General features: G+C 44.0%; 1 protein-coding gene across 6 annotated transcripts; it reads left to right on the top strand.

Moving 5' to 3' along the window:
• Window positions 1–35,445: 35,445 nt before the first annotated feature.
• LOC125551309 (histone deacetylase HDT2-like) lies at window positions 35,446–46,125 on the top strand. 6 transcript variants are annotated; one of them, XR_007302410.1, is made up of 4 exons: window positions 35,513–35,942; window positions 37,949–38,353; window positions 45,983–46,016; window positions 46,103–46,125. XR_007302410.1 is itself a non-coding variant. In XM_048714491.1 (2 exons), exon 2 carries the CDS (start codon window positions 37,205–37,207, stop codon window positions 37,856–37,858), a length of 654 nt encoding a protein of 217 aa, XP_048570448.1. In that variant the 5' UTR covers window positions 35,511–35,942; window positions 36,692–37,204; the 3' UTR covers window positions 37,859–37,933. The 6 variants fall into 6 exon arrangements, 2 of the variants coding, with proteins under 2 accessions (XP_048570448.1, XP_048570447.1); XR_007302409.1 differs by lacking the exons at window positions 45,983–46,016; window positions 46,103–46,125 and adding an exon at window positions 38,463–38,852; XR_007302407.1 differs by lacking the exons at window positions 45,983–46,016; window positions 46,103–46,125 and having other exon boundaries at window positions 35,446–35,942; window positions 37,949–38,852.
• Window positions 46,126–72,089: the final 25,964 nt, after the last annotated feature.

Raw genomic sequence — 72,089 nt, 5'->3', positions numbered from 1 at the left:
TTCAGCAGTAAACTGAGGCATAGGCGAGGAGACAACTGGTGTTGAAGGGATTGTATCCACTTCAATTTCTTCATCCATCTGCTCCGATGAAGCAGCAGAGGGATTCTCTTCATCAGATTCACTTGGAATCACATATTCTTCATCAAAAGGAACAAGGTCCTTTGATGGCATGGTTGAGATAGGAACAACATCAATGGGGTTTGCAAATGAGCTAGTCAATGGCTTCATCTTCTTCTGAGCTGAAGAATCTGATGCAGTTGATGCCTTCCTTTTGTTCACCGCTGCATGCTTTGCAGCCTTGGTCTTCTTCACATCTGATGCAGATGGAAGGATCGGAGTTGGTGAAGGTGCAGGAGCAGAGGAATTGAGTTGAATTTCTTCAGGTACAACTGATGCAGTTACCCTGACTTCCTCATTTTCTTCAAGCGCACCACTAGTGGATGCCCTGGCAATTTCATCAGCGGCTGGAATGCAGTCATCAGCCCTGAAACTCACATTTTCTTCAGCAACCTAATTGTCATCAGCGGTGCTGGCATTTTCTTCAGTCGGCTGAGCAGATGCTTCAGCCTGAGGAATTTCCTGTTGCATTGGGGCTGCAACATTGGAAGTGAACTATTCAGTTATCTTTACAAATCTGACTTTGGCTCCTAGCTAGTCAGCATAGTAGCGATCAAATTCATCACTCAGTTTCTTGATTTCAGATTGAAGAGCAACAAGTTCTTCAGGTGAAAGCTTCAGAACATTTTGCTTCAGAAAGCACTCTTTCTTGTACTGCGCTTTCTTCACCCTCCTTCCCTGTTCAAATTTCCATTTTTCTTCATCAATGAAATGAGTCAGTACATGACTTTGACCAGAAGTGAGGTTCAGCTCAGGAAGAGGTGTGTTGGGGTCATTGTGCCACAAGTCAATGAAGTCTAGGATTAACTTCGGATCCTGCATTAATGGCACATTACTGCATTTGGCTCTAGCGGCCCTGAGTTGCCTGTCCCTGATGATTTCAACAAGTTCTTCATCATTAGCTTCATCATCATTAGAGGGCACTTGGGAAGCAACTTGTTTCTTATGAGGACTTGGTCGAGGACCTCGTCCAGTAGTGGTCTTCTTCTTCAGAAGAGTGGGAGCAGCTGAGGAACTTGGAGCAGCTAAGGAACTTGCAGAGGCTCCTGAGGCAATAGATATGCCTGTGGTCCTTTGGCACATGGCGAGATGCACAGGTGCTGAGGATTTGGTTGGAGCAGCTGAGGACTTTGGCGGAGGAGCTGAGGACTTAGGAGCAGCATGAGGAATTGGCCGTGAGGGCTTTGAGGAATCTGGTCGTGAGGGCATAGTCGAGGAACTCGGCTGTGAGGGCATTGCTGGTGAAGCACTGGGCTTGTGAGCAGGCTTCTTTGCATGGCCTTCTTCGGCTTTACAGAGGCCTCAACAGCAGCAGCGGCAGAAGAGTCTTCGTTGAATTTCCTCACTGCATCTTTTGCTTGTTTGGCCAACTTGGCCTGGCGCTTGGCCCATTCATCAGGATAATCCTCACCATGCTTGAGGCTAGTGGGATCAGCTATTTGACCATGTGCCAGCGGAGGTCTTGGGCATGGAGGATTTAGTGCAAATTTCTTCATATATTTGGGAGTGACATATCTGTACTCCCTCCACTCTCTTGCACATCTCCTCTCAATCTTTTGAATGCGCACCTTGCACTGATTTTTATCTTCCTCAGGGGGTGTGCAGTACCCAGCATAGATGTCCTTAGGTATTTCAAAGGCAGTGTTGACCTCAGGCCTCTTTCCTCCTTTCTGTGGCTTCTTACCATCAGCCATTTTCTTCAGTTAAGGAATTTGAACAATTGAATTCTTTGAATAGGTATGCAACTTTTCTTTGAGGAACGCTGCAAATGAGTTAAGTTGATGAGAACCTAGTGATTCTACAGCTGACATGAGTACCTGTGAACAGAGTATACTTGCGAGGAATTTGGAGAGGTCATATGCGTTCTCAGAAGGTTTTTATAAAGAACAAGTTTGAGGAATTTGACCAGATGAGTCTTGAAGAATTTCACTAAGCGTTCTTTGTCTTAGGTTCCAGAGATGTATAGATCGAAAATCCACACATTCGAGGAATCTTGAAGAAAAACATAGCTTAGAGAAATGAATCAAGAACAGATGACATGTGAGGTGTTTTAGTGTGTGAAGACATGAAGAAAAACACCTTTGAGGATTTTGTAGAAATCATTTGAATCAAAGAGGGCAGTAAAAGTAACTTTTAATTACCCTGGACGAAGAACACGACGAACTGGAATGTGGAGATGTGAAGTTCGTCAGTGCAGATCTTCCATACCCTAACTTGGCGGACGAAGACAGCTACGGCGGCGGCAGAGTGAAGATTTCCGCGGCCGGAGCGAGTACGACGGCGATGAGGTCGAGGTAGTGAAGCTTTTCCTCACCAGCGACGATGATGTAGTGGCGGCGCTAGGGTTTGAGAAGCTCGAGCTGGAGAGAGGTCGAGCAGAGTAAAGGAAGTGAGGAAGGGAAAGGGGGGTATTTATAGCCACGGTGAAAAACTGTTCGCCTGAAGAATTTGGACGAATGTACCCCTGACCCTTCTCATTCGCTTGACATGTGTCACCCATGTACTGAGAAGTGGAGATCATGTGCGATCGTGGGTGAATAGATAAGTATATCGTGGGATGCGGAAAGGTTTGAGCGGCAAAGCCGAAAATTTAGATAAGATAGGTTTTAAAGTTCCGTTTGCAATTTCTTCAGCTGACAAGGACACAGTGAAGATTTTGAACGAGTTTCAAATAGAACGCACATGAAGAATTTGTGAACAGATTGGGTTGAGTATAGCATAGAGGGGGGCGGGTCCGATCACATTCATATATATATAGCCAATGAAGAAAAATGACGGAAACAGAGAAGACTAAGCAAAGTTGAAGAATTTGAACAACTGAGGAATTTCAAAACAAAAAAACTCAAATTGAGGATTTTCAACTTTTGGTGGTGGCGTGACCCACCGTATAAGAATGATGATTTCAGATACCGCGTACAATTGTCGTAGGGTTCTGAGAATCAAATTATTCGTTAACTTCTTCACACTTAGAGTGTTATTATTCATTGATTGAAGAAAAACGTTTCTTCATGTGTTGCACATCTAAGTCACCAATTTTGCATAAGTGTTAGGATGAGTGTCCTTTTCAAAGAACATTCAAATATTCTAAGATATTTAGCTCACACCGCAACTTGCTAAATCTCTTCTCATCCAAGGGCTTAGTGAAGATATCGTCTAGCTATTCTTCAGTCTTCACATGCCCAATAGAAATGTCGCCCTTCAACACATGATCACGAAGAAAATGATGACGAATCTGAATGTGCTTTGTCTTCGAGTGCTGAACTGGGTTGTGAGCAATCTTGATAGCACTCTCATTGTCACAGAAGAGAGGCACATTCTTCATGTTGACGCCGTAGTCCTTGAGAGTTTGCTTCATCCATAGCAATTGAGCACAACAAGAACTAGCAGCAATGTACTCAGCTTCAGCAGTAGATAATGATATGCAGTTCTGTTTCTTCATGGACCAACAGACCAAAGATCATCTGAGGAAATGACATGTACCAGATGTTTACTTGCGGTCCACACGATAACCAGCATAGTGAGAGTCAGAATATCCAATGAGATCAAAAGCCGAGCCCTTGGGGTACCATAATCCAAGTGTTGGTGTGTGAGCTAGATATCGAAGAATATGCTTCACAGCCTTATGGTGTGATTCCTTCGGTGTAGCTTGAAATTGGGCACACATGCAAACACTAAGCATAATATCTGGCCTAGATGCACATAAGTACAATAAAAAACCAATCATGGAGCGGTATACCTTATGATCGAGGTCGATACCATTTTCATCAGTGCATAGATGACCATTTGTGGGCATAGGAATTTTGACGCCTTTGCAATCTTGCATGCCGAATTTCCTCAGTACATCCTTGAGGTATTTCTCCTGAGATATGAATATGCCATTGCGTTGTTGACGAATTTGAAGACCTAAGAAGAATTTCAATTCTCCCATCATAGACATTTGATATTCTTCACTCATCATATAGGAAAATTCATCACTATAACGTTGGTCAGTACAGCCAAAGATAATATCATCAACATATATTTGGCACACAAACAATTCACCATCATAAGATTTAGTGAAAAGAGTAGGGTCGAGTGAATCGGGTTTGAAGCCTTTCTTCATAAGGAATTCCTTCAAAGTGTCATACCACGCCCGTGGGGCCTGCTTGAGGCAATAGAGGGCCTTATTGAGTCTGAAGACTTTGTCAGGATGCTTTGGATCTTCAAAACCTTGGGGTTGAGCGACATATACTTCTTCCTCAAGCTTCCATTGAGGACTGCACTTTTCACATCCATTTGATATAGAGTGATATCATGATGGTTAGCATAAGCAAGTAATATGCGAATAGCCTCAAGTCTAGCAACAGGTGCAAAAGTTTCATCGAAATCAATTCCTTCAACCTGTGTGTAGCCTTGAGCTACAAGTCGTGCCTTATTCCTTACCACAAGGCCATTTTCGTCTTGCTTGTTGCGATAGATCCATTTTGTGCCAATGATATTGTGCTTACGAGCATCTGGACGTTTTACTAGTTCCCAGACGTTGTTGAGCTCGAACTGATGTAATTCTTCTTGCATGGCCTGAATCCACTCAGGCTCCAGAAATGCTTCATCTACCTTAGTGGGCTCTGTGATAGAGACAAAAGCATAGTGCCCACAAAAGTTAGATAAATGTGAAGCTTTTGAGTGTGTGAGAGGACCTGGCGCTTTGATGTCATTGATGATCTTTTCAACTTGTACTTCTTTTACAACGCGAGGATGAGCTGGTTGTCATTGAGGAATTTGATCAGCATTTTCTTCAGGTGCATTAGCTTGATGTTCTTCATGTTCTGGAATGAATTCTTCAGCGGATTCTTCAGCAGGAATGACATCCTCAATAGCCTTGAACTTGATAGTTTCCTCAGGTGCTGGTTCATCTATCGCATAAGGTAGGTGCTCTCTTTGCGAGCCATTAGTTTCATCAAACTGCACATCTACAGTTTCAACAACCTTGTGAAGAACGTTGTTGAAAACTCTGTAGGTGTGCGAGTCCTTTCCGTAACCAAGCATAAAACCTTCATGTGCTTTCGGTGCAAATTTTGAGTTGTGATGAGGATCTCTAATCCAACATTTAGCACCGAAGACTTTGAAATAACTTACATTGGGTTTCTTATCGGTGAGGAGTTCAAGGCATTCTTCTTGAAGAATTTGTGAAGATATACTCTGTTGATGATGTGGCACGCAATATCAATTGCCTCAATCCAGAAACGACGAGGCATTTTGTATTCGCCAAGCATAGTGCGAGCCATCTTAGCAAGAGTCATGTTCTTGCGCCCCACGACGCCATTCTGCTGAGGAGTATAAGGAGCAGATAACTCATGAGTAATACCAAGTTCATCAAGATAGTCATCAAGACCAGAATTCTTGAACTCAGTTCCATTGTCACTTCTAATTTGCTTGATCTTCACACCAAAGTTGGTTGAAGCCCTCGAGGAAAATCGTTTGAAGACTTCCTGCACTTCATGTTTGTAAGTAACAATGTGTACCCATGTGTATCGAGAGTAATCATCAACAATAACAAAGCCATATTGAGATGCATCATTTGAGACTGCAGAATAATGGTTAGGACTGAAGAGATCCATGTGAAGCAATTCAAATGGACGAGTGGTGGTCATGATAGTCTTCACTGGATGCTTAGCCTTTGTCATCTTCCCAGCTTCTCAGGCTCCGCATAAGTGATCCTTGAGGAATTTGACATTCTCGATGCCAATGACATGCTTCTTCTTCGCAAGCATGTGCAAATTCCTCATGCCTGCATGACCAAGTCGTTGATGCTCTAGCCTTCTGAAGCTTTTGCAAGTAGACACACGGTTGGTTGTGGTCCTGTAGAGAAATCAACAATATACAGGTCTCCTCTCCTAAAGCCTTCGAAGACTTTGGAATTGTCAGCTTCCATAAGCACAACACAACGGTACTTGCCAAAGACAATAACCATATCAAGATCGCAAAGCATTGAGACAGACATGAGGTTGTATCCTAAGGACTCGACAAGCATGAATTTGTCCATGTGTCGATCCTTTGTGATCGCAACATTACCTAGACCCAATACCTGACTTTTGCCTTTGCCAGCGAAGATGATATGCTTCAGATGCGATGGTGATAAGGGAGCATCCATCAATAGATTCTTGTCACCAGTCATGTGATTTGTACATCCACTATCGAGGACCCACTCAGTGGCTTTGGGTTGATCATCCTGCAGATGAATTAGTGCAACTTACGAACTCATATACTTCATCAGTGAAGAATATGACATTAATTCATCAGATCAATTTCATCAAGCAACAGAGTAGATAAAGCAGTATGAGGACGTGAGAAATGAAAGTTCATTTCTTCATGATTAGCCTGCGTCCTTTCAGGCACATTCAGGTCTCCAGCAAATTCTTCAGACGATTACGTACGTCTGGAGACCTGACCCTGCAGAAGAGATTTGTTCTTTTTCTTCACCACCCACATCTAAAGGGGTGGCAAAGAGTTCATCACATTGCAAGCTCCATACGAGAAAGGTGGCATAGAAGCCAGTACATTTCATTTCACATAAGAGGGGTTAGGATAAGCATATGAATAAACAGAGAAATTCTTCGAGGACTTATGAACATAATAATTAGAAGAATAATGCTCATATTCATAGCCCTTAGCTCTTCCCTGCGAAACAGAGTTGTTAGCACGATGATATTCATATGCGGACTTTGATCCTTTTGAGGAGTTTGGTCCATATGAAGAATTTGATCTGGGGCCTATTCTTCACAGGTGGTGTCTTGAGGACATTCACCTGAAGACTTTCAAGGCGCCTTTTGGGAACCCAGATTTTCTTCATAGGAGGACCGTTCCAGCAGGTAGTGCCAACATATCTAGCAAATATTTCACCATTATGATTTTTGAACAGTTTATAGTTGGAGTCAATTGACTCATCATCAGAACGAGGAGATTCACATGCAAAGCGAGATAAGTTAGATGGATCAACTAGAGGTCCCTTTGCAGCAACCCATGAGGTTTTGGGGTACTGCTCAGGCTTCCAATATGTACCATCAGCATTGAGTTTCCTCTCAAAGGCAATACCCTCTTTCCTAGGGTTCCTGTTGAGGATCTGCTTTTTAAGCACATCACAAAGAGTCTGATGCCCTTTGAGGCTTTTGTACATGCCTTTCATGTACAATTCCTTCAGCCCTGCATCGTCAGTGATACTAGCAGTGTCCTCAGATGAGGAATTAGTGATAGTAGAGGCATGTGAAGAAGTTGAAACATTAGCAGCATTTGAACATTCAGGTGAAGAATTAGCAGATTCACGTTCAATGCACTTGAAGCATGGAGGAACAAATTTTTCCTGAGAAGCGCTGATTTGTTGAGAAAGTAATGAATCGCGCTCCTTTTGAAGATCTTCATAACTCACTCTTAGCTTCTCAAGGTCTTGCTTTCTTTGAAGAAGTTCATAAGAAAGCTTCTCATGATCAGATAAGAGAGTGTTATGATGATCTTGAAGGGTGTCATACTTAGTATGAAGTCTCTGAAGACTTTCAGCCAAAGCTTTTGACTGATCCATTTCTTCACCCAATATATCATTGCTGTTATTTAGCATGTATTGAACTTTTCCAAAGCTCTTTGTTGTTTAGTGGAAAGGGAAGCAAGTTTGACATAGCTGGGTCCAAATTCATCACCAGATTCATCATCACTAGACTAGGATAGGTAGCATTCAGTTACCTTAGCATCTTTTGACATAAGGCATGATGCAAAAGATGATGATTCTGGTTCGAATGTCATCGCTTTGAGAGATTCTTTGAAGTCCTCAAACCAAGGATCATGACAGGTTCGATGACCTTCATAGACCTCAGAGAGACGGTCCTAGATAAGCTTTGCATGACCGAGATGCATGATATTCCTGAACTGATTTTGAGACAGATAGGAGCAGATGACGTCCTTTGCCGTGAGGTTTAGAAGAGTGTACTTGCGAATGTCATCAGCTTCCGCCATATTGCACAGATCAATCAGACCAATCTCAGTGACGGTCCATAGCTCATTGTTCATCGCCATGAGGCCCTTCTTCATCATGGCCTTCCACTTGGGATACTCGTGACCGTCAAACATGGGGCATGTCACTTTCTTCATACCTGCGGTCGACATAACTGTAACTCCAGGCGGTTAAACCAAAATCACACAGAACAAGGGAGTACCTTGCTCTGATACCAATTGAAAGTGCGTTATATCGACTAGAGGGGGGGTGGATAGGCGACTTTTATGAATTCTTCATTGAGGAGTTTGCAGGTGAGGAAATTCCTTGGCGAAGAACTACTAGCAGCGGAATAAGTACTCAAAAGTAAACATAACAGAGCACAAGCATAGTCATCATGATGAAATGAAGACAAGCACAAAGTAAAGAAAGCGTAAACACAGGATAACACAGGATGAAGACAAACAGAGTGAAGAAATTGAACTGAGGAAATTGAGAAAGTCTTCAGTCAAAGTCTTCAAACACAGATACGAACAAGCACTCAACACAGTTATGAGGAAATGAAAGAGTTGAGGAAATAGAACCAGTGAGCTTGGTGAAGACAATGATTTGGTAGACCAGTTCCAACTGCTGTCTCAGTTGTATGTCTGGTTGGAGCGGCTAGGTATTTAAACCTGAGGACACACAGTCCCGGACACATAGTCCTCACCGTATTCTCCTTGAGCTAAGGTCACAAAGACCTCGCCCAATCACTCGTGGTAAGTCTTCAGGTGACTTCCGAACCTTCAGAAACTTGGTCACTCGGCGATCCACAGTTCCTCTTGGATGCTCGAGACCTTGATGCCTAACCGTCTGGAAGAAGCACAGTCTTCAAAGGTAACAAGCGTCGGATCCACGCAGGATCAGTCACTTCAGTGATGCTCAGTCACTTGGGGTTTGTAGGTGTTTGGGTTTGGGTTTGGGTTTTCCTCACTTGATGATTTTCGCTCAAAGTCCTCGGAGGATGGGCTGCTCTCAAATGACAAGCGTCGGTTTCTCTCAGAGCAGCCAACTAGCTAGTGGTTGTAGGGGGCAGCTATTTATAGCCTAGGGAGCAGCCCCATATGATAAGACATAAATGCCCTTCAATGATATGACCATTAGGTGGGTAGATATTTTGGGACAGCTGGCACAAGGCACCACAATGGTTGGAAATTTGAGTATCAAATTCCTCAGGTCTATCATGTTCCTCACTGTGTAGGCAATCCGCACTGGCGAATTCCTAACTCCTCAGTCAGAACAAATTCCCCAGAGACCAGAAGAACTTCGTCTCTGTCACTGAAGAATATGACTGAACCTTATGAGATTTCCAATGGCTTCGCTCGAAGGGATTGGTAGGTGTAGGATTTTGAGTTGAGCATCACATGGAAATTTTTCCTTAGTATTTCCTCGACCCCCTTTAACAGTACGGTGTTTCCTATGACTCAAGAAAGAGAAAATGAAACTATGAAAACAAAAGTCTTCATGCTTCATGTTCCTCGAATGAATACCATGTCTTTAGGATTGCACCAATTTCTTCACTTTGAAAGTCTTCAGAAAGTCTTCAGAAATCCAAAGTCTTCAGTCGAAGAACTTCATTTTTAGGGGTCGACTTTCTCTGTAAATATCAAACTCCTCATAGACTTATAGACCAGTGTACACTCAAAAACACATTAGTCCCTTAACCTATAAGTCTTCAATACACCAAAATCACTAAGGGGCACTAGATGCACTTACAAAAACTGCTCTTAAACCGCTTACATTTTACCAAAAAATTAACTTGGATGATGATACTCGTGTCCATAGCTTTCCAATGGTATATCGCAAGAACCATTTCGGCAATGTTTGCGGAATTTCAGCCTAGCACCGGGGGAAGTTCAGGTCGAACAACTCAGGCAGTAAAATTGCAACAGACACATGTTCATCATGACCTGAGAGCAAAATCCACCAATGAGCGAGATTTCTATTTAAAATAGTCATTTAGTTGCTAAAAACCATTTGCAGATTACACTTACATCACGTAGAACACGACTGACCAGAACAATTAGCGCGGGGAGACTCGGTTGCGAAGATAGCCTGAAGGTTGGGTTCGTACAGAGAGAAGTCAGGTTGTGTAACTCAGGAATTTCAGGTTATGATCAGAATAATATTTTTATCCCGTGATCATGGGATCATAATAGTTATTCTGATCACGACGCACCTTATATAGAAGGGATTAGATGGTCCCGAACTCGAATAACACAGCGTCAAAAAACTAACAAAGGAAAAACACCCCACCCCCACGTCCCCCACCTCATGACCTCCACCAACTGTAGCGACCCGACCTCAAACGGTCAAGCCTCTGTGTGTCTGTGCCATCCCTGGATCGGTATGGTAGCACACACAGTACATCAATGTATATATCAAAGTGCAATCACATGTATAAATAACGTAAAACTGATATATACCTCATAAGTCTCAGCGGAAACAAACATAAGGGTGTGGAGTTCTATCAACGCCAACGGCAAGTTGAGTGTAGACCATAACCCTACAACGTAACTCTTACTCATCGTAGAAACTCCTGCAACATAAGACGTTGTAGCCATGTAGGTCAGTACATTGAATGTACTGGCATGTCACATCATAAGAATAATGAACCTATTTGTACATGCAATTTGGCTGGTGGAAAGCTCTAAGTTTGGTTTTGCATAAAGCTAGTTTTTCCCAAGAATAAAAGGTATTATTCTACTACTACTACAGTATAGCATAGGATGAGTTGGCAAACCCAACTCAATCCATTCCCAAAGTTTCATTTTAAACCCAACTGTTTAAATTAAGAGTGATGAGATCTCCCAGCATTTCCACTACTAGATGCTCAAGTTGTCCGTAACGGGAGACACGGCTAATCGATTAGGTTTTAACACTCTGCAGAGGTTTGCACACTTTTCCCCACAAGACTCGATCGACTCCCTTGAAATTCTCGCACTGCCTAGTGTTTGAGAACAGGATGACTGAGACATAGTCTTTCAAAAGTATTTCCCCTTAACCCACGGATAGGCCGGTACACCTACTCATTCTACATCTGCTAGCTTATCCCGGAGAGGTCACACTAACTACTCAACTAAGCCAGAGCCCATGTCGGCTTGTGGCTGCACACGTAAGCTTCTAGACATGAGAATACATTTGATCCCTTTGAGCATGGGCGACCAACCACTAGTGGTGCACCACCATGGATGAACCATGCATGCTCCCACTGTATTTCGCCACCATTCAAACCAAATACCGCCCAGGTAGTTCATTTACAAGTCTTGGTCCTGATTACTACTTTGTCACTCATGTATTACCATGTCCGCTTCCCAAACCACGTCTACATTTAGCGAGGCAAAAATAAACATACACGACGGTGACAAGGATGTATAGATCAGACCTACCTCAAATGAACTACTAGGTAACGACATAGCCATCTGGCAACAATAAATCCTACCACAAAAGGATTAAGCATGGATGAAGAAAGGGTCGGTGACGAGCTTGCTACGTTGGAGGAAAGCTTGAGCACGAGCCGGCCATGGCGTCGGGCGGCGGCGATGGGGCGAGGTGGAGCTACCCTTACCTGGCGGGCGGCACGGAGGAGGAAGGGGAAACCCTAGGGAGGGAGCGCTGGTTAAAATGGATGGGCGTGGGCGCCGTGGTAGCCACGGTGGCCATGTGCCCCTGAATATTACTATGAGAGGAGAGGTGATCGGGAGGAGGAAGAAAAGTAGGACTAGAGAGGCTGCCAGGTGGGTCCGGATGGGTGTCCAGCGTGGATTCACCACAGGAGAGAGCGAGGGGGCTGCACTAAGGCGGCTGCTTGGACTGCTGCTGGACTGGCCTGGTAGAAGGAGGCCCAGACAGGCCGCTCTTGCTGCTATCTCTTTTCTTTTTTATTTTCCTCAGGCAGAAAATAAACAGAAAAGCACAGGGATAAAAGAGGGGTGTATGAGAGATATAAGAATATCCCCACGACGCTGGAATTACGCACTATTTGAAATAAGTATTTTGGGCATTTTTAGAGAAAGAAAAATTATCGCAAGTTTGAACTAAATTCAAACTTGAGGCAATTTTGATTTCAACCAAATCAAGTCCAAAAGAGCAGAAAAATTGGCAGAGAGGGTTTAGGCATGGTGAACTAGCATCAGGAAAAGAATGAAAATTTATGGAGGAGGGGGAAAGGCCACTTGCCAAAATGAAGGAAAGAATAAGGAAGGAGGAGGTGATGATGCATGATCATACATGAAGCATGCAACAATGTAGCATGCATGAATATGACAATGCACATGATGATTATGAGAATGAAAAAATGACAAGAGGCACAAATGCAACATGACAAAGATGGGCATGGCAATGCAAAAATAAAAGAGCAAGCACAAATGAAACACACGGCGATCACGAAAATATGGAAGTCTTCTGAAGCGTTGGTCTCGGGGCGTCACAGGGTGTGTCCTATTTCTCCACATATCTTGTAGGCACAAGGTTCCTTCATCGGTTTATCACCGTGTTTCCGGATAAGACGGAATCCCAATACAGTCTTCTTCAATTCCTCCCAAGTTTTTGCTCCATTACATCCTTGTATGGCCTGATGCATTTTCCACCAGGTTGCAACACTTTTTGTAAAGTACTGAAGAACATATTGAACCTCATACTTCCTTGCAACCAAATTGCTCCTGAAGTTATTCTCCATGTTTTGAATCCATAGCTCTGCCTCCGGCTGAGTCATCGGTCCAGAGAATACAAGTACATCTTCATTCATCATCTATTGGGTCCAAGGGTTTTGGAATGAGATAAGAGGGATAGAGAGAGATACACGCAATACACACAATATAGTTTTGAAAATAAGTTTTATTTGTTGCTGTCAAGAAAAACATCAAACAATGACAGCTCACAAACATCGCATCTAACGTGAGTACACAATAGGGGTTTGGTCCTCTAAAGTTCATATAAATCTTGGAATATGTCAGTGTCTTCAAATTCTTTAATTCTTCAGAGGCTTCGACTGTTGTAGCTTCAATTCTTCTAGTGTATGGTGAAGTCTAATATCTTGTCGTTCTCGGAGTGGCTTCAGTTCATCCTTCGTGTGGTCCAAGGGAAAAGGGGTATTGTCTAACTCTTTGAGGTAAAAGGAAAGATTAGATAAAGCTGAGAAAAGAAGAGAGGTAAAGGATCTTTTTGAAAATAAAGTTTTAGAGAAATCCTTTCCTAAGGGTTTCCAGTTTCTAGGGTCACGTCCTACAGTCAACATGTGCTCTGATACCATCTCTATAGCGACCCGTCGTGTAAGTTTTACTCATCGTGCTCTGATACAATGTAACTCTTACTCATCGTAGAAAGTCCTGCAACATAAGATGTTGCAACCATGTAGGCCAGTACATTGAATGTACTGGCAAGTCACATCATAAGAATAATGAACCTATTTGTACATGCAGTTTGGCTGGTGGAAAGCTCTAAGTTTGGTTTTGCATAAAGCTAGTTTTTCCCTAGAATAAAAGGTATTATTCTACAACTACAATATAGCATAGGATGAGTTGGCAAACCGAACTCAATCCATTCCCAAAGTTCCATTTTAAACCCAACTGTTTAAATTAGGAGTGATGAGATCTCCCAGCATTTCCACTACTAGATGCTCAAGTTGTCCGTAACCGGGGACACCGCTAATCGATTAGGTTTTAACACTCTACAGTGGTTTGCGCACTTTTACCAACAAGACTCGATCGCCTCCCTTGAAATTCTCACATTGCCTGGTGTTTGAGAACAGGATGACCGAGACATAGTCTTTTGAAAGTATTTCCCCTTAACCCATGGATAGGATGGTACACCTACTCATTCTACATCTGGTAGCCTATCCCGGAAGAGGTCACACTAACTACCGAACTAAGCCAGAGCCCATGTTGGCTTGTGGCTGCACATGTAAGCTTTTAGACATGAGAACATGTTTGATCCCTTTGAGCCTGGGCGGCCAACCACTAGTGGTGCCCCACCATGGATGAACCATGTTTGCTCCCACTGTACTTCGCCACCATTCAAACCAAATACCGCCCAGGTAGTTCATTTACAAGTCTTGGTCCTGATTACTACTTTGTCACTCATGTCTCACCATGTTCGCTTCCCAAACCACATCTAAATTTAGCGAGGCAAAAATAAACTTACACGATGGTGACAAGGATGTATAGATCAGACCTACCTCAAATGAACTACTAGGTAACGACATAGCCATCTGGCAACAATAAATCCTACCATGCAATCCTACCACAAAAGGACTAAGTGCATAATATAAAACATAGGTAATTGAAAGAATGATCAAATGTGAACTTGCCTTGATACTGGTAGTTGAATTCTAGAGATCGATAGTACTCGGCTTCGCACTCCGGACAGTCTATCGTCAAATTCAAATAACATACATAAGCAATCATTCTAGAGAGCAATAACATGCAACACAAAAGACTCGGAAACCCAAATGGAAATCCAACACACATAACTTGCATTCAAATAATTCTAGGTGCTAACAATAAGTGACATAAGGTGCAAAACCGTGATGTGATCTATCGTGCATACTTGGCATAGTAATAAAACTATCATGGATAGATACTGATAGTGTGAAAAGTATAGTGGCAATGGTCCAGGTGGTAGGGTTTGGCTACGGTGACACGGTGCAAAAAGAATCACATCAATCGGAACTACAGTTCAGGAGATATGACCATTTGAAGTTTGAATTCCAATCTGAATAAAGTTCAAATTTGAATCTGGAAAAAGTTTACAAACATGATGCTACTAGATAGATCTAAACATGAAGAAGAATTTGCCACTGGTTTCATCGAATTTGGATCTACGGTTAAAAAGATACAACCATTCGAAGTTTAGGGGCTAAACTAAAAACTCAGGGACTTGACTGTGAAAGTTTTATTCACGACCAGGTCCCTGGCCACGTGGCGGATTTCTAGTAGCTGAAGAGTGTTCACTGCGGTAGCTATACGATGAATGTCCACTAAGTAAAAAAACACTACCGTGGCTAAATAAGAAGAAAACCGGAGACTGGTTTTCATTAAACTGCACGGTTTAATAAAATCGCGGTTAACCAATCTAATCTAATACTAAAATAATTAAAAAACGAATGAGAGGGGGCTCGTCTTATGGTAGCGACGGCGACGTACAAGAGATGGTGGCGCTGGCGTTAGGCGGCGGATGGGGCTGCGGCTGCGGTGCTCCTCGGCGACGGGGAAGATGACGGACGAGACAGGCGCGAGGTTGGCGGTCCGGTGGTGGAGGTGGCCCGTGTCGGGGATGGCGGGGTTGTGCTGCATGGGGATGGCGGCTCCGTGCTCCGGCGAGGACGCATGTCGTCGGGGCGTTGTCTCCGGCGGTCCCTAGGGGCAAAAACAATGTCAAACAAATGCGCACAGACTCGGGCAGTATTTGGGTGAAGAAAAACAAGGTCGATGCAGCCTTACGGATGACAGAACGGACCGGCGAGGTAACTTCGGCCGGCGAGATGCAAGGTGGCGGGGCGGCGGCTATGAGGAGCGAGGGACGATGCGGAGTGGCAGAATGGAGAGAGGGGGTCATGGGGGTTTTATAGGCGCGAGCAGTGGCTGCGGAGTCGCGGAGATAAGCTCATCCGCGAGGGCTTCGCCCGGCAGTTTCGGCATGCGTGCGCGGCGTGCTGATCCCGTGTAGGGCGAGCAGGAGGTTGGGGGCGACCTGGGTGGGGCCCTCCTGGCAGCGGCAGCTGCGTGCGAGCGAGAGGGAGACGAGGGGCTGGCAAACGAGGCAGAGGCCTGCGGGCTCTGGGGGTCTCGCTCGGGCGCGGGAGATCGGCCGTGGGCCAATTGCCAGCTGGGCCGCTGGGCCATTTTCAGCCAAGTAAGCCGGTTGGTGTGTGCGCGTGTGTGTCAGTGTGCGTGCGTTTTTTTACAGAAAAGCTTTTGGAACCCAAAAAAACCAAACAAAATCCTAAAAATACCATGATAATTTCTAAAATTATTTTGGAACATCTATAGCATAGTGAACATTTATTCAAGCATATAAGATTTTGTAGATAATTTTATAATGCAATAAATGCACTTTTGGTCAATATAATAAATACCCAATAAACTCCAATAACTCCAAATAATATTCTACAGAATTTTCCCAACTCTTTTATATTTGAGAAAGTGATTTTAAACCCTCTATTTATTTTATAGAAAAGATCTTGAAACTCCAAATGGAAAACTTTTTCAAAAGTGATTCAAATAAATTTCAAAAGTGGTCCTCATCACTCCCCACTCTATTTCATATATTTTGAAGAAGTCCTATTATCTTCTCTCATGAAAATCCTTGAGTGGCATAAAGTTTCTGAGTTAAAACATTCCCAAATGGAATTCAAATCTTCTCAACCCCTTTTTCATTTCTTTAAATGAAAGAAGTCATATTATCTTCACTCTAGGGTTTTGTGATGAAATGAATTTGAATTCATGGAGATCAAAATGCAAGATGAAAGTTTTGGGAAAGTCCTTTTATTCCCTCTCATTCAACTTTCAAAAAGTTTCAATTTTCACTCAATTTCACACAATCAATCACACAACAACCAACAAACAATCATAATAATTTATTTAATATAACATTCCAAAATTTAGAATTTTGGGATGTTACACCAACTCCTGCGGCCGCGCCAATCCCCCGGGGCCCACCAGCCCTACGCGCCACGCCGCCGTCCCTGCCTCCTCCGGGTGCCGCCGCCGCCCCCGTCTCCTTCCGGCGCCCCGTCGGCCCGCCTCCTCCGCCATGTCGCGGACCCGCCTTCTCCGCCACACCGCCACCCCGCCTCCTCGTGGCGGATCCCTCCCGCACGGGGAGCTCAAAGTTCGGAGCGCCAGCACCACTCCCTTCTCCGTCGACCCCTCTCGCACGGCGAGCTGGATGTAGTTGATCCCCGGGGCTCGGGTAGTTCACCCCATCCGGCGAGCACGATCATCTCCTGCCACCCCCAACAAATGCTAATCCGTGGGTCCGATGGATGCTCACGAGGGGAGGCAGTTCTGCTCCGGCAAGCTCCTTCTTCCTCGAGCATGGCCGTCTCCATCCGCCTTCAACATCTGCGACCAGCTGGATCTGACAGATGCTCACACGTGGGAGCAGTGCTGCTCTGGCGGGCTCCTTCATCCTCGAACCGGCGGGCTTCTTTGTCCTCGAGCGCGGCACGTCGACAATAGCCTCCTTGCTCTCGTTCCCTCCTCCATCCCCATGCACAACTCCGACGAGCCTGTTGACAGGCGAGTCCTACTACTAACTGTTGTTCATGATGAAGTGGTTATAGAGCATCCGTGGCAGGTCGAGTAAAATTGTGATGGAAGTTCGAGTAAAACTGGCAGCAAGAGAAAGTAAAATTTGAGAGTAAGAGAGTTTTTGGAGCACATTTTTATGTTCGCTGGAATCCCTAGGTGAACTGACATTGTTTACTTTGTGAAAAGTCTAAACATGGTGTTTGGATGAGAACTGAAGTTCAAGTTGTTGGCTAGCTGAAGATCCAAGAGCCATCTTTCTTATTGGCAGTGGCCGCTATAGTGTGCACGGTGGAGGCGTTCGTGCAACCGCCGATGTGGTCAAAACATTAAGAGGAGGCTGAACACAATGTTACCACCGTAGAGGCCCTGTAGGTCTCTCCATTCAGTGCCTCTTGTGAAGTGACTTCACAAATTTTATCTTGTAGAAGTGATTTTGAACATGTGAAACTGGTGATCACATATTTATATCCCCAAACTGCATTTTAGTTCTAATACCTTGTTTCTGCTCCCTTGCACTACTAAAGTAAGCCCTAGAAAATGACTTCTAATGTATCCTTGTCAGGTAAAAGAGTTCAACACAAATACCGGGGCACTAAATTTATTTGTCTGTGAATACTGGGGCACTACAGTGTCCTTCTCAAGCACCATGTGCCCGGGGATGGAAATTCTCAAGCACAATGTGCCCGTAGTTGTCTTTCTGTGCTCCTGTTCCGGTGTGGGTGTAAAAATGAGGAAGTTCAGCCTTATCCTTGTGAAGGTTCAATGTGTGCGCTAGTTGTAGGAATTCGCAAATTTGAAAAAAGATATACTTCGGTTGTGTGTGCCTGGTGTGTGGGGTGTACAAAATACGTTATGTGGGTGAGAAGTTCATAGTTTCTATCGCTGATAGTTAAAAAAAATGCTTTCAAGAGGCAACACACCTTGGGTGTCCAAAAAAGAGAGTTGAGCATACAAAAAAATTTAGTTAATGAGGGAACCTTGTGAATCCAAGGTTGTACACAAATGTTCCATTGTAAAACATCATGTAACTAAAGTGAACAGTAACAAAAATACGAGAAAAGGTAAAAAATGTACACTTGTTTAAAGAAATAGAACTTCAATTAAAATAAAGGAGCAGTTTGCTAGTTTAGTATAAACCTAGGAGTTTCACCTTTACTAAAAATAAACCAAGAAGTTCAAATAAAAAAAGAAGATCAGTTCAAAAATTATACAAAAAACATGGTATTTTCCCCATTTCAAGAAAAAAAACTAGAGGTTTAGAATTTAAATAACAGAGAAATAGAATGTTTATAAAAAACCTAAGATGGTCAAATAAAGAAATAGAGTAGTTCCAAAAGTTTATAAAAAACTTATCCCTTGTTTCTAAAAAAACTAGAAGTTCAAATTTAAATAACGGAGCGGTTCGATGTTTATTACAAAACCAAGTACAAATTACAAAAATAGAGCAGTTAAATATTTGTAAAAATCTCACATTTTCCTTGTTAGTAAAGAAATAAAAACAAGAAATTCAAATTAAAGTAACGTAGTAGTTCAATGTATACGGATAACTCAAATTCTTTCCGTTCATAGGAAAATAAAAGTATGAAGTTCAACTTAACAAAAATGTTTGATGCTTATTTAAAAATCATATTTTTTCCTAAAGAACAAAACTAAGATGTTCGAATTAAAATAGTAGAGAAGTTTGAAGTTTATGAAAAAAAGAATAACAAAGCATTTCATTTTCGTTGTTAAACCGAGAAGTTCTAATTAAACTAACAAAGGAGTTCAATCGTAATAAAAAATTAGGATTTTTTTGTTTCTAGAAATATAAACAAGAAGTCCAAATTTTAAAAACAAAGCACCATGATATTCCTATATGAAGAACGAAACAAGGCTCGTCTAGAATAATTCCGACTCTCAAAGTTCATATTTAACAAATTGGAGAGTTCAACAAAAATGGAAAACAAAAAAGGGACTGAAAGTGCGTTATATCGACTAGAGGGGGGGTGAATAGGCGATTTCTATGAAAGTCTTCAGAACATAGAAGTTTTGAAGACAAACGATAAAAATTAAACCTATTACCATGCAGCGGAAGGTAGACTACACTAGGCAAACCATAGTCAAGTATTCAATGAAGTGAAAGCACAAAGACTAATAGTAGCTAGGTAGTAAGGATCAGGTAGGAAGATATTGTGAAGCCAAACAGAACACGCAGTCACTCAGTGAAGACAAATGATAGTACAAACATACAATGACTTCACAAGGAGTAACAGTAAGTAAAGGGAAGTGAAGATGAAACCAGTGACTCGTTAAAGACAATGATTTGTTGGACCAGTTCCAGTTGCTGTGACAACTGTACGTTTGGTTGGAGCGGCTAGGTATTTAAACCTTAGGACAAACAGTCCCGGACACCCAGTCCTGAACACGCAGCTCAGGACACCTAGTCCTCACCGTATTCTCCTTGAGCTAAGGTCACATAGACCTCGCCCAATCACTCTGGTAAGTCTTCAAGGTAGACTCCCAAACCTTCACAGACTTCGTTCATCGGCAATCCACAATGTCTCTTGGATGCTCAGAACGTGACGCCTAACCGGCTGGAGGATGCACAGTCCTCAAGTGTAATAAGTCTTCAGATCACACAGACAAGAAGACTTAAGTGATGCCCAATTCTCTCTGGCTCTGGTGGTTAGGGCTTTATCCTCGCAAGGAATTCTCTCTCAAAGGCTTCGAGGTGGGTTGCTCTCAAACGACAGAAGCCGTACTTTCAATCTGAGCAGCCAACCGTTTATGGTTGTAGGGGGTGGGCTATTTATAGCCACTTGGAAACCCGACCTGATTTGTCCAAAATAACCCTGGGTCACTAAGGAACTGACACGTGTTCCAACGGTCAGATTTCAAACTCACACGGCAACTTTACTTGGGCTACAAGCAAAGCTGACTTGTCCGACTCTGGACAAGATTCACTCTCATAGTCTTCACTCGAAGACATAGGTTTTTGGTTTAGGCATCACTTCAGTCATTCTGACTGGTTCTCTTGGACCCCACTTAACAGTACGGTGGTTCCTATGACTTAATACAAAAGAAAAAGAACTATGAAAGATCTAAGTCTTCGAGCTCCATAGGCTTCATATAGTGTCTTCTCTTGTCATAGTCTTCAATGTGAATATCTTCATATACCACCTTTGACTTCAATGTCTTCATACATTTTTAGGGGTCATCTCTGGTAGTAAAACTGAATCAATGAGGGACTTCTACCTGTGTTATCCTGCAATTCTCACAAACACATTAGTCCCTCAACTAGGTTTGTTGTCAATACTCCAAAACCAACTAGCGGTGGCACTAGATGCACTTATAATCTCCCCCTTTTTGGTTATTGATGACAAACTAGTTGAAGTTTTCAACGGGGAATATAATCTGTGAAATTGTAAAGGATAAGGAATTGTCTTCATAAGTTGCAAGGGCTCCCCCTAAAGATGTGCATATAAGTTAATTTGCTTTTGGAATGCAAATGCACATGGCAGGTTGTACTTGTGGAGATTCACTTCAACTTATGATGATAATCCACTATGCATGTGAAAGTATATGAAGATAATGACATGCATAATGCAAAATGGACGTCTGCAGAATGAGCTAAGTGCGGAATTTATCGTCGCACATGCGGAATTTATCTTCGCAAAACAAGGTGGCAAATAAGTAGCAGACGACCATCTAGTTTAAGTGTTACAACTCATAAGAACCAAATGTAGCAAAAACAAGAGTTGTAAGCACGAAGCAAAATATAAAGCACCCGTCCATATGGACCCGCTTGAAGACTATCAATCTCATATGCTTCTCCCCCTTTTGTCATTAATGACCAAAAAGGTTTGAAGACATAGAGCCTCTACTCGTTCCCATGAGGAGTAGGTGAAGTAGCAGGGTTGTTGGTGTTGTTTGGCGGTGCAGAAGAGCTTGGAGGTGCCGAAGGAGGTGGTGGTGAAGTAGCATCGTCTTCTTCCTCAATAATTCTGGCAGTCACTGTGGCAGCAGAGGAAGAGAACTCAGAGTCTTCAAGGGATGGAGTTCCTAGCAGCACAGCCCTTCGAGGAGGTGTGAAGTCAAACTTGAATCTCTCAGTGAAGCCATCCTCTTGAAGATCAGCTTCAGAACACATCATCGTGAGCCCTTTCCATGTGTGGCGACAGGTTTCATGGGCAACGAAAGCATTCTTGGTGGCAAGATTTCGAGTGCGATTAACATCCACCAAGAGGCTTTTCATCTGACGCTTCAGCCAGTCATGATGCCTATCCTGTTTCTGATGTAGAGCTACAAGAACCTCTCGGTCATTGAGAACACGAGCGCGCTTCTTGGGTCTTAGAGCAGTGGCACTGTCAGTGGCTTCAGTGGAAGCAGGGTGTGGTGCACGTGTAGTGCCAGCCAAAGGATACACCCGAGAAATTGCTTCAACGCCTTCAATGTTCTGAGTAAAACTCTGATGTTCTGCATTCTGAAGACTTAGAGGTTGCTTGCCAGGCTCAGAATATATGGCTTCAGTAGACATGTCCACGTCAGGCAAGAAGATCCGATGGTTGCGGGCTAAGGGCTGATACGAGATGGCGGAGTGTAGCTTGATCAGCCGCATGACCCAAGGGGCGTAGAACTTCAAACCAAACAGATCAATGCCTGATGCAGCAAGTTGGCGTATGAAGAAGTCCTGTGCATTGAAGCATTTGCCATGAAGTATATAGAAGACCAAAGTCTTCATTGCACCCTGAAGCTTGGCATTTGGAGTGCCCTTTGATAGGCCAGAGAGTTCGCCTGATGATGTGATAGATGGTTCTTGGCAGGTACTCAAGGTCTTCAACGAAGAACTCTGTGGGATAAGCAGCATCTTGGGGCAATGGCTTCATCATGCTGAGCATCTGACTCATATCAGGTTCTGGCCACTGAAAGATGCTCTCAATAGCTTCAGCATGTAGCTGACAGCCTTGCTCGAAGAGATCGCCAGGAGTGGGCAAGCCAGTGAGCTCAATGATGTCAAATGCATTGGCTTTGTGATGAACGTTGCCAGTCATCCACTCCAGGACCCAAGTCTTCGGATCTCTGCTGTACCCTCTGATGTGAAGTGTGGCATAGAATTGAAGCAGCAACTCTTCATTCCAATGCTCTTCGTCAGTAATGAACGGCAGCAGTCCAACTTCCTTGAAGCAATCTAAAGCTTCTTCCAGACAGGGCAGACCAGCTATAGCTTCAACATCAAGGCGCTTGTGTGGGAAAATGCGACCTTGGTTGTACAGAATGCAAGAGTAATAGCTTCGCCGAGGATAGCTCCAGAACCGATCAGATGATATCCTTTCCCTTGAGTAGGGGTTCCTGGAGCTATTGAAGAACGTGTTGTCTGCCCTGAAGCCATTGATGTTGAAGGAGCCAGGTGCTGATGCAGGACCTGGAAACCTTGGCAGTCTTGGGATTGGCTTCTGGACCTGAGGCCTGTGCTCAACATGATAGTTGAATTGGGGACCGGCAGCAGACTCAGGAACAGAAGTGGCGGGATCAGTGGCTTCGCTGTCTTCTGAAGCTTTTGCTGGGGAGGGCTCCACATTAGCTTCATTGGTGGTTGTGACAGCCTCACGATTTTCATCCTCCACTTGACTAGCTGGAGGGTCGGTCACAAGCACATTCTCCTGGAGAACTGCTTCTTGGTGGGACAGGGGAGTGGGATCTTGTGGGACTCCTTCTGCGGCTGATGCAGCCGGAATGTCTTCAGCAGAGACTTGAGGCCTTGGACCTTTGCGAAGCCTGCGGAACGCAGACGACGCCTGTGGAGTTGGAGTGGGCTGGGCCTCATAGTCTTCTTCCTCTTGTGGGCGATCCGCCCATGAAGCATCCTGTGCAATTGGCGTCAGTGGACGACCAATGCTGATGAGTTCGCTGTTTCATGCTGAGGAAGGACTGCACCATCTTCTACATTGTCATGTTGACCAATGTCTTCAGCAGCGATGGGATCAGCTGCTGGAATGTCTTCAGCTTCATGAGCCTCTGTGGAAGCAGGCTCATGAATTGTCAGTTGTCGTTCAGCTTCAGGATAGACCATAGAAATGGGTTCAACTATCAAGGGCTCTATGGAAGCAGCCCAAGCTTTCTTGGTCTTCCTCTTCTTCTTGGAGGGGGCAGTAGGAGAGGCTTCAGAGTGTTTCCTCTTCCTGGCTTCAGCCTCAGCAGTCCTTGTCTTCTTGAGCTCTGAAGCTATTGACCGGCTTTTTGGCTTCGAGCCAGTCAGTCTAGTTGGGAAGACAATCGGAACTGCTTCTTGCCTTGGTGCATCAGGTTCAGCCGTAGCAGGCTTCTTCTTCTTCTTTGCGGCCATCCTGGGGTCGATGCCAGGGCGCCCAAGTGCCTTGCGCTTCTCAGCCTCATTATAGGCTTGCACACATCTGTCAGCCAGATTCTTCATGCGCTCACGCGAGCCCTGAGCTTCTGCACGCTTCTTCACAAAGGCTTCCTTAAGCTCGTGCATCATTGTCTTGAAGTTCTTCACTTCTTGCACGCTGAGCTTGGCCATATGCTTCTTGAACTGAGCCTTTTCATAGTCAATCTTCTGCTTCAGTTCAACAATGCGCTGGGCAATAGCAAGTTCTGAAGCAATGGCGCCTTGGAAGGCGACACTGAGGCCAATGGGTAGCTGCAGATCTTCAAAGCTGATGTTTGGCATGTCAAACCACTCGTCAATGAAGTTGTGGATGATGGTGACATCAAAGAGAGGCAGATCATTGAAGATTTCTGCTTCTTCTTTGCTCTTGATGAGTTGCTCAAGAGCGTCATCTGCAAGATCTTCATCACTTGATAGATCAATGTCGTCATTGCGCAGAATGGCAGCAGCTGTTAGCTCTTGGCCAGTGTGAGACAGAGGCATCTTGGCCTTCTGGGGCTTGGAGACGCGTGATAAGTCTTCAGACTGCACACTGTCTTCAGGAGGTGCAGTTGCCAATGGCTTCGCCCTTGAGATTTTTGTTGAAGGGGCCGGCTTTGAAGCTTTTGGCTTCTTCAACTGCTTTGGCTTCGGCACTGCAGGCGCGTCATCAGACTCAGTGTCAGCTGCAGGCTCATTCACTGCAGTCCCTTGAACCAAGATGTAGGTGATGAGGCCTTCAAGGTTGGCGAAAGGACCGATGACATTGGGTTCTGCATGTCGTGTGCCATCTGCCCTTGGAGATGAGGGACCAGGGTTGAAGTCTAACCCAAAAGTCTTCTTGTTCTGCTTCGCTGAGTTCTTAGCAAACTGGAAGTTGCGCTTGAACAGATTGTCGTCACGACACCATAGCAGTGACGACGAGTGTGCATCAGCAGGCTGTGGTCCACGGACCATGCATGGATAGAAGCCTTGAGCAATGGCTTCATCTCTGGACCTGGGTAGAAGATTCTTGAATAGGATGTCTCCCCACGGTCTCTTGATGGCGTTTTTCTCAGCATACTCCTGGGTCACAAATCTGTATTTGAACCATTGTTCTGCCCAATATCTTCGAATCCATTGGATTCGGGTCTTGCGCTGACTGTAATCCTCTTCAGGATCTGTCTTGTACATTTCTGAGAGTTCATCTGGCAGATCTCTGGAGGTCTCACCACGACGCTTTCTGCCACCCTTCCTTGCTGCTTTCTCTGAAGCCATAAACTTTAACTTGAAAGGCTTCAAGACGTTCAAAGGCTTCAAAGGTTTTCGTTTGCTGGACCAACAGGAACTGGCTTCGGGAGAATTTATGTGATGCTGTAAGAATTCTGCAAATGAATGCAGACTATGAGAACCAAAGGATTCTCCCACGGACATGTACCTGTGACAGCATTAAGGTGCGAGGGAAGGGGAAGAGGTCATATGCATTCTCAGAAGATTTTGAAGATAAATCAGTTTAGAAGACATTGACCTCATTGTGCGAAGACATTCACTCATAGATAAGAAGTTGGTTCCAGATTTGTACGAATCCACAGATCAGTACAAGTGAGGAATCTAACTACTTTGTGAAGCACAATTGAATATACTAGGCATGTTATAAGATGCAGTATGAGAGAGATCTAGCTTGTGTGAACAGAAACTACTTATGGTATAAAGTGACAAATCCATAGGATCAATGGTGTTGTAAAAAGAGGAAGTTTTATTTACCACACTAAGAACTGCTAGACGGAGTGTAAGATGAGGCCGAGCAGTTCGATCTTCCGTGCCCTAACTTGGTGACGGAGGACACCTACGGCGACGGTGGAGAGGACGATGTCCACGGTCGGCGTGTAGACGGCGTCGGAGAGGTTGCGGCAGCGAAGCGCTTTGTCGCCGGCATCATCGAGGGCTAGCGGTGGTGCTAGGGTTCGTGCGAGGGTAGAAGAAGAGATAATGACCGCTGTGAGTGTGTATTTATAGGTACAGGGGCGGCTCTGTGCTATTACACAGGTGCCCCTGGCGATTCGCATCTGAGGAACACGTGGCCATTATGCGGAATTTTGGGGTTTGTTCCACGTCCCACGCACGCCTAGATTGTCGGGTGGTCGTTCCTACTTCTCCGGATTTCATGTGGAGGAATGAGCATTGAAAACGGACTTAATGGTTGTCTCTGTATCTTCTGCTGACAAGGACGCAGAGAAGACATTCGACAGTTTCAATAGAATGCATATGACTTGGGGAGATAGAGTTTGAGATAGAAAGCATAGAGAGGTTAGGGTCCGATCACATTCACTTAGTTCAAAAGATTCAACACGAAGACATAGCTATAAGTGAATGCTGTAGAGGACAGAACACTAGTATATATACATATATATCTATAATCAACATAGTGAAGATAATCATGAAAATATGTTGAGATCGAAGCCAAACCAAATGTGAAGACATTGCAAGGTAACGCCATGAGTGAAACACTTCAAAATAGAATGTTTGGTGGTGGCGTTACCCACCGTATAGGAAGTATTAGACCCAGACACGGCGCACAATTATCGTGACGCTCTGAAGTTAAATTCCACATTAATGTATTCACACTTAGAATGTATGTCTTCATTGATTGAAGATATACTTTACTTCGTGTGTTGCACATCTAAGTCATCAATATGCATAAGGGTTAGGATGTGTGCCTGATCACAGGACATTTGAGGATTCCAGGATATTTAGCTCACACCGTAACTTGCAAAACCTCTTCTCATCCAAGGGCTTGGTGAAGATATCTGCCAATTGCTCTTCGGTGTTGACGTGTATGATGTCAATGCCTTCCTTCACAACATGATCTCTGAGAAAGTGATGACGAATTTCAATGTGCTTTGTCTTCGAGTGCTGAACTGGGTTGTTGGCAATCTTGATGGCGCTTTCGTTATCGCAGGAAAGTGGCATTTGCTTCAGGTGAATGCCATAGTCCTTGAGTGTTTGCTTCATCCAGAGAAGCTGAGCGCAGCAAGATCCAACAGCAATGTATTCACATTCAGCAGTGGAGACAGATACACAGTTCTGCTTCTTTGAAGACCAACATACAAGTGATCATCGCAGAAAGTGACATGTGCCTGATGTAGACTTGCGATCAACTTTGTCACCAGCATAATCAGCATCCAAGAATCCAACCAGATCAAACTCTGAGCCCTTTGGATACCATAGTCCTAGAGTTGGGGTGTGAGCCAAATATCGAAGAATTCGCTTCACAGCTAAGTGATGCGACTCCTTTGGTGCCGCTTGAAATCGAGCACACATGCAAACACTAAGCATAATATCTGGCCTAGATGCACATAGATAAAGTAAAGAACCAATCATGGAGCGGTATACCTATTGATCGAACTCTTTACCATTGTCATCAGGACCCAGATGATGTTTGGCTGGCATTGGTGTTGTGAAGCCTTTGCAGTCTTGCATACCGAACTTCTTCAGGCAATCTTTGAGATACTTCTCTTGAGATATGAAGATGCCATTGCGTTGTTGTCGTATTTGAAGACCGAGGAAGAACTTCAGCTCCCCCATCATGGACATCTGATATTGCTCTTGCATCATATATCCAAACTCTTCACTGTACTTCTGATTGGTGCAGCCGAAGATAATGTCATCCACATATATTTGGCACACAAACAGTTCACCATCATATGTCTTCGTGAAAAGAGTGGGATCTAGGGAACCAGGTATGAAGCCTTTGCTCTTCAGGAAGTATTTGAGTGTGTCATACCAGGCCCGAGGGGCTTGTTTGAGGCCATACAGTGCCTTGTTGAGCTTGTATACCATGTCAGGATGTTTTGGATCTTCAAAGCCAGGCGGTTGTGCAACATACACTTCTTCTTCAATCTTTCCATTGAGAAAGGCACTCTTCACATCCATTTGATATAGAAGTATGTTATGTTGATTTGCATAGGCCAGCAGTATGCGTATGGCTTCAAGTCTAGCCACAGGAGCAAATGTTTCATCGAAGTCAGTGCCTTCCACTTGAGTATATCCTTGAGCAACGAGACGAGCTTTGTTTCTGACAACTTGACCATGCTCATCTTGCTTGTTGCGGTATATCCATTTGGTGCCTATTATATTGTGCTTCCGTGGATCAGGACGCTTAACCAGTTCCCATACATTATTCATCTCAAACTGTTGAAGCTCTTCTTGCATAGCTTGAATCCATCCAGGTTCCATGAAGGCTTCTTCAACTTTCTTGGGTTCTGATATTGAGACGAATGCGAAGTGCCCACAGAAATTTGCTAGCTGAGTTGCCCTTGAACGAGTGAGTGGACCAGGTGCATTGATGCTATCAATTATTCTTTCAATTTGCACTTCATTGGCAACGCGAGGATGTACAGGGCGAAGACTTTGCTCTTCCTGCTCATTGTCGTTGTTGGAAGGAATGTCTTCAGGCTGAGCATTGTCTTCATGTTGATCAGGTGCTGAAATGATAAGTTCTTCTTCAGGACGAGCTTCAGAAGGTATAATTTCTCTAGTTCCCATTAGCTTGATTGATTCACTGGATGGAACTTTATCTAGCACACTTGGCAGCTGCTCTCTTTTTGAGCCGTTGGTCTCATCGAACCGCACATCCACTGTTTCAACCACTTTGTAATGAAAGAGATTGAAGACTCTATAGGAGTGCGAATCCTTTCCATATCCAAGCATAAAACCCTCATGTGCTTTTGGTGCAAATTTTGAGGTGTGATGTGGGTCCTTGATCCAGCACCTTGCGCCAAATACTCTGAAGTAACTGACATTTGTCTTTTTGCCAGTAAGGAGCTCATAAGATGTCTTGTTTAGTAGCTTGTGAAGATAAACAAGATTGATTGTATGGCATGCAGTATCAATGGCTTCGGGCCAGAATTTTCTTGGGGTCTTGTACTCATCTAGCATCGTTCTGGCCATCTCAATTAGTGTTTTGTTCTTGCGTTCGACGACGCCATTCTGCTATGGCGTGTACGGGGCTGAGAATTCATGTGTGATGCCCAAGGTATCAAGATATGTATCAAGGCCAGTGTTCTTGAATTCAGTGCCATTGTCACTTCTGATGTGCTTTATCTTGGCGCCAAAATTGTTCATAGCTCGATTGGCGAAGCGTCTGAAGACATCCTGCACTTCAGTCCTGTAAAGGATTATGTGCACCCAAGTATATCTAGAATAATCATCAACAATAACGAAGCCATAGAGGCAAGCAGTAGTAGTTAGAGTTGAGTAATGAGTGGGACCGAAAAGATCCATGTGAAGCAGTTCGAAGGGTCGAGTAGTAGTCATGATTGTCTTCGAGGGATGTTTGTCCCTCGTCATCTTCCCTGCTTCACAGGCACCGCATAAGTGGTCTTTCTTGAACTTGACGCCCTCGATGCCTATGACATGCTTCTTCTTCGCAAGGGTGTGGAGGTTCCTCATGCCAGCATGTCCAAGCCTCCGATGCCAGAGCCAGCATTCTGAAGCCTTTGCTAGAAGACATACTGCAAGCTGTGGCCCTGCTGAGAAATCTACCACGTACAAATCATCTTTTCGATACCCTTCAAACACTAGAGACTTTTCAGATTCCATTAGTACAAGGCAACGATATTTTCCAAACATTACGATCATGTTCAAATCGCAAAGCATTGAGACAGACATTAAGTTGAAGCCAAGGGATTCAACAAGCATGACTTTATCCATGTGTTGATCCCTTGAGATTGCAACTCTACCTAGACCCAATACCTTACTTTTACCAGTGTCAGCAAATGTGATGTGGCTCTTGTCGGATGGACGTAAGGTTGAGTCCATAAGAAGACTTCTTTTGCCAGTCATGTGATTTGTACACCCACTGTCAATAATCCATTCTGAAGACGCTGGTGTCGTACCCTACAGTGCAGTTAGGGGGATAGGCTTCACCAAGAGCATTGTGAAGCAAAAACATTTGACGAACCAGTGGGTTATGAAAGCTTAGATCCAGGTTAGGACTAATAGGGAGAGTAGCAAGCGATTCAGGTACGAAGTACATAGTAAGACCATTTAGGCATTTGATCTTGCGCCCTACAAGATGTTCAAGGTCCCCAGCAATAGCGTCAGACGATTTTGGTTTTCTGCTGGAGACCTTTCCCTGCAAAAGAGAGTTAAGCCTTCTTAACCACCCACATCTTCAAGGGTGGTTTAGAAGCAATAAGTCTAAGTGCAGCATCTGAGAATTTTGGCTTTGAAGCCTTAGCAAACAGTCTTGCAGGCGGACAATAGTACTCATAAGAATAAGCAGAATAGTTCTTGGTCTTATGAACATGGCGGTTTGATGAACCGCTCTCATATTCATATGCCTGAGTATGATTTTCCTGCAAAACATTTGCGTTAGTGCGACTCAGGTGAGTCCTCTGTCTGTATGAAGCCTTTGGACCGTATGAAGCCTTTGGTCTGAGGTTTGTCTTCTTCACGTGAGGTGTCATGATGACATTCACAGGAAGACTCTCCAGACACCTTTTCGGAACCCAGATCTTCTTCATAGGCGGTCCATTCCTGCAGTTAGTACCAATGTACCTGGCAAACACTTCACCATTCTGATTCTTAAACAGTATATAATTTGCATCAAAGGATTCATCAATGATAATGGGGTTAGCACAAGTGAAGCCAGATAGATTGGATGGATCTGCTGAAGGTTCCTTTGCAGCAACCCACATGGTTTTGGGGTACTGCTCAGGTTTCCAGTAAGAGCCATCTGCATTCATTTTCCTTACGAACCCTACAACCTCTTTCCTAGGGTTTCGGTTCAGAATCTGCTTTTTCAGGACATCACATAGCGTCTGATGCCCTTTAAGACTTTTGTACATCCCTGTTTCAAGCAATGTCTTCAACCTAGCATTCTCATCAGCAATAGCGGTGGTATCCTCAGCAGAGGGGTTAGTTACCACATCAACAGTTGAAGATATTGCAACAGCAGTAGCAGTAGAACATTCAGCAACAGAAGTATCATTATCACGCTCAATGCATTTAAGACATGGTGGTTCAAATCCTTCCTGAGCGGGACTGATCTGTTTGGCGCAAAGTGACTCGTTTTCCGTTTGAAAATCTTCATGAACCACTCTCAATTTCTCAAGATCTTGCTTCCTTTGAAGATAATCATAGGAAAGCTTTTCATGAGTTGTTGAGAGAGTTTCATGACGACTTTCAAGTTCCTGATACTTAACGTGAAGATTTTTTATGTCTTCAATTAAGGATTCAGATCGAGTCATTTCAGCACCTAACAGATCATCGCTTTTGTCTAACAGTTTTTGAATATGTTCCATAGCTTTCTGTTGTTCAGTTGCAATTTTAGCAAGTGTTTTGTAGCTAGGTTTTGAACCACAATCAGAGTCATCGTCACTAGATGTTTGATAGTGAGTAGTGCGTGTGTTTACCTTGGCACCGCGTGCCATGAAGCAGTAGGTAGAAGCGGAGTAGTCCTTGTCATTTGCATCGGTGTCGGTGATGAAGTCATTGTCTTCAGTGTTGAAGATGGACTTGGCAACGTATGCTGTAGCCAGACTTGCGACGCCTGAGTCGGATTCCTCCTCAGACTCCACCTCCGCCTCCTCAGAAGCAGACTCCTCCTCTGAAGATGAGGAGACTGCTTTTGCCTTCAAGGCACGAGTTCGCCCATAGTTTGGACCGTAGATATCTCTTTTCTCCGAAAGCTGAAACTCATGTGTGTTGAGACTCTCAAGTATTTCAGACGGATCGAGTGTATTGAAATCAGGACGTTCTTGAATCATCAGGGCCAGGATGTCAAACGAACTATCAAGTGATCTCAGCAGCGTCTTGACGACTTCGTGTTTGGTAATCTCAGTGGCGCCGAGGGCTTGAAGCTCATTTGTGACGTCAGTGAGTTGGTCAAATGTGTGCTGGACATTCTCATTGTCATTTCGCTTGAAGCGGTTGAAGAGGTTGCGAAGGACACTGATTCTCTGATCTCTCTGGGTTGAGATGCCTTCATTGACCTTGGAGAGCCAGTCCCAGACCAGTTTGGATGTCTTCAAAGCACTCACACGGCCATACTGTCCTTTGGTCAGATGACCACAGATGATATTCTTGGCAGTAGAGTCCAGTTGAACGAATTTCTTGACATCAGCAACAGTGACACCTTCTCCAGCCTTGGGAACGCCGTTCTCGACGACATACCATAGGTCGACGTCAACGGCTTCAAGATGCATGCACATCTTATTCTTCCAGTAGGGATATTCAGTTCCATCGAAGACGGGGCACGCAATGGAGACTTTAATTATCCCTGCAGTTGACATAGCTAAAACTCCAGGTGGTTAAACTGAATCACACAGAACAAGGGAGCACCTTACTCTGATACCAATTGAAAGTGCGTTATATCGACTAGAGGGGGGGTGAATAGGCGATTTTTATGAAAGTCTTCAGAACATAGAAGTTTTGAAGACAAACGATAAAAATTAAACCTATTACCATGTAGCGGAAGGTAGACTACACTAGGCAAACCATAGTCAAGTATTCAATGAAGTGAAAGCACAAAGACTAATGGCAGCTAGGTAGTAAGGATCAGGTAGGAAGATATTGTGAAGCCAAACAGAACACGCAGTCACTCAGTGAAGACAAATGATAGTACAAACATACAATGACTTCACAAGGAGTAACAGTAAGTAAAGGGAAGTGAAGATGAAAACAGTGACTCGTTGAAGACAATGATTTGTTGGACCAGTTCCAGTTGCTGTGACAACTGTATGTCTGGTTGGAGCGGCTAGGTATTTAAACCTTAGGATACACAGTCCCGGACACCTAGTCCTGAACACGCAGCTCAGGACACCCAGTCCTCGCCGTATTCTCCTTGAGCTAAGGTCACATAGACCTCGCCCAATCACTCTGGTAAGTCTTCAAGGTAGACTCCCAAACCTTCACAGACTTCGTTCACCGGCAATCCACAATGTCTCTTGGATGCTCAGAACGTGACGCCTAACCGACTGGAGGATGCACAGTCCTCAAGTGTAATAAGTCTTCAGATCACACAGACAAGAAGACTTAAGTGATGCCCAATTCTCTCTGGCTCTGGTGGTTAGGGCTTTATCCTCGCAAGGAATTCTCTCTCAAAGGCTTCGAGGTGGGTTGCTCTCAAACGATAGAAGTCGTACTTTCAATCTGAGAAGCCAATCGTTTATGGTTGTAGGGGGTGGGCTATTTATAGCCACTTGGCAACCCGACCTGATTTGTCTGAAATGACCCTAGGTCACTAAGGAACTGACACGTGTTCCAACGGTCAGATTTCAAACTCACACGGCAACTTTACTTGGGCTACAAGCAAAGCTGACTTGTCCGACTCTGGACAAGATTCGCTCTCATAGTCTTCACTCGAAAACATAGGTTTTTGGTTTAGGCATCACTTCAGTCATTCTGACTGGTTCTCTTGGACCCCACTTAACAGTACGGTGGTTCCTATGACTCAACACAAAAGAAAAAGAACTACGAAAGATCTAAGTCTTCGAGCTCCATAGGCTTCATATAGTGTCTTCTCTTGTCATAGTCTTCAATGTGAATATCTTCATATACCACCTTTGACTTCCATGTCTTCATACATTTTTAGGGGTCATCTCTGGTAGTAAAACCGAATCAATGAGGGACTTCTACCTGTGTTATCCTGCAATTCTCACAAACACATTAGTCCCTCAACTAGGTTTGTCGTCAATACTCCAAAACCAACTAGGGGTGGCACTAGATGCACTTACAGGGACACATATGTTTGTACAAAAAAAGGTCATCGATTTTCCTGTCTTTTGAAAATGGATCTTCCTCATTTATCAAATAACCTAGAAGATCAAATTTAAATTTTTTGATCATTTCAAAATTTATAAAAAAACATGGACTTCCCCGTTTCTAGAAATACCAAGATTTCTAAATTTAGATGATAAAGAACTCTAATGTTTATTACAAACCCAAGAAGGTCAAACACAAAAAACAAAGCATCTCAACACAAATTTAAATAAAAACGAATTTATCTTAGAAGTTCAAATCTGAAAAGCGGAGCAGTTCGATGGTTATACAAAATTCAGATTTTCCCCATTATTAGGGAATGAAAGCAAGAAGTTCAATTATAAAAATAGAGGAGTACAAAATTCATAAAGAATGATGTTTCACCATTTATAATAAAAAAGTCTAGAAGTTCATATTTGAATAACGGAAAGGTTCAATATTTATTAGAAAACTAGGATTTCTCTGTTACTAAAAGAAAATAGCAGTTCGATATTTACAAAAAATGTAGATTTTGATTGAGTTTTTTTAGGAGTTATGGTTAGAAAAGTCGAAGCGCAAAGTGAAAACAAACAATGGTTCAACTATTACATGAAGTGTGTTTCATATAAAAAAATAAAAAGGCAAATTCTAAAAAGTCTTTTGCTAGAAATTCACTTGGTCGGCCTAGGAAAGTTCAAAAATTATTGTGAAGGAGGTTCAGCGTGTATCTACATGTGCAAAAATATACAAAAAAATGTTGTGCAAAATCTGATGAATGGGTGAGGAATTATGAACAAAAATATGTGATAGAAGTTCGACTTGAAAACAACGAGCAGTTCAACTACTACACTGAATGAATTTTCAGATGAAAATCTTTTAAACCATCGCGAGTATGAAAAAAACATCAAACGGAAAAGTTGCGTGTTTACAGCAGCTTTCCATCAGTATACAATTTACTAAATTCCGGTAAGTGGATGGAGAGTTACGAGCAAAAAGCATCACACGAAAAATAGAGTGAAGTTTAAGTAGACATGCCAAGAAGTTCAAGTTCTTCACGCAGTGCATTTTCGAAGAATTTGTTTCACAATAAAGGTAGAACAAATGATCTCACTATTTTCAAAATCACTGGAAAATGGCTTGGAATTAAAAAAACATTCTATATGAAAAAGTTTCACATTTTTCGTAGCTTTTGAATGGTATATTATTTGCCCCATTCCGAGAAAGTTTGCACAAATTACAACCAAAATAATATTTCAGTCATTTTAAAAATTGACGTAAAATGGTAGGAATTAGGAGAAACATTATATACACAAAAGTTCCGCATTTATCCAAGCTTTCCAACGCCATATCATTTGCTGCATTTCGACAAATAGTTAAAAAATTAACTTGAAAATCCGAACTCGGCCGAACTTTGACCGTTTCCTAAATTACTCTTAAGCCGTTCAAAATTAGAAAATACATTCTTCATGAAAAGGAAGCGCATTTTCATAAGCTTTCCAATGCCATATCAGTTTCCGCAATCGGATTAGCCGTTTAGAAATGGCCTTGAAAATCCGAACTCGGTTGTTTAGTTTGCGGTTTTTGCTCTACTTTTCCAATTAATCTTTAACCATAGGAAATTAGTGAAAACTTTCTACACGTGGAAGGAGCGCATTTGCAGCAGCTTTCCAACGTCATATTATTTGCATCATTCCGATAAACATTTTAGAAATGGACTCGAATATACGATTCACGTTTTTTGTATGATGAAAAAACAATTTTCGAAACTACTCGTAAACCGTTTACATTTTGTCAAAAATTTAACTTGGGACATGATACTCGTGTCCACAGCTTTCTAACGGTATATCGCAAGCCCCATTTGGGCAATGTTCGCGGAAGTTCAACCTAGCACTAGGGAAGTTCAACTACTACCGCGGAGGCAAGTCAGGTTGTCATGAGAATGTTATTCTGAACCCGTGATCAGAATAGTATTTTACGTGTATGTATATATATAGTAGCACTATTCTGTTCCTAGGATCAGAATAACTATTCTGAAAACATCCGCTTCTATAAGGGTCGATGCCATATTCCTGAGAACGGAGCGGGCGAAAAGAAAAACAAACCATACCTTATCCCCGTCGCCCACCTTCCCCACAACCCACCCAAGCCCCCCGGCCAACCCCGCCGCCCACCGCCGGCCGCCACCCACCGCCCACCCCGCGGGGCCACAACATCCTTCCTCGCCACAACCCACCACCTTCCTCCCGCCGCCACACTAGGCTCCCACAATCGCCCCACCTTCTTCTAACCACCGCCATGGAACACCACCTCTGCCCCGATCCACCTTGGTCCTGTGCGCCGCCGTCGGCCGTGGATCCCGGGCGACGCCTCCTGTCTTTGGATCGCGACCGCCGCCGCAGGGGTCCCCGAGTGAAGACGAGCAAGCCGTGGATCCCAGGCACCGTCGCCTACCTCTGATCCCGCCGGCCGCCACCGGGGTCCCTGACTAAAGGTGAGCAACCTCGCTACCCCACCTTCTCACGGAGCCTCCTCCCTTGTGAGGACACACCCATCACCGTGGCACTCAGGCCGTTCACCACGACCAGCTCAGGCCGTTCCACCACAGAGCTCTCGGATGTTCACCGCTTCAGCGCCCAAACTCCAGCCATCCGAGGATCTCCGCCAAAACTCCCCAGCTCGCCGCCCCAGCATCACCTCCTCCGCCCTAAAGAAGCTGCCCAACCTCCCTCCTGCTCACCGCTGTGCGCCCGGCCGCCGGCACGGACAGCACCCAGTCGCCAACACGGACTGCTCCGACTACTTTAGCTCCGGAAAGTTGGCTCCATGGGCTCCGCCTACGCGAGTGTTTATTTTGGAACACTTGCTCAAACCACCATGGAGCAACGAGTTTGTGCAAAGGCCAGCCTTAAACAAGCAGCCAAGTAGCTTAATCGATTTCTTGGCTTGCTAGCAGTACACGCATGTGATACTGTTCATCAATCAAGTTGCTTGCATGTGTGCTAGTTTCAGGCTATTTTTTGCTTTGCTTCAGAGAAGACACCACAACCTCATCCACGAGTTCCAATAGCTCAAGCTTTTAAGAAAATACACTTGACGCAGCTTTATGGTACAATTGTGATATTTTCTGAAGTGATTTTATCACCTCTGTAGCTATGCTATTTTGGCAATGTTTTGTTTTGCATATCAATTAATTTGACATTAGTAAGAAGAAGTTTTCTCTGGTGGCAAGGGGTCATGCAGGCTGTTTTGTTACTGGCAAGGAACCATGCAGGGACCTGTCCATCCACCGAACCGCAACCTCACCTGGTCTGGTCACCTGGCCGTCAACACACGCCGCCGTGACGTGTCATGCCAGCATGCACCACCATGGCCTACTGCTGCTAGGGCCGCACGCCGTAGTCCCTAGCCGGCGCAAAAAATGTTCTGCAAAATAATGCACGGATGAATGAGAGAAGTTCCGTTATAACCGGAGTAGTATTCTTGAGAGCTCAGATAACTAAATGTCCGGGCACTGAAACCTGATGGCCTCAAGCTTGCAAAACGACATTCAGAAGTTCAAGGAGGACCCAAAAACAAATAAAAGAGCATCATGTCCTGGGGTGTGCGTGCTGGGTCTGGTGTTTAGTGTGTGTGTGCGCGCGCGCGCGCGTGAGCTCACTGTGTGGGAGCTTGTGTTTTGTGCTCACGTTCCACCTGCCCGACACAGTTGTGCCACTGCACCTCAACTCAGAGAGGAGCGCCATCTTGGCATGGATGCTAGAGTGCTCCACCAAGGGGGTCAAGGGAAGCTGGAAATTGCCCAAGCTGGCATATGAGATGAAATGGGCCTCTGAATTGACGGAGGTGGCTGAGCGAGAAGAGAGCAATCTCGTCAAAGCCACCACGGTGGAGGAGGAGGCATACATTGCTAGTAGGGTCGCAGAGGCCCGGAGGCTAGAAGCTGCAAGGGCTGCAGGCGCTCCTGAGGGCACCGAGGATGATGATGACGACGAAGAAGAAGATGATGCTGATGAGGAAGAGCTTGCCGAGGAGAGGCAGGAGGAGCTTGGCGTAGGCAAAGTTGCTAGGGCAGAGACTACCAGGAAGCCCGAAGGGGAGGAACCCCAAGTCTTCGAGCTGCCGTGCCACCTCCGAAGCAGGGGTATACAAGAGTCTGCGGGCACTCCCCCGCCCCGATCTGCTCCCGTGGTGAGGAAATCAACCACCAAGACGGGGTGTCAGGAGGCAGTACGCCGGCAACCAGTACGACATGTCAAGCTCAAGCCCCCATCCTCTCAGCAAGAGCTTACAGGGGAGGGTGAGGCTTCCCGTTCGCCAAGCTCGCCACTGCCAGCCATCAAGAGGGCCAGGGAGACTCCCCCACCTCCTCAATATAACATGAACGACCTTCTTGAATCTGTTGAATAGTAATCAAATCTTTATCTTTTTTTATTAATCAAGCTTTGACTTGCTCAACTGTTATCCTGTTCTGACTTTTCTTGTCTTACAAGGATGCAGAACCACTAGTGCAGCGGGTGAAACACGCTAAGACATTGGAGGGGCGAAGCTCCCCGACAGGTGCCAGGTAAGTGACACCAGTGGCCAATGCCACGGTCACCAGCCCCGCGCATGGGGTCGCACCGCCTGCCCCTCCATCTGGTGCTAGCATCGAGGTCCCTTCTCCTGAATCTGACAATGAGTTGGGAGAGGCCCACCAACAGGAGGAGCACCAAGAGACGGATCCTGTCATGTGGTCCCCGTCAACCATCGCCCCAGAGAGTGCCACCCCGACAAGGGCCTCCACCGACAATCCTATTTGCGTCGGTACCACCTCGCTCGTGAGATTAGTTGAAGGTAGTGCACCGACAACACAAGCTTCCTTGGGAGGGAGTGCCCCCCCCCACACACAACAAGTACTGGCAGGTAATCCTCTCATTATTCCACACTTTCCTGGGACTTTTATTTTTCTTGTCTTGAACTTGCAATTTGAACCTTGTTTATTTTTTGATCTGAGCCCCAATTTTCCCCGAAGGAAGTGACACTACTACAGGATACTGCTAATGCGACACTATGATTAGAGACCCTTCGTCGAAACTATGTGCGATGCAATAATCACAAACGGTGGTGTAAAAAACCCGTCAAAAAGGTGCAAAACGTTTGTGATGGAGGATGCATCAAACATGGTTCAGATTTTGGTTGCGTGTGTGATGCAGGGCATACGGTTCAGTTCAATTAACTGTTTGCGATGATGAGGAACAAAAGAAACGGGAAGCCAGATGAAGGTGTGTGCGATATACAACATACGGTTCACTAGGATGAACTGTTTGTGATTAGGAAACACAAAAGAAACGGTCAGCCAGATCAAGGTGTGTGCAATATATGTCATGCGGTTCAATCGGATAAACTGTTTGCTTTGAGCCAAGAGAACAGAAACGGTTCAATATAACAAGATGTGTGTCATACACGGCAAAAATTTCTATAATCAGAAATGTGTGCGAAGACTGATAATAACACACACGATTGCTGCTAATAAGTCATGTGTGTTGTGGGCAAACGCTTGGTGGTATACAATTATGAACGATTGATGAAATCATCACCGACGGGTTCCCCAGTATGCTCTGTGTGCAATGTCATTGCACACAGAACAACAACACATGTACTTATAACTTATAAGGACTTGATTCCATAAAAAGATTGAACATTCAATTACATATGTGGCTAGTACACACATGACCTTTGCACACACTAAAGTACGTTCCAAAATGCCTAGGAAACTCAAATAATGTATTAAAAGGCAAAACAAACTGAATAATTTCATATTTTTAGGACGATGCTACTATAGTTGCATGTTGCCTCTGTAAAATAAATCAAGGCAGGAAGAGACAGCGTATGTCGTTTCACACACATAGGTGACAAGGCCCCTCTCCGAACCATGAGCCTTTTTGAGAGAAGCTCCAGTTTGTAAGAAGTTTGTACCAAAACTTGTCCCAATTTGGATTAATTTTTTACCACAGCATGATGGTGCTATGTCATAATACCATGCCAAGTTTCATTATTTTGAGGCGAGTTTTGGATTTACAGTAATATTAAAACCAGGTTTCTCAATGTTTAATGTCGAGTCGGCACCGCCCTGGATAGGCTTTTTCCTCGTGGGTCCCAAATGAAAAATCCAAATTTGTCACTACCATGCAACTTTTCTTATTAAAAATTACAGACCATTTGGTGTGCTAGCTGAAAATAAGTTTGTGGGTGCTGGTGGGCGCTAAGAACTTGCGGTTCTGTAATGAACAAAGATCTCAAGGATCCCGCGAGAGTGAGGATCTTTCCCTATGTTGTGAATGCTTATAATATTTATGTCATAATTAAAGAAATGGCAAGCCATTGGCCCAGTATGAAAGAAAATGTGGGTCAAACCCTAGTTGAAAAGGGCAACAATGTCTAACTCCAGCTTACAAAGGGTACAAAAGCACAAGGATTAATTGTTCATCAGGTTTACACATAACCCAGGTTGAATAGGACAAAGAAATCTAACTCAACCAAAGTTTTCGACAGTTACAATCAAATGGACCAGTCTAATCCATAAAATCAAGATCCCAATACAATAATTCTACTGCTCCATGATGATCACAAGCTGTTGTAAATAGAAGCCGAACACGATCAGAAGCCCTTAGGTCCACCTGAAACTTCTTTTTATGCTCTTCAACACTTGCAGTTGTGAGTAATTTCTTGTTGAAAAACTTAATCCTCACGGACAATAGTGCCCTCACATTCAACATGAAGAATCTAACAAAGCTAGTGTTTGCATTGTTGGATGATATCATTCTAGCGTTACTGTCTTCAAATGAATGTCATGAGATCTGAGAAAATCCCCGTGCTTCATCAATCATCGATTGGTTATACCTTTTTCTCCATGTGTTGTTGCCTAAATAGAGATGAAGATTAAAATAGTTAGTGTCTAAAAAAGATTACGTTAAAAGAGTGATAGTTGAATGATTAATTATAGTACATTATATATGGGCTTTCAATGTGCGTGAAATCGTCACCTTTATATACAAATTATCCAAACATGGAAAGCATTGCAGCAAGGCAATAATGATGTTGAGATCAAAACACCACATACTGATATATAGGGTCTTGACAGAATCCACCAACACTGATAGGATGGACAAGCACTTCATTGAGCATAGAACATAATATTAGCATGGAAAGTGTACTCCAAGAAGATACTTAACTTATGCGCACAAATGAAAAATGCAAATTAAAAAAGTGTACGTGAATAATATACAATACCTTAGTAGGTGTGGAGGCAAACATCATCTCAAACCATTTAAACGGATCACAAATTGCACCCAAGGTCTCCAGTTTAGGCGCAGAGACCACATTTATTTGCTTAGGTTTATAACAACAATCAAGGACCAACCTTTGAAGTGAAGGGGCATCTTCAATGATGAGCTCCTGTCCTCAAAACTAATTCTAATGCTTACAAGGTGAGGCGACTTAATTTTGAGACAACGAGTATCGATTCCTGCTCAAAAAACAAGCACCAAACGCTCCAGTGCGGGGCAGCTGGAGTGGATGATGTTGTGTGGTGAGGCCCCTGACAGATGAACCAACACAAGTGCAAGTTTTTTCAGCAGTGGAAGTCGAAGCACTTGTACCAAATTGTCTACTAGATGGCACCGGGTCAAGGTGGCGGTGTAGTGAGAGGAGGAAAACCATGAGATGGGCATCGGTGGTGAGGGCACAGATGCAGCTATTGGTGGTAACCTCTCGCTGTAGTAATGGTAGAACTCAAGCTCCTGGAGTTTATCAAATTGATGGGATGTCAGCCACGCGGCAACCGTGTAGGGTATGTCCAGCAGGTAGCATGCCGGGAAGTAGATGCGTTGAACGGAGCCCCCGTGGGAGGAGATGATGGCTCCGAGGAGTTCAGAATCATCATCGACAGATAGCTGACGACAGTCAAGATTAAGAGGCGTGGTGTGCCACAGAGTGCGCCACCGAGATGCGAGGACTTGTATGCGGTAGCCATCCTTGGTGGGGAGAAGGGAGATGATCCCACCAAGGATGTCGTCCGTGGGAGATTCTACTGGTTCCTCAGGTCCAGGGGGCGCTTCTGGCCGCACAGCCAGGTCCAAGATCTACATCTGGCGGTGGCGCTAGACGGAGCCTCATCTGTGTGCATACCAATCTAAAAGGAAAAAGTGGCATAACATGTAGGAAATTCGAAATCAATTCTCAAGATCAGGAAGAAAAAAGGCACAAACATATATGTAGGTGACTGGCCGGTTTTTCCGTCGGAGTCGCAGTTATTGCCGGAGTTGCTGTTGACCTCCGGCTCCGGCTGGGGGGGGTCACGACGGCGCCAACGAATTCAAGGTCGTGCTGCTGCCCACGCGAGACCTCGTCGGCGGCGACGGAAACCTCTATGGCCAGCTTGACGCGTTGTGCGGGTGCTTCACCAGCCCCGGCATCGCCACTCGCTCCGATGGTGCGCTTCGGCGACATCTTCATACACTCCGGAGTCCAGACGTAGGTGACCACTATGGACAGGGGGTGCGGCCGCCTATTATGGCTGGCGGCTCGGGTGCGCAATTAATATGGACCAGTGGGAGCAAGGCAGGCTGCAGTCAAAAGTTGTCTCGCCTCCTGGTGAGCCTGCGCGGCGGACGTCTGCCATTCCTACCATCATTTCACACAGCTACTCGAACGCCTCCTCGTCAATACACACACCTGCACGCACGCTTCCCGGTATGCCTGCCGGCGGACTACTCTTATGCGTCCTGTCAACTGACGCTCCTCACACGGCACACGGGATGTGTGGCAGCACATATATATTTTGGTTTATTTTCTGCCGCTTTACTGCTTCACTAAACCGTTTGCGTTGAAGAGATGCACAAATCTTGCGTTGAACATCTCGCACGCTTCCCGGTGAACCTGCACACCGACGAGTTTTGGATTAACTCGAATTTGAAAACTAGGCATCTCAATATTTTGCCGGCAATCAACAGTGCCCCGGTGTTTGAACTTTATTCCCATTTCTCGCATGGGACCTAAGCATGCACCCAAGGACACATATTTGATTTTCAACCAATTTATATGCATTGGAGCATGTGCATGTAGTTCAAATTTGAACTATGCACATAAAATGCATTGAAAACTCAGCTAATGCATAAAAATGTCCAAACGAACCCTGAAAAATCACAAATATTTACACAACACTCCTGTAGTTCTATGTTGACACGAGAAAAAAAATTGAAAGCAATAAGAGGCAATGGATATCGTTTCGTCCCCAAAGGTGGGATGTTCCCTACTGAAAACCATCATGGTTGTTGTGAGAAGCTCCGGTTTGTGAGAAGCATATACCCAAACCTGCCCCAAATGGGACAAAATTTGTACCACGGCATGTTGATGCCGCTCCATGATAGCATGCCAAGTTTCATGAATTTCAGACGAGTTTTGGATTTACTAGAATTTAAAAACCAGGCATCTTAATGATTTGCCGGCAATCAACGATGCCCCGGTGTTTGAAATTGATTCCCATTTCTTGAATGGGACCTAAGCATGCACCCAAGGACACAAATTTGATTGTTCAACCAATTTATATGCAATGGAGCATGTGCATGTAGTTCCAATTTGAATTATGCACATAAAATGCATTGAAAACTCAGTTAATGCATAAAAATGTCCAAACGAACCCCGAAAATCACAAAAATTCACACAACCTGTTGTTCTATGTTGACACGAGAATTTTTTTCGAAAGCAATAAGAGGCAATGGATATCGTTTCGTACCCAAAGGTGGGACGTTCCCTACCGAAAACCATCATGCCTGTTGTGATAAGCTCCGGATTGTGAGAAGCATATACCCAAACCTGCCCCAAATGGAACAAAATTTGTACACGGCATGTTGATGTCGCTCCATGATAGCATGCCAAGTTTCATGAATTTCAGATGAGTTTTGGATTTACTAGAATTTAAAAACTACGCATCTCAATGTTTTGCCGGCAATCAACGTTGCCCCGGTGTTTGTAATTCATTCCCATTTCTTGCATGGGACCTAAGCATGCACCCAAGGACACATATTTGATTTTTCAACCAATTTATATGCACTGGAGCATGCACATGTAGTTCAAATTTGAATTAAGCACATAAATGCATTGAAAACTCAGTTAATGCATAAAATGTCCAAACGAACCCCGAAAAATCACAAAAATTCACACAACACTCCTGTTGTTCTATGTTGACATGAGAAAAAAAACTTGAAAACAATAAGCGGCAATGGATATCATTTTGTCCCCAAAGGTGGGACGTTCACTACCGAAAACCATCATGCTTGTTGTGAGAAGCTCCGGTTTCTGAGAAGCATATACCCAAAACTGCCCCAAATGGGACAAAATTTGTACCATGGCATGTTGATGCCGCTCCATGATAGCATGCGAAGTTTCATGAATTTCAGACGAGTTTTGGATTTACTAGAATTTTAAAACCAGGCATCTCAATGTTTTGCCGGCAATCAACGGTGCCATGGTGTTTGAAATTCATTCCCATTTCTTGCATGGGACCTAAGCATACACCCAAGGACAAAGATTTGATTTTTCAATGAATTTATATGCACTGGAGCCTGTGCATGTAGTTGAAATTTGAATTATGCACATAAATGCATTGAAAACTCACTTAATGCATAAAAATGTCCAAACGAACCCTGAATAATTCCAATTCTTTTATGATCATTGCTGATAAAAGGTCCAGCAATTCAAACACCGTCCATGGGAGCTGTGACCCCATTATGTAATTCAAATCAAGACATAAAATCAAGTAGATCCCACACAGTTTATTATAACCAATCGTGTGAGATGCAGCAGAAAATATCTTTGGACCTTGTCTGAATAAGGGACCGTGTCTGATGACACTTTGCGCGCCAGTTTTTGTCTAAAGCGATTCCAAATTTTTGGCTTCCGCGGAAATATCTACCTCCCCGCCCCTCCCCCTTAGCAAAAGCCACATTTCCCCTCTTTCCGCCTTCCTTTCCAAGTTGAAACCTTCACTCCTTCCTTGAAGTGCCGCCACCTCCTCGCCGACGACCCTCCTTCACGCTGCTCGGCCTCGCCTATCCAGGTAGGTAATCCACACCCGACCCCCATCCTCCTCCTCCTTCCACATCCCACATGCCCCGACCGCTGGCGCGAGTGCGACACCTTCCACCCAAATCACCGACCCATCCAACAAATAAGCGCCAGCCTAAGCCATGGTGCACGTAGTATAGCCAGGACCTCAAGGAGCATTTGGCAGCGGAGAAGAAAATTGTGGCCGCACGCGAGGATGAGGTCGCGATGGCTGCCATTCGTGCCGGCCCACAGATCTTGGAGGAGCACCTCGCCGTCGAGGCCACCATTGACGCCTCGCGCGTCGACACTGTGACGCGGTTGGCTGCTTTAAACGATAGTTCATGGCGTTTTCTTGAGGCCACCATTGGTGCCTTCGGCGAAGTCTATGAGGTGTTTTCTCAGCGTGCATGTGCTTACCTCATCTCGAGAGCCAGCAGGTTGGTGCCCGGAGCGGCTCAGGCAACTCACCACTACAATGAGGGCACCGACGATGTGGAGGCCTCGCCCTCTTCCATGTCCAAGGAGCCAATCGTCATCGATATCTCCGACAATGAGGAGTAGCTTGTCTTATTAGCTCACTATAAGGACCCATGTTCAGTTTGCTAGCTACTGCCTTTCCTTAACAAATTCTAGTGAATTGTGCTATCTACTTTTACCATGCAATCTTCTGCTATAGTGTATATGTTCTATATGTCGTGCAATGTGGTGTTCAATTAACTGCTTGGTTCAATTCTGCAAATGTGATGTTCAATTCTTCAGGGTGCATATTTCCAAGTTGTTAAGCATGCTTGGTTTGGTTAACTATCTGGTATTCTATTAGGAGTATGTTATATTGTTCAATTGGTGTTTGGTTAACTGCTTGGTTCATTTGTTGTGGAGTTTAGTTAACTGCTTGTTCAATTCTGCAATGCGATGTTCAATTGTTGTGGCTGCATTCTGTTATTGTATACCATGTGAGGAATGAATCGAATTTGGCTGTACTAAATACATGAGAAACAAATACAATTGCTATATTTCCAAGTTGTTAAGCATGCTTGGTTTGGTTAACTGTCTGATCTTCTATCAGGAGTATGTTACATTGTGCATCAGGAGTATGTTATATTGTGCAATGTGGTTCTCAGTTAACGTTTGGTTCATTTGTTGTGGTGTTTAGTTAACTGCTTGGTTCAATTTCGCAATGCGATGTTCAATTGATGTGGCTGCATTTTGTTATTGTATACCATGTGAGGAATAAATCGAATTTGGCTGCACTTAATACATGAGAAACATATACAAGTGTTATATTTCCTAGTTCTTAATCATGCTTGGTTTGGATAAATGGGTTTTCCATGTGGCTTGAATTAATTTGATGAATCAACAATGTGCTTATTTAACATCAACATATTTTACTGATAGCATGCGAACCCTCACTTAACCTGATGACTAACTACCTTATATGTGTTGCAGGGAAACAATGAGAAGCACTGAGGTTTACAAGATGGTACTAACTATTATACCTTGCCTTTTTGTATTCCTTTGCCAAATTTCCAATCTAGAGAAGATATTTATGCACATCCTTGTTTTCAGGCGTCACTGATGATTACCTCTCAAACCACCTCTGTGGTCAGGAGGCGAGGAAAGTTTTCAAACAACACCCACGGTTCAATACTGAAGTGTTCCTGAAGAGGTCGGAGGATGGACGGTCAATCATCCACAAGCACAGGCCTAAAGTTGCAAAGACCTTCAACATAAATGAAGGCTGGATATTCGCCTTCCGCTTCAGCAGTTTTCCAGATGAGATGCATCTCTCTATGTACCGTCTATGATGATAATTTCGAAAGGTTCCAGATGTTGCATGTGAAACTTGTTGCTGGTGCAGTTGTGTAATGCAGTAGCTGAGTGCTGAAGCTATATCATGTTGTACTCTGATGTATTTCAATTATCAAATCCTGCTTCCTTAATATGGAAATGGAATATATTATGTGCTTAATATGAATGACAATTAGATTAGTAAATGGGTTATTAATAATAGGGAAATTAGCCTGCTAATTGGGTTTTCCTATTGCGAACGGTTAATGAGAAACCACCGTGGGCTATGACCTCACGCAACGCACACAGTTTCTAGGAATAAACCATGTTGGATCAATGAACAATCACACACGACATTCTCTTCAAAACTGTTTGCGTTATGCCACCTTGCGCAAACGTTTTCCTTGTAGTGACTGTGTGGGATGTATATAAGAACAGAAACATTTATTGGTGACTGGCTGTGTGGGATGTACTTACGACTGGAAATGATTTTGCCTGTACAATTGTATTTTTAGCACTACTGTACATATTTGTGTATTTGAGTGCTCGCCGGTCGCACACAACCTCATTTTGCCGAGCGTGTGTGCCAGGAGGGCATATCCCCAACGGTTTTTGGGTCGTGTGGGAAGGACGCCCTGTCGCCCACACTCACTTGGTGACGGTTCCGAATGCCGTCGCGGAAAGGGGTTAAAAACTGTTTGTTTAGGACTGACGCGCACCAGTGTGAGGTCTTTGAGAAGTGTCCAATATTGTGAAGGCTGTTGTTGAGGAGGCTACCGAGATTGACCGATAGAAGATGATGAGCATATTGTCAGGAACCTCCATGAAGCCCCCACAGAGCTAGAGGAGCCCGACAGCAGCCGGTCTAATCCCACCAAGATGAACGTGGATGAAGCACCTGTTGCAAACGTCACTCCAGCCCTCACCAAGCAAACACCAGCAGCTGCCACCTCGCAGAACCCGTCAAGCAATACAAGATTGGGTGTCCCTCAACATGGACTTGGAGCCCCCAGCTCATCTGGAGCTGTGGGGCTAAATTTTTGTTGAAGAAATTGCGCAAATCCTGCTCTCCTTGGCCCAGAAGTCTACACACGCTGATGACATCGCCTATGAACAAGAATACTTCACCTTCTTGTAGGCCATGGCCATCGGGTTCAAGGGCATCCAGGATAGGTATGGCAAGAGGCGGAAGCAAGCTCAGGCGGAGCGCAAATCCATGGACGCAGTTGATCAACAACTAAAGGAGAAAGCTGAAGAGCTGCGCTGGAAGTGCAACTAATCCCCGAGTGGTTTTGGTAATTCATACAACATATAGCTCATTGGACTAATATCCATTCAAGATGATTATTTCAGAAAGTTCAATGATTGTCATGGCATGGACTAGAGATGTCGACCCCTCAAAATGCTAAGGACAAATATTTGCAAAAGCTCAAGACTCTTCATTTCTATTTTAGTGATCCAAGATCACATTGAGTCTATAGGAAAAGCCAATACTATTAAAAGGGGATGAGGTGTTGCTTAATGGTCTACTTGGTTAAAATGCTTAGTGACATGCTCCAAAACCCTCAACCACTTTCTCAAATCCAAATATGTCCTAAACCTAAAGTCAAACTCGGCCCCACCAATATGGTCTATCCGGCGCCACCGAGTTCACTTGACATAGCCATAGCTAGAAACCCTAATCAGTTCGATCTCACTGATAGGGATCTTGGTCTCACTGAGATGGTATTGCAAACTCTCTATTTCCCTTCGTAAGGTCAAACCGAGATGAGCGATCGGTCCCATCGAGCTCGCAGTGCAAACTCTCTGTTTCCCCTTCGCAACATTTCAATATCACCTAAAGGAGCGATCGGTCCCACCAAGTTTGCCTGACCAACTCTCCGTTTGCTTATTACTGAAATCAGTCTCACCAAGTTCATGTAATCGGTCAAATAGAGATGAGGTTTTGCTCTAACCCTAGCTCATCGGTCCCACCGAGTAGATCATGTCGGTCCCACCGAGAATCGTAATGTTCACATTTTGAACTGAATCGGTCTCACCGAGTTCACTTATTCGGTCTGACCGAGTTGGCTCAATTGTGTGTAACGGTTAGATTTTGTGTGGAGGCTATATATACCCCTCCACCCCCTTCTCTATTCAAGAGAGAGCCATCAGGACATTCCTACACTTCCACTACTCATTTCATGAGAGAGAACCACCTACTCATGTGTTGAGACCAAGACATTCCAATCCAAGCACAAGAATCTTGATCTCTAGCCTTCCCCAAGTTGCTTTCCACTCAAATCATCTTTCCACCATAGCCAAATCTGTGTGAGAGAGTTGGTGTTGGGGAGACTATAATTTGAAGCACAAGAGCAAGGAGTTCATCATCAACACACCATCTATTACCTTTTGGAGAGTGGCGTCTCCTAGATTGGTTAGGTGTCACTTGGGAGGCTCCGTCAAGATTGTGGAGATGAACCAAGGTTGTAAGGGCAAGGAGATCGCCTACTTCATGAAGATCTACCCAAGTGAGGCATGTCCTTCATGGGCGATGGCCATGGTGGGACAGACAAGGTTGCTTCTTCGTGGACCCTTCATGGGTGGAGCCCTCTGTGGACTCGCGTAACCGTTACCCTTCGTGGGTTGAAGTCTCCACCAACGTGGATGTACGATAGCACCACCTATCGGAACCACACCATAAATCTCCGTGTCTACATTGCATTTGCCTTTCCAAACCCCTCCCCTTACCTTCATATGCAATGTTTTACATTCCGCTGCTATACTCTTAGTATTGCATGTGTAGGTTGATTGCTTGACTTGTGCTAAGTTGTTAAAATCTGCCAAGACTTAAAATTGGGAAAATGCTAGATTTTTATTTGGTCAAGTAGTCTAATCACCCCCCTTTAGACCTAATTTCGATCCTACAAATGGTATCAGAGCATTGGTCTCCATTTTCCTTGATTTCCACAGCTTTGTTGATCATAGCCATGGTTTCACAACCTAGGATAGTATGGCATCTAGCGAGGGAAATTACAACCGTAGAGGTCCTTACTTTGATGGTACTAATTTTTCTAGTTGGAAGCATAAGATGAAAATGCATATTCTTGGACATAACCCCGCCATTTGGGCTATTGTGTGTATTGGATTGCAAGGTGAATTCTTTGATGGAAAAAAACAAATCATGAAGCAACCATGGAAGAATTGAAGATATTGCAATACAATGCTCAAGCTTGCGATATCCTCTTCAACGGGATGTGCCCTGAAGAATTCTACAAAATCAACCATCTTGAGAATGCAAAGGAGATTTGGGATACTTTGATTGATATGCACGAAGGTACCGAGTCCATCAAGGAATCCAAATTGGATGTGCTTTAAAGTCAACTTGACAAGTTCAAAATGGAGGATGGTGAAAGTGTCACCGAAATGTACTCTAGGCTTGCTCTCATCACAAATGAGATTGCCGGTTTTGGAAGTGAAGAGATGGCCGGCAGATTCATCATCAAGAAAATCCTAAGAGCCTTGGATGGAAAATATGATACCGTGTGCACTTTGATCCAAATGATGCCCGATTAAAAAGATCTCAAGCTAACGAAAGTCATTGGTAGAATTGTTGCTCATGAGATTTCACTCAAGGATAAAGAAGAGCTTCACAACAAGTCTAGTGCTGCTTACAAAGCTTCATGTGATGCTCCTACAACATCAAGTGAGAAACAAGTCTTCAATGAGGAATTGAGCCTAATGGTGAAGAACTTCAACAAGTCCTACAAGAGTAGAAGCAAGGAAAGAAGTTCCAAGTCAAGGTCCTACAATGACAAAAGATCTTCTAGTCGTGATCACAATTGCGACAATTGTGGAAGACCCGGACGCTACTCTAGTGAGTGTACGGCTCCCTACAAAAGAAGAGAAGACTCACATAAAAGGAGAAGCAAAAGAGAGGAATCACCACCAAGAGAGAGGAGGAGTAGAGATGATCGTTATGAATGAAGACCCTCTCGCAGAAGAAAGGATTCAGAAGGGAAGGACAAGTCATAAAAGATATACACAAGATGAAGACATCAAGCTCGTGTTGGCGAATGGGTATCCGGTTCCGAGTCCAACAACTACTCCGAGAGAAGCTATCACTCCGACTCCAAATATACTCAAGATGAAGGTGTTGCCAGTCTTCCACTTGTGTCATCCAACTCCTATGACATATTTGATTCACCAAATGAAGGGATTGGAAGATGCTTCATGGCTAAAGGCCCCAAGGTATCACACCCCGAGTATGTTGATTTCAATATTGATGAAGATGATTTGCTAGGTGATGATGATTTACTTGTTGACAACTCTAGTGATGAAAACTATGATGAAATTGTTGTTAATCATGCTAATCAAGATAAAACAAATGACGATGATAAGGAGGGGATTGAGCGTCTAACTAAAGAACTAAACACTCTTAAGTTAGTTCATGAAACTACCTTAGGGGATCAACAAGAGCGTTTAAAGACTCATGGTAATCTACGCTTTGAAAAGCTCAATCTAGAGCAAGAGCATGGGTTATTAAAAGCAATCAATGATGATCTTCGTAAGAGAAGTTCTTGTTACATTGCCAAGCGTTTACTCTTGTCTACTTAAATGCCACAAGTAAAATCTAGCAACAAGAGCAAGAAAGATTCTTCTTGTAATAGTAACAATAATCGTGTTAAATCCAATATTGTTGCTTCTAGTAGTTCTCTTGATTCCGCTAATGATTCTCTTAGCCAAGTTACACTTGAGCAAGAAAATAGCTTATTGAAGGGAATTATAGAGAAATGTGTTTACAAGAGCCTTGCCGGAAGTAAACAATTTGAGGAAATTGTACGCAAGCAAGGAAGGCACCAGAAGAATCAAGGTGTTGGTTTTGAATGCAAGTTGAATGCCAATGGAGTTGAGTGGAAAGAAGATCAATACCCCAAGATGAAGTTTGTTCCTCAACAAGAGAAGTATGACACCACTTCTTTCAAGGGAACACACACACTCAAGATGATCTTCCACCACAAGACCACAAGCTAAAAGGAAAGGACAAGCTTCAAGAGGAGATTGATGCATTTGAAAAAGATCCTAAGGCCTTGGTCAAGTGGGTTCCCAAGACTACATCAAGTTCTACTTCATCAAATATGACTACATTTCCAAGGATTCCCATCAAGATGATGTGGATACCGAAGAACAAGAAGTAGAGAGTTCTTGAGGGTGACTCTGCCAATAAACTTCACTCATATTCATTTGGCAAGGACAAGTGCAATCAACTACCACATTTTGCACTAGTTCAAGGAGTCACAAACCCTCTTTTTGGTAAGACAAGGGACAAGGTAACCTAATGCTTTCATGGATAACATCATGTCTGAATTTCCCTCTATGTCTATGGATATCGTTGTGTGTTCCTTGTGGGACTAACCCATGTAGGTATTGAAAGTGCTGCTCACTCCAATGGATTGCTCCAAATGATATACATCAACATTGATCATCTAATCTTAAACACCTACATGAAGTCATCATTGACAAAACCCAAGGTTAGGTCATCCCTCTTAGGGGGGATATCACATCTAGGGGGAGCTTTGCTCTAAGAATTGAGCTAAAGCAACTCAAATGGTTTGAACACAACAATGCTTTATGTAAAAGTGGTAACCCCACTTGTGCTTAAACGATGAGTATGACCTATGATCAAATGTTCTCATTTGACTCCACAATCAATATACTCATATATAGATGACCTAGTCATCACCAATTGCTTGATATATGCTAGAGTATTTGTGCATGGTTTGCCACACATTTCATTTGCTATCTTATTGTGTGAGCATGTTGGCTGCATATTTTTCTCATTCAAGGACATCCATTTGTTGCTTTGTTTGTTTGCCTTTTCTTTTTGCCAAATGGATGGACAAGAATGCCTAATTACTCCCTCTAGCTATCTATGCTTTTCTCGTCTCAAACTCTATTCATGCTGCATCACAAAGTTTGATCAAGTCGAATTCGGACACTCCGGGTGAGGAGCACTCGGAGCCACCGATCCGTCAAGGGCTTAACTTCCAATACTTCTTAGTGCACTTCGGTTTGACCAATCCATCCCATTCGGTCACACCGAGTTCATTAAGTTGATCTAGTTTTTAATCTCGGTGCAACCTATTTGAACCTTTCGGTCACATAGAGTTGCAGCAACCGCTTGCGATTCTGCATCTCGGTGCCACCGAGTCGTTCCACTTGGTCACACCGATAGATTCTAGATATATATATACCCACGGGCTGAAAATTTGGAAATTCCTCCAAATGCTTCGCCCGCGCCTGTCCAGCTCTGCTGAATCGAGGTCTCCGGATCATCTCCTCATCACCCACGTCCTCCCGCCGCTGGTTTTTACCGCCGTCAACGGGAATCTTCACCGCCGTTGTCACCGTAGCAAGTTCATTACCAAGTTAGGGTATGAACTCATCTCTTTATGCCTTCCCCACTCCGATTCAGAGCACAAAGATCAATGCCTATATTCTTGCCACAATTGAGACTTACTCTATCCACTTCAAACTCCGTTAGATTAGATTTGATGCAAAAATTTAGGTTTAGGTTTCTGCCGAACTCATCTCGGACCAACCGATATTAGGATTTCAGTCTCACTAATTTGGCTCAGGCCATAGCACAAGTGTTTTTTGGTCTGACCGAAACATACAAATTAGTGTGATTGAGTTCATTTCTTTGTGAAACCATAGCATCTCGGAGTCACCGAACCGTGTCTCGGTCTGACCGATTTCACATGTTTAGACTCTAAAGTTGCTTCAGTGTCACTGAGTTTGTAATATCGGTAGCTCCAAAATGCCTTCTGTAGAAAACTAAAACTAAGTTTTTGACTAATTCCTTTTGCCAAAATTGCTGTACTTTGTGATGCTCATCTACTCTACCTATACCCATCTGTTCACAGGGAAAGTTTCAGCCATGTCAGATTAGAGTGACAGCCAGAACAGGTCAGAGGAGCACCAGAATCTCAGTTAGGGCACTAGTACCTCAAACAACACTTCTGATGATGGAAGCAAAAGCACCCCAAGCAACCCGCCTAAGGCTGTGATAAGGACAAGGAGGAAGAAGAATTTAGATTCAGAAGATGAAGATTTTGTGGTTGAAGAGGAGGTCTCTTCCAAGAAGAAAGTGATCAAGAACGAACAAGTTGTTGTTGTTGTTGGTACTAGCATTAAGCCAGGGATGCACAAGAAGGCCCCCGCCAAGAGGGTGCCAATGTCAAAAGCCAGGGCCTCAACTCTTGAATATCTGAAGTCCACAAAAGAAGAGGCTGCTGGAGGCAAGAAGAGAAAGGAAAGTGTCAAGAAGACCATCGCTAGAGTGATTGAAAAGCTTTCCATGATGGAAAAGCCTGATGAGGAAGAGGATGCTGCACTGATGGCCCACAAGTATAGGGGACTAATTATAGGCAAAGGACAGGCCAAAACGGTCCCTTATGATAAGCAAAGCGTTCTTGAGGGTACACGGGAATTTCATTTAGTCACTTTCATCATGTTGGGTTAATTCGTGTTCGCTACTTTGATAATTTGATATGTGGGCGGACCGGTGCTTAGGTGATGTACTTATGATTAACCCTCCCGCAAGCATCCGCAACTATGAGAAAAGTATTAAGAATAAATTCTAACCATAGCATTAAACTTTTGGATCCAATCAGTCCCTTATGGAATAGCGCATAAACTAGGGTTTAAGTTTCTGTCACTCTCGCAACCCATCATCTAATTGCTATTCCACAATGCATTCCCTTAGGCCCAAATATGGTGAAGTGTCATGTAGTCGATGTTCACATGACACCACTAAGGGAATCACAACATACATACTATCAAAATATCGATTACATATCGAATTCACATGATTAGTTGCAACATGATTTCTCCCGTGACCTCAAAAACAAAGGTAAATACTCACAAATGATAAACATGCTCATGATTGGAGGAGTATTAAATAGCATATTGGATCTGAACATATAATCTTCCACCAAATAAACCATATAGTAATCAACTACAAGATGTAATCAACACTACTAGTCACCCACAAGCACCAATCTATAGTTCCGGTAACAATATTGAACACAAGAGATGAACTAGGGTTTGAGAGAAGATGGTGCTGTTGAAAATGTTGATGGAGATTGCCCTCTCCAAGATGGGAGAGTTGTTGGTGGTGATGATGACGATGATTTCCCCCTTCGGGAGGGAAGTTCCCCCGACGGAATCGCTCCGCCGGAGGGCAAAAGTGCTCCTGCCCAAGTGCCGCCTCGCTTGTCCTCAAGCAAAAACCAAAATCGAAAAACATGTCCACATGCTTTGAGAGATAGGTGTCGATAAAAACAAAATACAGACATAGAAGCGTCATGTTGATTATTATAACAGCAACGAAATTAAACATAGGACTTTTAGCATTGAAATTTTATCATATGCTTCTCATGAATAAGTAATAGTTCATCACACAATCGATGTATAAAGCAAAAACTCTATTAGAAACCAACAAACTATGCACTCAGTCAACTTTGCAACTACAATTCCTCATCTTTTGAGGAAGGGTCACATGTTGGAGCCTTCAGGAAAGTCCACATACTCAACCATCATATAGTCTTCTATGATTGCTAACACTCACCGCGTACACATGAGCAAAACGTTTCAACCGGACACATAGAAAGATAGGGGCTTATGGTTTCGCCTCCCAACATACTTGATGACCCACAAGTATAGGGGATCAATTGTAGCTCTTTTCGATAAGTAAGAGTGTTGAACCCAACGAGGAGCAGAAGGAAATGACAAGTGGTTTTCAGCAAGTTAATGTCTGCAAGTGCTGAAATCGTAAGTAGTAGAGTAGTTTGATAGCAAGATAATTTGTAACGAGCAAGTAACGATAATAGTAACAAAAGTGCAGCAAGGTAGCCCAATCCTTTTGAGCCAAAGGACAGGCCAAAACGGTCTCTTATGATAAGCAAAGAGTTCTTGAGGGTACACGGGAATTTCATCTAGTCACTTTCATCATGTTGGTTTAATTTGTGTTCACTACTTTGATAATTTGATATGTGGGTGGACTGGTGCTTAGGTGCTGTTCTTACTTGAAAAAACTTCCTACTTATGATTAACCCTCCCACAAGCATCCACAACTAAGAGAAAAGTATTAAGAATAAATTCTAAGCATCGCATTACACTTTTGGATCCAATCGGTCCCTTACGGAATAGCGCATAAACTGGGGTTTAAGTTTCTATCACTCTCGCAACCCAACATCTCATTGCTACTCCACAGTGCATTCCCTTGGGCCCAAATATGGTGAAGTGTCATGTAGTCGACGTTCACATGACACCACTAAGGGAATCACAACATACATACTATCAAAATATCGAACACATATCAAATTCACATGATTACTTACAAATATGATTTCTCCCGTGACCTCAAGAACAAAGGTAACTAGTCACAAATGATAAACATTCTCATGATCAGAGGAGTATTAAATAGCATATTGGATCTGAACATATAATCTTCCACCAAATAAACCATATATTAATCAAGTACAAGATGTAATCAACACTACTAGTCATCCACAAGCACCAATCTATAATCCCGGTAACAAGATTTTACACAAGAGATGAACTAGGGTTTGAGAGGAGATGGTGTTGTTGAATACGTTGATGAAGATTGCCCTCCCCAAGATGGGAGAGTTGTTGGTGATGATGATGACGATGATTTCCCCTTCCGGGAGGGAAGTTCCCCCGGCGGAATCGCTCTGCCGGAGGGCAAAAGTGCTCCTGCCCAAGTTCCGCCTCGAGACGGCGACGCTCCGTCCTGAAAGTCCTCTCCTTATTTTTCTAGGTCAAAATGACTTATATACCAAAAGATGGGCACCGGGGGTGGGCCGAGGAGGGCACAACCCACCAGGGTGTGCCTGGGCTCCCTGGCGCGCCCAGGTGGGTTGTGCCCACCTAGTAGGCCCCCTCTGGTAGTTATTTGCTCCAATAATTCTTAAATAATCCATAAAAATTCTCCATGAATGTTTAGCTTGTTTGGAGTTGTGCATAATAGGTGGCCTGACGTAGCTTTTCCAGGTCTAGATTGCGAGCTGCCAAAATTCTCCCCCTTGGCGTGTACCTTGCAAATTATGATAGAAAAGGCATTAGAGTTACACCAAAAAGCATTATTATGGATAAAAACATTGTAAATAACATTAAGAAAATATGTTGAAAAATGGACGTATCAACTCCCCCAAGCTTAGACCTCGCTTGTCTCAAGCGAAAATAGAAATCGAAAAACATGTCCACATGCTTTGAGAGGGAGGTGTCGATAAAAACAAAATACGGACATAGAGGCATCATGTTGATTATTATAACAGCAACAAAATTAAACATAGGACTTTTATCATAGAACTTTCATCATATACTTCTCATGAATAAGTAATAGTTCATCACACAATCGAAGTATAAAGCAAAAACTCTATTAGAAACCAACAAACTACGTTCTCAGTCAACTTGGCAACTACAATTCATCATCTTTTCAGGAAGAGCCACGTGTCGGAGACTTTAGGCAAGTTCACATACTCAACCATCATATAGTCTCCTATGATTGCTAACAGTCACCTTGTACACATGAGCAAAACGTTTCAACCGGACACATAGAAAGTTAGGGGCCTATGGTTTCGCCTCCCAGCATACTCACCTCAAGGGTGATATCAACAATAATAACTCATGCCACCCATATTCAACTAGACATATGTGCCTAGATCTTTCCTCACCACATGATGCTTGCGAATCAGACAAATAAAAGGAATAGAGAGAAAAACTTTGACTCTTGCATAAAAGTAAATACATAAAAGTAAAAGATAGGCCCTTCGCAGAGGGAAGCAGAGGTTGCCCGTGCGCTTATTCGTTTGTATGCTCAATCCCTTAGTGCAAAAGAACGTCACGTTACATTGCCCCTTGTGATAGCGACCTTTATTATGCAGTCTGTCGCTTTTATTCTTCACCATCACAAGTTCGTGCAATGCTCAATTTTCTCTTACACTAAATGATCTCACACTTTTAGAAGCAATTTTTATTGCCTTTTTGCACCGATGACAACTTACTTGAGGGATCTTGCTCAATCGCTAGGTAGGTATGGTGGACACTTGAAAATAGGATTTGGGTTTAAGGGTTTTTGGATGCACAAGTAGTATCTCTACTTAGTGCGGAGTTTTTGGCTAGCAAAGATAGGGGCAAGCACCACATGTTAAAGGATCTATGACAGTATGACTTCTATGTGAATATGAACAAACATAAATCATTAAGTTGTCTTCCTTGTCCAACGACAGCAATTTTGGCATATAATATTTTGATGAGGGCTCGCAATCACAAAAGATTTCTAGGATAGCATATTTATATGTGAATCTTCTCTTCCCTTATTAATTCTTTTATGAGTTGCATCATTGACTAATGCTATGTTTGTCAATCTCTAGTAACATTTTCTACTTCTACTTTTCTGTATGTGGTGCCATCACCTACCATAGGATTAGTATATAATGTTATTAATTTATTTCATTTCTTTTATTTATTTACTTTCTTATTTCTTTTCTTTTATTTGCAATATAAAAGTAAAGAAAGCAAAAAATCATGCTAAAATTTATTATATACTTGCACACGATTACAAGGATAGATCACTAAGCAAACTCTCAAAGAAGAAAGGATCGAACTAAACTTTTATTCATCAAAAGAAAAAGATTGAACAAAATTAAATAAAAGCAAAATGATAGTGGGATGATACGAAACCGGGGCACCACCCCCAAGCTTGGCGGAAGCCAAGGGGAGTGCCCATACCGGTACTCAATTCTCTTTTGGCGGTGAAGAAGATGATGGTGCTGATGAAGCGATTCTGTCCTTAAGGATCAAGAGATTCTCCAATCGACGGATGACGCTCCGGAGGTGGGTGATGTGCTCTTGATGCAGAATATTTTCACAAGTGAGATATTTATTTTGTATGCGAACTATCTCAATAATGCGAAAGGCTTCAATCTCAGTAGGAGTGTAACGCCCCGAGACCGATGTGCCAGGTGTCGTTCAGTTATTCGCTATTGTTGCCTTGTCATTGCTTGCGTGTCATGCATTGCATATCATGTCATCATGCGCATTTCATTTGCATACGTGTTCGTCTCATGCTTCCGAGCTTTTTCCCCGTTGTCCGTTTTGCATTCCGGTGCTTCGTTCTCCTCCGGTGGTCATTTCTACCTTTCTTTCTTGTGTGGGGGTTAAACATTTCCGGATTGGACCGAGACTTGCCAAGCGGCCTTGGTTTACCACCGGTAGACCGCCTGTCAAGTTTCGTACCATTTGGACTTCGTTTGATACTCCAACGGTTAACCGAGGGACCGAGAAGGCCTCGTGTGTGTTGCAGCCCAACACCCTTTCAATTTGGCCCAAAACCCATCTAAGACCTCTCCATCATCTCGGTCGTTCGACCACGATCGCGTGGTCGAAAACCGCACCTCATTTGGACTCTCCTAGCTCCCTTTACCTATAAATATGTGTCTCCCTCCGAAATCCTCGCGCAGATCTAACCCTATCTTCGTCCTCCTTGCGCCGCCGGACACGTCCGCCGGACGGCCGGACATGTCCACCCCATCCAGCCACGTCGCCCGTCCAATGAGAGGCCGCCACGTCATCGCCGCCGCCTCCCGCATCCAACCCGCGCGCGCCACATGTCCTCCCCGCGCCCCACTTCGTCGGGGCCCGGAGGAGCCCAGATCCGGCCCTCCCCGGGCCCGAGTCGCCCGCGCCCCGCCTGCCTTTCCTCGTAGCCGCGTTCGCCACCGAGCCCCCGCGCCGCCGCCCTTCGCCCCACTGCCGACGAGCGCATCGCTCGCCGGACTTCGCCGCCGCCTCGCCAGAACGCCCCGCCACCACGTCGCCGCCCCGGACCCGCCTACCTCACCTTCTTCCTCCACCCCGCCACCCATCGTTGTGCCCTTCACCGCGCCTGTCCGGAGACAGGAGACACCGACGGCGACCTCAGGTCGACCCTGTGCTCCTCCTTGTTTCCTTCTCTCTCTCTTCTTCTCTCTTTTCCTCTCTTCACCGTCCCTCTCTCTCCGTTGCAGCAAGCAGCCGACCAGATCTGGATCCCCCGCACCGGATCCGACCATTTCCGCCGTCCCGGCCTCCTTCCGGTGACCGGCGCCGCCACCGTCCACTCTCGGAGCTCCAGCGATGTCCCTCGGCAGGAGGAGACCGACGACCCGCTCGTGGGCGTCTCCCCTCACGCTCAGGGGCCCCAGCGCCGGCCCATCCGCCTCGGCCTACCTCTCCCCTGACCTGGGCCATGGCCCGTGGGTGAGCAGCCCCTCCCCCCAGTCTCCTGTGCATATGGCCCAACAGTTTCGGCCCATGTCATGTTTTTTTTCAGCGCCTGGGATTTTCCTATTTATCCAGAGTTTGCCGTTTTTGCAGAATAGTCCCCCTAGTTCATGCATTTAATAACTCACTAACCGTGCATCGGATTAAAATGTTTTATATATGAAACTTGCTCAGAATTTTGTGTAGATTAATAATATGCAACTTTCATCCATGTTAAAAATGTTGTTTGCTTAAATTTTCTCCTATACCATGCTAAAATGATTTATTTCATAACTAAATAACCGTAACTCTGAATTTAATAAACTTTATATGTAATTGGGGTAGAATTTTGCCTAGTTTATCATGGTGGCCTTACTTTGCATGTTTAACAACCCTAAAATTGTGTTTAGGTCAGAACAGTACCAAATCTATAATATGCTCATGAGGAGTTTCCGGAATTGTTGTTCGTTGCTTCCGGCCTCATTTAACCTTGACTAGATAGCTAGTTTTACTTTGCTTCACCCTCTTGCCATGTTAATCAACATTTAATATTGTTGGGTACATAAACGAGATCGAACTAAATAACTTGAATGTGGTGTTTCGTCAATATGCAACGAAGTTGCATAATGAGCTCCACTTAATTTGTAGGATTGTTTGTGCACTTTGCCATGCCATGCATATTTAAACCGGACATGCATCATACTTGGTTGTGCATCATGCCATGATTATGTGGTGGTTGTTTACCATGATTGTTTGCTTCTTTCCGGTGTTGCTTCTTCGGGTTGGTTCCGATAACGTCGCGTTTGTGAGGATCCGTTCAACGTCGTCCGTTTGTCTTCGTCATGGACGCGTTCTTCTTCCTTGCGGGATTTCAGGCAAGATGATCATACCCTCGAAATCACTTCTATCTTTGCTTGCTTAGTTGCTCGCTCTTTTGCTATGCCTATGCTGCGATACCCACCACTTGCTTATCATGCCTCCCATATTGTCGAACCAAGCCTCTAACCCACCTTGTCCTAGCAAACCGTTGATTGGCTATGTTACCGCTTCGCTCAGCCCCTCTAATAGCGTTGTTAGTTGCAGGTGAAGATTGAAGTTTGTTCCTTGTTGGAACATGCAGATGTTGTTCTTTGTTGGACCATGTTTACTTGTTGGGATATCACTATATATCTTATTTAATTAATGCATCTATATACTTGGTAAAGGGTGGAGGGCTCGGCCTTATGCCTAGTGTTTTGTTCCACTGTTGCCGCCCTAGTTTCCGTCATATCGGTGTTATGTTCCCGGATTTTGCGTCCCTTACGTGGTTGGGCTATAATGGGAACCCCTTGACAGTTCGCCTTAAGTAAGCTCTTCCAGTAATGCCCAACATTGGTTTTACCATTCGCCACCTAGCCGTTTTCTTTCCCTTGAGTCGGCCGGCTCAAGGGTCATCATTATTTTAACCCCCCCGGTCCAGTGCTCCTCTGAGTGTTGGTCCATCCTGTCAGCTACCGGTGGCCACCAGGGGCAACTCTGGGCTGGCCTACCCGTACCTAGGACAATCTGAGTGTGCCCTGAGAAAGAGATATGTGCAGCTCCTATCGGGATTTGTCGGCACATTCGGGCGGTGTTGCTGGTTTAGTTTTACCCTGTCGAAATGTCTTGTCGTACCGGGATACCGAGTCTGATCGGAATGTCTCGGGTGGAGGTCTATTCCTTCGTTGACCGTGAGAGCTTGTCATGGGCTAAGTTGGGACACCCCTGCAGGGATTTGAACTTTCGAAAGCCGTGCCCGCGGTTATGGGCAGATGGGAATTTGTTAATGTTCGGTTGTAGAAAACCTAAACTTGACCTTAATTAAAATGAGTCAACTGCGTGTGTAACCGTGATGGTCTCTTTTCGGCGGAGTCCGGGAAGTGAACACGGTGTTGGACTTATGCTTGACGTAGGTTGTTCTAGGATCACTTCTTGATCATAGTTTCTCGATCGTGCTTTGCCGTCTCTTCTCGCTCTCTTTTGCGAACAGGTCAGCCACCATATATGCTAGTCGCTTGCTGCAGCTCCACATATTACCTTTACCTTACCCATAAGCTTAAATAGTCTTGATCGCGAGGGTGCGAGATTGCTGAGTCCCCGTGGCTCACAGATACTTCCAAAACCAGTTTGCAGGTGCCGATGAGTCCGTGCAGATGACGCAACCAAGCTCAGAAGGAGCTCGATGAAGATCTTGTCCTTTGTGTTGTTTCGCTCTAGTTGATCAGTAGTGGAGCCCAGTTGGGGTCGATCGGGGACCTTTTGTCGCAGTTGGGGTTCTTCCTTTATTTTGGTTCCGTAGTCGGACCATGAGTGTATTTGATTGGTGTAATGTTTATTTATGTAATTGTGTGAAGTGGCGATTGTAAGCCAACTATGTATCTCTTTCCCTTATGTATTACATGGGTTGTGTGAAGATTACCTCACTTGCGACATATGCCTTCAATGCGATTATGTCTCTAAGTCGTGCCTCGACACGTGGGAGCTATAGTCGCATCGAGGGCGTTATAAGTTGGTATCAGAGCCTTCCCCGACCTTATGAGCCCCATTGCTTGATCGTTTTTAGCGGCCGAGTTGTGTCTAGAAAAATGTTTTGAGTCATTTAGGAATTATATATCGGAGAGTTTAGGAATTCTTTTTTACTTCCCAGTCTCCTCATCGCTCTGGTAAGGCATCCTGACGTAGAGTTTTGACTCTTCTCTTCTCAAATTTCACTAAAATTTTTAAGGATCACGCGGGTATCTTGGAATCGTTCCGATGGTTTTATGATGAGAACATTGTCTTGGTGCCTCCTGTCAGGGGTTTAGTGGAAGTGTCCCGGGGAGTTGAGCTCTGAGGTGTTGTCGTCATAATTTTATCGTTGCAGTTCTGGAATACCTGAGTTTAGTACGACGACATCGAAAATCTCTTTTATACAGTTCGTTGGTGAGATAACCTCGACGCCACCCAGTACTGGGGCGGGAGTTCGGGAGTATCGCCATAACTTGTATAACGGATGCTTTTCGAAGGTTGAGGTAGATGATTTCCGAAGGTTTCTTGGTTATGTGTTGATGGATGGATACAGCTGGATGTAGGATTTGCTAGTTTGGGTGAGATATTATGCTTCCCCTGTATCCCCAACACCTGATTGCATAACCGGAAAGGTTCGGGAGTTTCATAGGTGGGAATTCTAGTAGCTCTTAGGATATCTTTTCGACAGATGTATGATATGAAATTGGGGTTCGATGTCTAGTGGTCCGCCTATTCACGGTCGGTTTTACAGTGATCTCGTTGTTTCTTAAAGAGTCCTTGGCTATGCCGACTCGGGGATGCTTCGTATGTCATGTGCACTGCCTTGTACATGATGGTGCTGTACGATCGAGCCCGTGTAGGCCCCACCACGAAAACTTCGGACGAAATCTCTATCATATGTTTGTTCCGGCTTATTCCGCAAGCCAATCCTTTGTTTTGTTTTGAGTTGTGGTATTCGAGTTGCTTCAATGTCAAGTGTTGATTCCATACCTTCCCCAAATGGTGTTCTCATACTCCGTTGTGAATACCAATCCTTCATGATAATCGAGATTGTCATGCCAATTTCTTTTCACCGGCGTGTTTCTCTTCAAGTGGATCCGGTCATTTCAACAACCGCAAGATCAAGTATCAGTTCTTCTCAACGGTGTTCGTTTCATCCATTCCAAATTGTCTTATTTTTTCCCACCCTCCCATCCTTTTTCTTCAAGGACTCAGATTTCTCAATCAAGTATCATTTTATCGATGGAAGTCTCTCCATTCTTTTCCTTCATGTTCGTATCCGGTGATTGTCATGAAGATGCTTATGGAGTTTCAAGTTCGTCACTCGTTTTCTTCCCTGGTGGTTTCAAGTCAAGCTTTGTTGATCATATCATTTTCCTCGTTTCAATGTTTTCTCATGCTGGTGCAATTCTTAATCATTCACCTCTCGCTATTCAATTGTTCCGGAGTGCTGAAGATATCTCAGAAGGATCGTCTTGTCATTCAAGATCCGTTAATCCTATTTTGAGGATGTTTATCTCATTCAAGCCTTTTAATTCTACCGGTGCAATATCTCTTTTCAAGTAAATCATTTCAATGGTGTAACTTTTGAGTGGGCCCTAACCCACAGGTCTTTTCCCAGGATCTTACCTGACTCTTCTAATCTCCCCGGAGCTATCATCAAATTCTTTTTTGAAGTTTGACGTAAGAATGAATTATCATCAGTCAAATGCTTTTCTCCTAGATCTTTCACAATTCTTTTCATCGTTGGCTCAACCTCTTCATTTGATTCTTCCAGAGTGTCTAAATAATTCTTAGTGGTGTTTCTTGTCATCATTCTCGGATTTTTGAAGACGAAGAAGAGTTTCTCTCTCAATCTTGTTCCGTTCTCACAGAGATTCGTGGTTCTAATTCGAGGCCATCCTCTCATAATTGTTTGATTGTGAGAATTCTTTTCACCTATCCGTAGTAATTCAAGAGTCTTCTCAGTTTGTTATCCGGAGTCCATCAATTCAGGTTTATTCATTCTCAGCTTTCATCTCTCGTTCCCCAAATCTTACCGGTCCTTCGTTCTAGTGATCTTCAATCAGCTCGTGATCTCTTTGTTCTCTTGTATCTAAATTCTCTCAAGCTTCTTCATTCATTTGCTAATTCTAACCAGTGATTCATCCCTTTACTTCGTTTATTTTAATTCTAACGGTGGTTCGTTCAAGAGTTCTCTTCCTTATCAATTTATTCGTTGTCAATCCTACCGGTGGTTCATAGAAGACCTTCCCAAGTTTGCGCTATATCTCTCTTAATCCTTCCAACAGGAATAAGTTGTTTGCAATCCGTTGTTTGTCATCAATTTAAATTGGTGAAGGATACGTATAATGTAATTCTTATTCTTGTTTCATCCTAATGATTAATTCTTATTCCGGAGGCCCTTCAAACTCTCGGTTTCATTTGTTTCATCTTCTCTTTTCCCGGAGTCCAACCTCTTTCAATTATATTATCACGGAGATCTCTATCTACATCATTGCGAGGCTTCAATCTTATTCTTTTCATCATTCAATTATTTTGGATAATTCTTTTATTACCGGAGTTCTTAATGAAGGTTCTACATGATGTTTCATCAGGGATTTAATTCATTCTCGAAGTGTTCTTCGACATTCTTTTCTAAGAAGCTCAAGCTTTCTTCGTATGGTAATCCAGAGTGCAATTCTTTCTTTCGTATCATTGGAGGTGGTATTATGTCATTCTTGATAATTTGAATTCATGTTTCATGATTCACATGTTGTCATGAACGAGATATTTTAAATCCATCAACCTCTTCGTTGGAATTATCTTGGGTTATATTTCACCTAAAGCCTTCTCTAAGGTTTTTTGCTATTATGGTGCTCATAAATGATCCAAGCTCTTCATTTGTCCTTTCCGGTGCGACATACCTTTCTCGTAAATTTGTTCATATCAATCCAATTCTTTTCCGTGAGTGGCAGGTTGTCACCTCATAATTCGAGATGTATTCCATAAGACCATATCAAACTTATCCTTTTCGCTGTTAGTTTTCCAACAACTCCGTTCGACCTTTCTCCTAAAGATGCCTTTTCAAACTCTTTTGTGGCAGAAATTGGCATTTTCTTCTCAATTCTCTTATTTCAATTATCTATCTTCTATTCTTTTGTTCTGGAGGCTTTATGATGTTGCTCTCTTCAACCCATCTTCTTGCTTTGTCAGGATCGTGTTTTTTCATGTCTATCCATTAAACCGGAGTGCCGTGCCCTTTTGCTCAAGTTCTTTTCATTTTATCAAGTTTTTGCCTTCCGTTTCAACCGGAGCGCTGCCCGAATTTGGTCTTCCTTGATCCCCTTCTTTAACCGGAGTGTTTTTTCTATGTATATCTTCCCTTCAACCTCAAGGTTTCGCAATGCTCGTTGTCCCCCTTTTCTAACGGAGTGCTTTCGACTTTGTTCTCCTTCGTTGTATTCTTTTCTCGAATTTGTTCAACCTAGCAAGGTTCTTTGGTTTCACTCATTGGTCAAAGAAGCAACTTAGTTTTACCGCTTCTCTTTCCCTTTCGTTTTCCCTTCGGTGCCATTCTAGATCTCGGGACGAGATCCTCTCGTAGTGGTGGAGTGTTGTAACGCCCCGAGACCGATGTTTGTAACGCCCCGAGACCGATGTGCCAGGTGTCGCTCAGTTATTCACTGTTGTTCCTTGTCATTGCTTGCGTGTCATGCATTGCATATCATGTCATCATGTGCATTTCATTTGCATACGTGTTCGTCTCATGCATTCCGAGCATTTTCCCCGTTGTCCGTTTTGCATTCCGCGCTTCGTTCTCCTCCGGTGGTCATTTCTACCTTTCTTTCGTGTGTGGTTAAACATTTCGGATTGGACCAAGACTTGCCAAGCGGCCTTGGTTTACCACCGGTAGACCGCCTGTCAAGTTTCGTATCATTTGGACTTCGTTTGATACTCCAACGGTTAACCGAGGACCGAGAAGGCCTCGTGTGTGTTGCAGCCCAACACCTTCATTTGGCCCAAAACCCACTAAACTCTCCATCATCTCGGTCGTTCGATCACGATCGCGTGGCCGAAAACGCACCTCATTTGGACTCTCCTAGCTCCCTCTACCTATAAATTTTACCTATAAATATGTGTCTCCCTCCGAAATCCTCGCGCAGATCTAACCCTATCTTCGTCCTCCTTGCGCCGCCGGACACGTCCGCCGGACGGCCGGACATGTCCACCCCATCCAGCCACGTCGCCCGTCCAATGAGAGGCCGCCACGTCATCGCCGCCGCCTCCCGCATCCAACCCGCGCGCGCCACATGTCCTCCCCGCGCCCCACTTCGTCGGGGCCCGGAGGAGCCCAGATCCGGCCCTCCCCGGGCCCGAGTCGCCCGCGCCCCGCCTGCCTTTCCTCGTAGCCGCGTTCGCCACCGAGCCCCCGCGCCGCCGCCCTTCGCCCCACTGCCGACGAGCGCATCGCTCGCCGGACTTCGCCGCCGCCTCGCCAGAACGCCCCGCCACCACGTCGCCGCCCCGGACCCGCCTACCTCACCTTCTTCCTCCACCCCGCCACCCATCGTTGTGCCCTTCACCGCGCCTGTCCGGAGACAGGAGACACCGACGGCGACCTCAGGTCGACCCTGTGCTCCTCCTTGTTTCCTTCTCTCTCTCTTCTTCTCTCTTTTCCTCTCTTCACCGTCCCTCTCTCTCCGTTGCAGCAAGCAGCCGACCAGATCTGGATCCCCCGCACCGGATCCGACCATTTCCGCCGTCCCGGCCTCCTTCCGGTGACCGGCGCCGCCACCGTCCACTCTCGGAGCTCCAGCGATGTCCCTCGGCAGGAGGAGACCGACGACCCGCTCGTGGGCGTCTCCCCTCACGCTCAGGGGCCCCAGCGCCGGCCCATCCGCCTCGGCCTACCTCTCCCCTGACCTGGGCCATGGCCCGTGGGTGAGCAGCCCCTCCCCCCAGTCTCCTGTGCATATGGCCCAACAGTTTCGGCCCATGTCATGTTTTTTTTCAGCGCCTGGGATTTTCCTATTTATCCAGAGTTTGCCGTTTTTGCAGAATAGTCCCCCTAGTTCATGCATTTAATAACTCACTAACCGTGCATCGGATTAAAATGTTTTATATATGAAACTTGCTCAGAATTTTGTGTAGATTAATAATATGCAACTTTCATCCATGTTAAAAATGTTGTTTGCTTAAATTTTCTCCTATACCATGCTAAAATGATTTATTTCATAACTAAATAACCGTAACTCTGAATTTAATAAACTTTATATGTAATTGGGGTAGAATTTTGCCTAGTTTATCATGGTGGCCTTACTTTGCATGTTTAACAACCCTAAAATTGTGTTTAGGTCAGAACAGTACCAAATCTATAATATGCTCATGAGGAGTTTCCGGAATTGTTGTTCGTTGCTTCCGGCCTCATTTAACCTTGACTAGATAGCTAGTTTTACTTTGCTTCACCCTCTTGCCATGTTAATCAACATTTAATATTGTTGGGTACATAAACGAGATCGAACTAAATAACTTGAATGTGGTGTTTCGTCAATATGCAACGAAGTTGCATAATGAGCTCCACTTAATTTGTAGGATTGTTTGTGCACTTTGCCATGCCATGCATATTTAAACCGGACATGCATCATACTTGGTTGTGCATCATGCCATGATTATGTGGTGGTTGTTTACCATGATTGTTTGCTTCTTTCCGGTGTTGCTTCTTCGGGTTGGTTCCGATAACGTCGCGTTTGTGAGGATCCGTTCAACGTCGTCCGTTTGTCTTCGTCATGGACGCGTTCTTCTTCCTTGCGGGATTTCAGGCAAGATGATCATACCCTCGAAATCACTTCTATCTTTGCTTGCTTAGTTGCTCGCTCTTTTGCTATGCCTATGCTGCGATACCCACCACTTGCTTATCATGCCTCCCATATTGTCGAACCAAGCCTCTAACCCACCTTGTCCTAGCAAACCGTTGATTGGCTATGTTACCGCTTCGCTCAGCCCCTCTAATAGCGTTGTTAGTTGCAGGTGAAGATTGAAGTTTGTTCCTTGTTGGAACATGCAGATGTTGTTCTTTGTTGGACCATGTTTACTTGTTGGGATATCACTATATATCTTATTTAATTAATGCATCTATATACTTGGTAAAGGGTGGAGGGCTCGGCCTTATGCCTAGTGTTTTGTTCCACTGTTGCCGCCCTAGTTTCCGTCATATCGGTGTTATGTTCCCGGATTTTGCGTCCCTTACGTGGTTGGGCTATAATGGGAACCCCTTGACAGTTCGCCTTAAGTAAGCTCTTCCAGTAATGCCCAACATTGGTTTTACCATTCGCCACCTAGCCGTTTTCTTTCCCTTGAGTCGGCCGGCTCAAGGGTCATCATTATTTTAACCCCCCCGGGCCAGTGCTCCTCTGAGTGTTGGTCCAACCTGTCAGCTACCGGTGGCCACCAGGGGCAACTCTGGGCTGGCCTACCCGTACCTAGGACAATCTGAGTGTGCCTTGAGAAAGAGATATGTGCAGCTCCTATCGGGATTTGTCGGCACATTCGGGCGGTGTTGCTGGTTTAGTTTTACCCTGTCGAAATGTCTTGTCGTACCGGGATACCGAGTCTGATCGGAATGTCTCGGGTGGAGGTCTATTCCTTCGTTGACCGTGAGAGCTTGTCATGGGCTAAGTTGGGACACCCCTTCAGGGATTTGAACTTTCGAAAGCCGTGCCCGCGGTTATGGGCAGATGGGAATTTTTTAATGTCCGGTTGTAGAAAACCTAAACTTGACCTTAATTAAAATGAGTCAACTGCATGTGTAACCGTGATGGTCTCTTTCCGGCGGAGTCCGGGAAGTGAACACGGTGTTGGAGTTATGCTTGACGTAGGTTGTTCTAGGATCACTTCTTGATCATAGTTTCTCGATCGTGCTTTGATGTCTCTTCTCGCTCTCTTTTGCGAACAGGTTAGCCACCATATATGCTAGTCACTTGCTGCAGCTCCACATATTACCTTTACCTTACCCATAAGCTTAAATAGTCTTGATTGCGAGGGTGCGAGATTGCTGAGTCCCCGTGGCTCACAGATACTTCCAAAACCAGTTTGCAGGTGCCGATGAGTCCGTGCAGATGACGCAACCAAGCTCAGAAGGAGCTCGATGAAGATCTTGTCCTTTGTGTTGTTTCCCTCTAGTTGATCAGTAGTGGAGCCCAGTTGGGGTCGATCGGGGACCTTTTGTCGCAGTTGGGGTTCTTCCTTTATTTTGGTTCCGTAGTCGGACCATGAGTGTATTTGATTGGTGTAATGTTTATTTATGTAATTGTGTGAAGTGGCGATTGTAAGCCAACTATGTATCTCTTTCCCTTATGTATTACATGGGTTGTGTGAAGATTACCTCACTTTCGACATATGCCTTCAATGCGATTATGTCTCTAAGTCGTGCCTCGACACGTGGGAGCTATAGCCGCATCGAGGGCGTTACAAGGAGTAAGATGAGTGAGGTAAGGTTTAAGGATATCTTCCTCTTCCTCGTTAGTTGGTAGCACTTGTTCGAAGACCAGAGGCTGATATATGGTAACCTCCTTGCTCTCATCTCCTTCGACGACTTCCACGGGCTATTCTCTTTCAGCTCGATCTTTATCAACCAAGCATCCTCTTCCACATTGTTTGAGGAAGAAGAAGACATGATGCCTGACCCGACAGATCTAACAGAAAACAGCAAGAAAAGAGAACATGGGATTTCTCCGTGATACGGTGATCAACAGGTTCAGGAAGTATATATAGATTTTTTTATCTTGGAGGACAAGCATATGGTAGAAAAACGGAGTACAGAAGGTGTCCCAGGTGGGCACAACCCACCTGGGCGTGTCTTGTGCCCACCAGGGGACGCTTCCTGGAAGTTTCTTTATTTCCAAAATTCTTAAATATTCCAAAACTGGTAAAAAATATTTTTGCGGATTTTTGGAGTCCGTTTACTTACCGTATCACGTACATCCTTATTTTCACGATTCTGGGGTGTTCCAGAAGGACTCTTTTATGTGTTCTTTGGGTGTCATAGTTTGGATAATATTACTTTCAACATTAATAGGCGTACCTAAGATATAATGTTTTATTCGTTGCCCATTGACAACCTTCGGGTTAGTACCTTCGGAATTATTTATTTTGATGGCTCCAGATCGGTAAACCTCCTCGATGACATATGGGCCTTCCGATTTTGAGAGGCGTTTTCCTGCAAAGAATCTAAAATGAGAGTTGTACAAAAGAACATATTCTCCTACTTTAAACTCACGCTTTTGAATTCTTTTGTCATGCCATCTTTTAACTTTTTCTTTAAATAATTTTGCATTTTCATAAGCTTGGGTTCCCCATTCATCTACAGAGCCAATATCAAATAACCTATTTTCACCAGCAAGTTTGAAGTCATAATTGAGTTATTTGATTGCCCAAAATGCTTTAGATTCTAACTCAAGAGGAAAATGACAAGCTTTTCCATAAACCATTTTATAAGGAGACATACCCATAGGATTTTTATATGCTATTCTATAAGCCCAAAGTGCATCATCTAATTTCTTAGACCAATTCTTCCTAGACCTATTGACAGTCTTTTGAAAAATTTATTTTATTTATCTATTTCTAAGTTCAACTTGACCACTAGACTGAGGATGATAGGGTGATACAATTCCATGGTTAACATCATACTTGGCAAGCATTTTACGGAAAGCACCATGAATAAAGTGTGAACCACCATCAGTCATTAAATATCTAGGGACTCCAAACCTTGGGAAAATAACTTCCTTAAGCATTTTAATAGAGGCATTGTGATCAGCACTACTGGGTGAAATAGCTTCTACCCATTTAGTAATATAATCAACATCAAAAAAAATATGTGTATACCCATTAGAGGAAGGAAAAAGTCCCATGTAATCAAATCCCCAAACATCAAATGGTTCAACAACAAGTGAATAATTCTTAGGCATTTCTTGACGCTTACCGATATTACCTATTCTTTGACATTCATCACAAGATAAGATGAACTTACGAGCATCCTTGAATAGAGTAGGCCAATAAAATCCAGATTGGAATAGCTTGTGAGCATTTCTATCTCCAGCATGATGCCCTCCATAAGCCTCGGAGTGACATTTCCATGGGATTTGTCCAGTTCATGCTCAAGTACACAATGTCTAATAATACCATCTACTCCTTTATAAATATGTGGGTCATCCCAAAAGTAATGTCTTAAATCATAGAAGAAAATTTTCTTTTGTTGGTATGTAAAGCTAGGTGGTAAATATTGAGCAACAATGTAATTAGCACAATCAGCATACCAAGGAGTACTATGAGCAACATTTATTGCAGCTAACTGCTCATCAGGAAAAATATCATCAATAGGTAGTGGGTCATCATGCACATTTTCAAGCCTAGATAAATTATTAGCTACGGGATTCTCAGCTCCTTTTCTATCAATGATATGTAAATCAAATTCTTGTAACAAGAGAACCTATTGAATAAGTCTAGGTTTAGCATCTTTCTTTTCCATAAGATATTTAATAGCAGCATGATCGGTGTGAACAATTACTTTGGAATCAACAATATAAGGTCTAAATTTATCACAAGCAAACACCACTGCTAAGCATTCTTTTTCAGTAGTAGCACACTTTCGTGGAGCACTGTCTAGATTTTTACTAGCATAATGAATAACACTCAATTTCTTATCAACTCTTTGTCCTAGAACATCACCAACAGCATAATAACTAGCATCACACATAATTTCAAAAAGGCAAGTTCCAGTCAGGTGGTTGGACAATAGGTGTAGAAATTAAAGCTTTCTTAAGCGTTTCAAAGGCTTCTAAACAATCATCATAAACAAAAATTAATATCCTTCTGCAAGAGATTAGTGAGAGACCTAGATTTTTTTAAAAGTCTTTGATAAATCTCCTATAGAAACTAGCATGACCTAATAAAC

This window comes from Triticum urartu, chromosome 4 (genome assembly GCF_003073215.2).
Source record: "Triticum urartu cultivar G1812 chromosome 4, Tu2.1, whole genome shotgun sequence".
NCBI classification, from domain to species: domain Eukaryota; kingdom Viridiplantae; phylum Streptophyta; class Magnoliopsida; order Poales; family Poaceae; genus Triticum; species Triticum urartu.
The sequence above is the reverse complement of the archived record's forward strand: the minus strand, read 5'-3'. Positions and strand labels throughout refer to the sequence as shown.

What these genes read in the sequence shown, in the direction of transcription:
- LOC125551309 (XM_048714491.1), top strand. Translation starts at nt 37,205, where the DNA reads ATGCTAGAGTGCTCCACCAAGGGGGTCAAGGGAAGCTGGAAATTGCCC.